Here is a 70,220-nt window from a genome sequence, read left to right as displayed (position 1 = left end):
CTCCTGGGTCCTCCAGGAAGCAACGTCTGACATGCCTTCATTGGGGTGCAGCAAAACGGGAGGTTTGGGGGCCACCCGGGACCTTCAGCGACAACTCTGTTGATCACTGTGCCGCTCCAACCCCAGAATATAAACAAGTCGATGTTTACCAAACGATAGAAAGAGGGACTTTGTGAGTGCTGTACCCCTGAACATGCCAGAGGAACACAAAGCTAGCAAGGTGGGATCAGGTAACCACCTCAGGTTACTGCAATGTGATCGGCCCTCACATGGGGCTCCTGTTCCTGTTACACAGCAGGCAAGGTGGGAATTTCAATCTTTCTTGAGTTTCCTCTCCGATTGATCAACCACTAATGTGCCATTTCCTCTATGTAGATAGAAATCCATCTGCCCTATAAATGCTGCTCACTTGTCATCTGATTGCCGTGCTGTGTATTACAGTATTTCACACACACCATGCATTGACGAGTTGTTTGTATTTGATGTTGAGGCAACTTAATACTCTCCATGTCTGACATCATGGAAAAAAAGGACAAGCAAACCTGTACCTGTAAAGCAGTGGACGGCTCATAAGAATGGCTAGAACGGAGCAAATGGTTGGCATCAAACCATGTGTTTGATACCATTCCACTAATTCCAGTCCAGCCATTACCACAAGCCCGTCCTCTCCAATTAAGGTGACACCAACCTCTGTGCTGTGAAGAGATGGCTTACCTGCACTGTGCAACAAGGAAAGCAATTTCAGACAAGAGAATGTTTGGATGTGCATAGTTTCCTCTCATCAGTTTATTCTAAAGAACCACCAGACAATAGGAGTATTAGATCAAGAGAGTTGTCTTGACAGGGTGTTTTGCGAATTCAAAACAGTGACGTGATGCAATTTCCCCAACCTCTGTGTTGGGTAGTTGAAATAGCACTGGTTTTGAAACATAGGCCTTTATGGCTCTGCCAACTCTGAGTAAATCTTTTCACTTCAGAAGTGTGTTGACAATAATCCCTTATGCAACCATTGTAAGGGCAATTCAGAAAGGTTAAGCAATGGTTGACGAGGAACAACACAAGTGTGTATATTTGACAAATACAGGTTACAGTATATTGTTTACACTGTACATTTTCAGGCCGGTTCCTACACTATGAACCTGATAAGATTACTATAGTTTGTTTCTCTTGCTTTATTTGCAGTAAAAATGCTTCAACGGCCCTAAAGTCATGTGGTGTTGACATACTGTATCTATCAGCACCTCCACGGTTTGTGAACGCAGAGATGACTGATTGTAGGCCTGCTGTACTGTAGCAAATAAATCTCTCATTATCATACTTTCACGTCCGACATCAGCTCCCTAAATGGTCTTTAAGGTTTGGAACTTTTTATTGCATCTGAGAACAGACAAACAGGATGGGTGGAGAAAAAGGATGAAAAGATGGAAGGAAACAGGCCAAGATGATAACTGATAAGATTACACAATATCCCCTGCCGTGAGTACATAGCCAGGACCTGGGGTGTCCCTGAAATAGACAAAGCAGACTAAAGTTTATATAGTGGTGCTATGAGTGTAGTACTTTAGGACTATGTTTTTATTAATGAGAATTTGTAGTTATGTATGTACTGTAAAATCGGTATACAGTGACTGAGCTACCAATAAAAACAATTGTTTCAATCTAAAACAATAGCTTAAAATTAGGAAATTGGTGACTATCAGCAACACACGTAGATTACGGTTGTGAATAACTGGAGATTGAGAAAAAGCTCAATGTTCACAACAACTTCACTAATGAGATGTCCACACATTTGGTGGTAAGTGAAGAGAATTAGATTAGGCCACAAAACTAGCTAAGCAACAAGCCTTGCAGTCAACCCTCAAGCCCTCACACATTCACCACTTTCATAACCACTCAACAAGCAAAGCTAAAACACACCATAGTTGACCTCATTACTTGGAGAGCTTGTCGAAAAAGTTGTCAAGTAGTTGCAGACGGGCGGAAGAAAAATCAACATTGCTGACAGAAGTTGCACAAGGTTTTTCACAGGTCTACACTTCACTCCTGAAGACTTAGTTGTCACATGCACAAGTACAGTGAAATGCTCAAGGTGTCTGACTGCATGCTTTCCAGTCAGACAACCCTGCAGCTATTTCTGCTAATGATCTGGAATAAGAACACTAAGCACCTCAACAGTTGCAATGGCAAAAAGCAAAGGTTCTTGCTGGCGAATCATTAGTTGGCAAGTATAACATGACCATGCTATCAAGCTGGGTCAGCTAGATACCTAATAGCTATCAGACAAGCAACTCCATGCTATGGCTATGTACTCTTCAGCACATTAAGATTCCTGGAACGAGTCATTCACTGGAATTAAATAGTCTCCTGTACTAAAACAGTTTGAATCACTACCATGATATGTAAAGACATGGATTTAATTTTTTAATGCAATGAAGGGGTTATGAGTGATGACAGACATCCAGCTACACATTTCTGGGGGTGAGAAGATATCTGAATCAATCCATGATATGTCAGAAATCCTTTACTCAAGATCATCTTTTGTTCAGAGAAGGCAAAAATAAGGTATTTTATTCATATTTTCTCAAAACAATGTGGAAAACAAATCTCCACATTGTCTTTTAAACATTATCTGACTAATACAGTAGTCAACACAACTCTGCAGTCTAATCTGCATTACCTGAGTGACAAACAATGCACCAAAAAAAAATTCTAATAAGTGAAACAATTGACATAAAGGAAAACTCCACCCAAAAACAACATATTGGTATTTGTTTCATTAGTCCATTGTTGTCATAGCCCCAAAATGTTTTGCTTTTCAGCAATCACTTTTTCAAGACATATCTTTCAAAATACAGAAATCCTCCCCGTATGAAGCAAAATGGAACTAGAATGATCAACTAGGGACAGAGACCATGAACAATGTTTGTTTTTTGCCATAAAAGCCTGTATGCACTGAGACTGCTGAAACGTACACCCCTTCTACACAGAAATCTAATGTTTTTATTATAACAGTGTAAGGCATTAATACCCTGAGTTATACAAGCTACGAGGGTAATGACAGTTAATGCAATAGGGGGAAAAGACAACGATGACCAACTGTCATGTGGCTGTGCGTTTGTAAACCAATAATTCATTTGCTTGAATATCGTGCCACGAGGGCCACAATAAATCCTAATATAAATAGAAGCAGCATCTGACCGTTAGGTGACATCACAGTAGTGTCTCCAGTGCCTCTTCTATCCACGGCTGCAGGTGGAGACAACATAAAAGGGGCGGTTAGACACATGGGTGTGGCTAGAAATGAGGGTTGGTGACACCCACTCCTTGGCACTCGATGATGTAGGTGTCATTGCTGGCATTCTCGTCATCTGCCTTGGTCACTGTAAACTTGGCCTGGGAATAAGGAAAAAAAATTGATATAAAAAAGTTGACTTTATAAAACCATGCACTGAGTACTAATTTTCCCATCAATTGAGTCTTTGAAAATCAATTAAAATGTGTTTTGGACCCACCTGGGTGAGCTGTTCTGCCACATGGATTGCAGTCTTTGTGTGTAGGGTGACTGGGCCAGTGCGGATTCTGGAGATGCCGTTTGCCAAGGCCATGAAAAGGATGAGCTGCCAGAGAGTGAAAGAAGAAGAGTTCAGCAGCTGACTTCAAATAGAGTAAGTTCAAGTAGCTGCTGTGAGATGGACAGTGAGTCAAGGAGAGGTATGGTGTCAAGCACCCATTCTTAACTTGAATTTGGAAGTATACGTTAATTACAATGACTCTAGATAACTTACAGGAGGACACCCAAGCTTGCTTTGTGAAATACCCCTGTGTGTGCGCGTGGTTCATTGCTAACCTGGTCCTGCAGAAACTCGTCCACACAGCCGTTGTGCCTTATATTCCTGAGCAGCATCTCTGCAGCCTCAAAGCCCACTTTGTCTGGGTACACACCTGAGACATTGGGGGACCAGCGTTAGACAGCCAATCTGCTCAGCATGTGTTATATTTCTTTCCCCAATTATTTTATCTGGGCCCATATTTGTAGCGTCTAAGAGCAGAAGTGCTGATCTAGGATCAGGCCTCCCTAGAATAATCAAATCGTATTATGATCTAAAAAGCAAAACTGACTCCAAATCAAAAGATATTTTACTCTTAGAAGATTAACTGGCCCAGAGGTTATCAGTGTGCGAGGGTGTGCCAGAGAGTCACAGGGGAGGTGCAAACCAGGTCATTGGATAGAGCTGGGTTGGATATTTAAATTATTCAGATACATACACTTCCTAACTCTGCCCCCAATAGAACAAAGTTTTGTTCATGTAACGGTCACAACATAAAAAAACAACCTACAGATGCATAGGATAGCAATTTGAAAATGTTAGCCAACAACATTTTCCTTTTTCTCAATATTTCCCTATTCTCTGCTGTTGACCGCTTACCTTGTATGGCTTTAGCAATGCTTATGTTGAAGCACAACTTTACTCACCATCCAAGCTTATATACAGTTTCACATCATAACATTGTCAAGCATGTCTTTCTTTGTAGAACGTTGCCCACTAGTGGTACATATTGGTCTGTACACTTCAAAGACCATAATAAGCATAATAACAATGGATTTCTCACCTTTCTTGCCAAGAGCTGACCCTGCAAAAATACAGCCTGTGGAAGACTCTGCGATGATTCTGGGGAGAATAGAGACACCATATAAAAAAGTGGTAGAGGTGGATAGCATTTAAGATGAGACAACCCATGGCAGTTCTGTTGAAAGTAACCTCTTGTCTATCCACCAAACTAGGGACACAAAACATTATGCAAGCCATCAGTCTACTGTCATGACTTTCCCTCCTGGGTGAAGATCAAAGATGAGCCCTCCCCCCCTCTCCTCTCTCTCGCCCACCATGAACATACTATTCTCCTCAAATTTTATCATTTATTTACATATTAGGGTACCTGAGGATTGATTAGAAACATTGTTTCACTTGTTTGGACAATGTTTATTGGTAACATTTGGGATTAATTTGTATGCATTTTGAACGAGGGAAACCGGTGGATTACTGAATCAAGTGCGCCAACTAAACTGACTTTTTTTGGTATATAAAGGACTATCGAGCAAAACAAACAGTTGTTATGTAGCTGGGACCCTTGGATTGCAAACAGAGGATGATATTCAAAAGGTAAGGGATCTATTTCCGACTTTCATGACACCTCTGCTTGTTTGGAAAATGTTTGTAATGCTTTTGTACGCGGGGCACTGTCTTCAGCACGGTTTGCTTTCACTGTAAAGCCTTTTTGAAATCTGATAAAGCGCCTGGATTAACAAGAGGTTAAGCTTTTAAACAATGTAAGACACTTGTATTTTCATGAATGGTGAATTTTAAAAATTTAGCATTTTGAATTTCGCGCTCTGCAATTTCACCGGATGTTGGCTTAGCGTCCCACTGATCCGCAAGAAGTTAAAGACAGTAAAAACTAAATAACTATCTCTGAAAGTGTACGCATTCACAGGGTCAGGTTTAGATCTAAATGTTGTACAACAGATGATTAAATATAAAACAATTTGTGAGAAGATGAAATGTGATTTTAACCTTCTAAATTAGATCATTTTTATATAAAAACCTTTTGCCAAGTCAGTAACCACGCCCTTCAAGGTGAGTGCATAAAAGGATTCCTAATGAAATTTACAGTAGACCAGAAAACGTGGAGCGGTGGCAACACATTGAAATGGTTGCAATTTAAATATACACCAGTACATTGCCGCGTAGCTACTGGCGTTTTAAACTACAAGCCCAGTATACGTGCAGCGCGAGCTGAATACGTGACAAATGGTCTAAAACTACAAGACCAACTACAAGACCCTCCAATCTAACGAACACTTCCAAAACAAAGAAAGACGACAACAAATACAAAGGACACTGTGACCTCTGGTGGACAAACCAGAGACTGTCGAATGACTCCCAATAGATGGACCAGGCAATTTCAACAGAGACAACAAAGACATACAAGTGTAAATATATATACACATTGCAATTATTTTAGAATGAGCGGTCGTTCATGTGCAAAGTATTCATATTCCCATGAGCATAGCTTCACACGTATGTATAATAAATTAACATGCCCATCGCTTTTCTTTGTGTACCAAGCTGTCATATCAGGTTAGTCCGCTAGGGACTTTTCATTGCATTATGCTAGTAATCAACATATAATCTATCGTGTGTGTGTTTATGTAATTCTGTGTGATTATTTAGTAAATAATTAAGACAATGTGTAACTATCACTGAAACATTTAGACTAGGGTTCATGCAGATTTGAAGTCAACGACATTCAGAAAGACTGATATGAGGTAATAATAATACTAATAATTAATGAATGGATGACTAATTTTACAATATATTCTGATATTCTTTAGTTAATTTGGGAAACGGTAACTCATGAAACAAACTTTGTGGTGCCCCAAGATTGCTAATGAATTAATTGTTACATGATTAATTGAATCACGTAACAATTAAACAGTTAACTAATTTGATAAAATAACCATCACGATAGTCACGACCTATGAAGCATGTTCAGATGACACCCAATGTACTACACTAGTGCAACTGTTTTGACAAAGATCTTCACAGAAAACATTACCATTGATTGTGATTGATCCAGGTTTACTGAGGTCATACAGACAACTTTTAAGTGTTTACAGTTTTATCCGGTGTCCCTCTTATTCTCCCATCGCTCTCCCCTGCCGGAGGACCATCTGGACTCCTGGGTGTCCCTAGTCCACCTGGTTGTGCCTCTGAGGCGATGGAAAGCCTGACCTGTTCCCCAGAGGTGCTACTTTGTCCCGGACCTGCTGTTTAGACCCTCCCTGCCCCATCTGCTGTCTCGACCTCAAAGCCAACAGACATTTACTCCTGAGGTACTGACCTGTTGCACCCTCTACAACCACTGCTTATTATTTGACCCTGCTGGTCATCTATGAACGTTTAAACGTCTTGAAGAACGATCTGGCCTTAATGGCCATGAACTCTTATAACCTCCAACCGGCACAGCCAAAAGAAGACCCCTCAGAGCCTGGTTCCTCTCTAGGTTTCTTCCTAGGTTCCTGCCTTTCTAAGAAGTTTTTCCTAGCTACCATGCTTCTACATCTGCATTGCTTGCAGTTTGGAGTTGAGGCTGGGTTTCTGTATAAGCACATTGTGACATCTGCCAATGTAAAAAGGGCTTTATAAATACATTTGAGTGATAATGCAATGGTTAATGTCATGTAAATACGCTCACATGATGCCGTTGCCGCTTCCACAGGCCATGTCCTTCTCCTGCAGTGTTTGAATGTTGATGTAAAGGTCCTTTATCTCTCGCCTGATAACTCTTGTTGCAGTCGTGGCCATGTCCTTGGCAAGCTGGAGGAAAAGGAGTATTTGAGCTCACTCAAATCTGATCTCAGAAACTATTTCATTTTATCATGTGCATTTAAGTCCAGAGGGGTAGCAGACGGACAGGAAACTGCTCCATCACATGCATTTCACCTGTCCAGAAAGGTCTAATCTGTTGTTTGTAAGTACACAAGTGGAATAAGGACCAAACCTGGATGTGGATGTGTCAATGTGTAGCTCATACACTAAGATTTTTTATTTAACCCTTATTTTCCCAAGTACGTTGACGGAGAACACTCATTTACAGCAACAACCTCGGAAATAGTTACAGGGGAGAATGAGCCAATTGTAAGCATAATGTCTTACCTCAATTAGCCACGAAATCACTAGTTTGAAAGAAACGTTTTCTTGAAGCTGCGCCATTTTCCCTAAATTTCCACCCCATGTGGGCCAGCCCCGTGGGAATTTGAGTTCTACCCAAAGAGCTTCAGCCCCTCTCATTTGAGTGACAGCTACCAAAAGGCCTGCCCAGCGTTAACCAATAAGGTTGCAGGGCCAACAGCTCAGTGGACACAGCAGAGAGAGAGCCGGAGAGCAATGACGTTGTGCACATGACATAGTACACAGAATCTCTTTCATACAGAGCCACAGATTGTGTTTTTTTTGTTTGTTTCTTTGCGTTGTTTGGAACTTATATTTTTAACTTATTTTGTACATAATGTTGCTGCAACCGTCTCTTATGACTGAAAAGACTTCTGGACATCAAAACTGCGATTACTCACCACGAACTGGCAGGATACTTTTTTTCCTTTAACGAGTCCGACAGGAATGACATACTGCTTTCCCCAGATCCCTGTCATTTGCATGAAGGTGGAGAAAAACGGGCTGGAGGGCTGGCTGCATTCTGAGAATTCGTAGGCCAACGAATAAACCCCCACTGCCTTACATTCAGCTAGCAAACGTGCAATCTTTGGAAAGTAAAATCGATGACCTACACGGAAGATTAATCTACCAACGGGACATTCAAAACCGTAAAATCTTATGCTTCACGGAGTTGTGGCTGAATGACAACATTGTCAACATACAGCTGGCTGGTTATACGCTGTACTGGCAGGATAGAACAGCGGCGTCTGTTAAGACAAGGGGAGGCGGACTATGTATTTTTGTAAACAAGAGCTGGTGCACGATATCTAAGGAAATCTCAAGGTTTTGCTCGCCTGAGTATCTCTTGATAAGCTGTAGACAACACTATCTACCAAGAGTTTCTGTATTTTTCATTGCTGTCTACATACCACCACAGACTGAAGCTGGCACTAAGACCGCACTCAATGAGCTGTATTCCATCATAAGCAAACACTCCCCCAGAGGCAGCACCACTCTTGGCTGTGGACTTTAATACAGGGAAACTTAAAATCACCCTCCATTTGGCAAATCTGACCATAATTCTATCCTCCTGAAACCTGCATACAAGCAAAAATTAAAGCAGGAAGCACCAGTGACTAGATCACCACATCGGTCATTGGCTTCATCAATAAGAGCATCAATGACGTCGTCCCCACAGTGACCGTACGTACATACCCCAACCAGAATCCGCACTGAGCTAAAGGCTTGAGCTGCCACTTTCAAGGGGCGGGACTCTAATCCGGAAGCTTATAAGAAATGCCGCTATGGCCTCCGATAAACCATCAAACAGGCAAAGAGCCAATACAGGACTAAGATCGAATCGTTCTACACCGGCTCCTCTGCTCGTTGGATGTGGCAGGGCTTGCAAACCATTACAGATGATAAAGGGAAGCACAGCCGAGAGCTGCCCAGTGACACAAGTCTACCAGATGAGCTAAACTACTTCTATGCGCGCTTCAAAGCAAATAACACTGAAAGATGCATGAGGGCACAAGCTGTTCCGGAAGACTGCGTGATTACGCTCTCTGCAGCCAATGTAAGTAGGACCTTTAAAACAGGTTAACATTCACATGGCCGCAGGTCCAGACAGATAACCAGGACATGTACTGCGAGCCTGCGCTGACCAACTGGCAAGTGTCTTCACTGACATCTTCAACCTCTCCCTGTCCAAGTCTGTAATACCAACATGTTTTAACCATAGTCGCTGTGCCCAAGAACACTAAGGTAACCTGCAGAAATTATGACCAACACAAATCACTCACATCATTTGCATACTGCGCTGACCGATCCACAGATGATGCAATCTATTGCACTCCACACTGCCCTTTCCCACATGGACAAAAGTAACACCTATGTAAGAATGCTATTCATTAACTACAGCTTAGCGTTCAACACCAGTGCCCTCCCTCAAAGCTCATCAATAAGCTAAGAACCTTGGACTAAACACCTCCCTCTGCAACTGGATCAGGAACTTCCTGATGGGCCGCCCCAGGTAGTAAGGGTAGGTAACAACACATCCGCCACGCTGATCCTCAACACAGGGGCCCCTCAGGGGTGCGTGCTCAGTCCCCTCCTGTACTCCCTGTTCACTCATAACTGCATGGCCAGGCACGACTCCAATCGTTAAGTTCGCCGATGTCAGAAACCTGGCCATGTGGTGCCAGAACAACATCCTCTTGCTCACCATGATCAAGACAAAAGGAGAGGATAGTGGATTACAGGGAAGAAAAAAAATTGAGCATGCCCCATTCTCATCGAAGGGCCTGTAGTGGAAAAGGTTGAGAGCTTCAAGTTCCTTGGTGTCCACATCACCAACAAACTAACAAGGTCCAAGCACACCAAGACAGTCGTGAAGAGGGCACGACAAAACCTATTCCCCCTCAGGAGACTGAACAGATTTGGCATGGGTCATCAAAAGGTTCTACAGCTGCACCATCAAGAGCATCCGGACTGGTTGCATCACTGCCTGCCTGGTATGGCAACTGCTCAGCCGCCGACTGCAAGGCACTAGAGGGTAGTGCGTACGGCCCAGTACATCACTGGCGCCAAGCTTCCTGCCATCCAGGACCTATATACCAGGCAGTGTCAGAGGAAGGCCCTAAAAAATTGTCAAAGACTCCAGCCACCCGAGTCATAGACTTTCTCTCTGTTACCGCACGGCAAGTGGTACCGGAGCACCAAGTCTAGGCTTCCAAACAGCTTCTACCCCACAAGCCATAAGACTCCTGAACAGCTAATCGCATGCCTACCCAGACTTATTGCATTACCCACATCCCCTTACACCGATGCTACGCTCTGTTATTGAAGTGACTATACATAGATAACTCAACCTACATGTACATCTTACCTCAATTACCTCGACTATCCGGTGCCCCCCCCGCACATCGACTCTGTACCGGTACCCCCCTGTATAGTCTCACTGTTGCTCTTTAATTACTTGTTGCTTTTATTTCTTATTCTTATTATTGGTTAGGGGCTCATAAGTAAGCATTTCACTGTAAGGTCTACACCGGTTATATTCTAGCACATGTGACTAATAATATTTTATTTGAAATCTCCGGCCCGTTTACTTGTTACACATCTTGTTGCATTACAAAGTGGGATTAAAAGGGATTTTCATATTAAAAAATGTGTTAACAATCCACACATTGTAATCTGTAATGTCAAAGTGGAAGATTTTGTAAAACATTTAACGATTATTGAAAAAAAAAATATATATATATACACACACTTTGATTAGATATGTATTCACCCCCTTGAGTCAATACATGTTGAAAAAAACTTTGGCAGCGACTACAGATGGGAGTCTTCTTGGGTAAGTCTCATAAGAGCTTTGCACACCTGTATTGTGGAATGAGTTTGACACCTTGATAAGCTAATTTCCTGACAATGGCTTAGCACTCTTCATACTTGGCGACTTCAACCTCCAGACTTCTGTCTTCGATTAATTGAGTTGAGTTGAGTTTATTTTTACAGGGACAGTGCACATTAATCAACGTTTCAGTAAAAGTGCCGGTTTTAGCCAGCCGGCTAATTTTCAACCGCAGTCCCTGGGCAGGTTATTAAAAACAATGACAATATAGACAATAGCAACATAGAACAAGCAAGACATAGCAACATAGGACAAGCAAGACATAGCATACAGACAGAGCAACATAGAGCAAAAAGCAGCAAGACATTTTCTTTCCAACTCTCTCTTTCCCCTTGACCGCAACATTTCCCAATCCCCTCCAACTCACAAGGCAGGCAATACGCTTGAACTCATCTTTACTAGAGGCTGTTCGCCTACTAATCTCACTACAACCCCCCCTCCGGGTCTCTGATCACTACTTTGCTTCCTTTTCGGTCTCCCTTTCCTCAAACCCTAGCTACTCAGCCCCTACCCAGACGGTCATGCACCGTCGCAATTGTCGCTCTCCCACTACTCCCTCCTCCTCTATCCTATTATCTCTCCCTTCTATTAAATCCTTCTTCGGGCCTCCCGGGTGGCACTGTGGTCTAAGGCACTGTATCTCAGTGCTACCTGTACCACCAGAGATTCTGGTGATTCTGGAGGTCCATGGGGCTACGCACAATTGGCCCAGCGTCGGCCCGGGTTAGGCAGGGTTTGGCCGGCAGGGATATCTTTGTCTCATCGCACACTAGCGGCTCCTGTGGCGGGCTCTGTGCAGTGCACACTGACCAGGTCGCCAGGTGTTTCCTCCGACACATTGGTGCGGCTGGCTTCCGGGTTGGATGTGCATTGCGTCAAGAAGCAGTGCGGCTAGGTTGGGATGTGTTTCAGGAGGACGCATGGCTCTCGACCTTCGCCTCTCCCGAGTCCGTACGGGAGTTGCAGCGATGAGACAAGACTGTAACTACTACCAACTGGTTCCCACGAAATTGGGGAGGGGAAAAAAGGGGGGGGGGGAAATATATTAAATTCTATCTCCTGATTCTGCCTCGTCGACCCTACTCTCCCCTCCCTTTCCACATCCTATGACTCGCACTGTCCCTTATCCTCCTGGCCGGCTCAGCCCTCCCAAAGAGGGTGATACCTTGTTAGTTGCACAATTGAATGCCTTCAACTGAAATGTGTCTTACGCATTTAACCCAAACCCTCGGAATCAGAGAGGTGCGGGGGCTGCCTTAATCGACATCCACGTCTTCGGCGCCCTCGGAACAGCGGGTTAACTGTATCGCTCAGGGGCCGAACGACAGATTTTTACCTCCTCTTCTGTATCTGCCGCTAAAGCCACTTTCTATCACTATAAATTTCAAGCTTCTGCCTCTAACCCCAGTTAACCTGTTGAAACTCTAGGGGCGCAATTTCATTTTTGGATGAAAAACGTTCCCGTTTTAAACAAGATATTTTGTCACAAAAAGATGCTCGACTATGCATATAATTGATAGCTTTCGAAAGAAAACACTCTGACGTGTCCAGAACTGCAAAGATATTTTCTGTGCGTGCCCTAGAACGTGAGCTTCAGGCAAAACCAAGATGAGACGGCATCCAGGAAATGAGCAGGATTTTTGAGGCTCTGTTTTCCATTGTCTCCTTATATGGCTGTGAATGCGAGAGGAGTAAGTCTGCCCTTTCTGTCGTTTCCCCAAGGTGTCTGCAGCATTGTGACGTATTTGTAGGCATATCATTGGAAGATTGACCATAAGAGACCACATTTACCTGGTGTCCGCCCGGTGTCCTGCGCCGAAATTGGTGCGCAAAAGTCAGCTGCAAGTATTTTTCCACAGAATTCAGAGGAGAATGCAGGCTTCCACGAACGATATATCAATGAAGAGATATGTGAAAAAACACCTTGAGGATTGATTCCAAACAACGTTTGCATTTTTCGGTCGATATTATGGAGTTAATTCGGAAAAAGTTTGACGTTGTAGGTGACTGAATTTTCGGTTCGTTTCGGTAGCCAAATGTGATGTACAAAACGGAACGATTTCTCCTACACACAGACGCTTTCAGGAAAAACTGCGCATTTGGTATGTAACTGAGAGTCTCCTCATTGAAAACATCCGAAGCTCTTCAAAGGTAAATGATTTTATTTATTTGGTTATATGGTTTTTGTGAAAATGTTGCGTGCTAAATGCTACTCAAAATGCTAAGCTAGCTTAGCATACTCTTACACAAATTAGTCAATTGCTATGGTTCAAAAGCATATTTTGAAAATCTGAGATGACAGTGTTGTTAAGAAAAGGCTAAGCTTGAGAGCAGGCACATTATTTTCATTTTATTTGCGATTTTCAGAAATCGTTAACGTTGCGTTATGCTAATGAGCCTGAGGCTTTAGTCACGATCCCGGATCCGGGATGGGGAGATTCAAGAGGTTAACGCTTTTCAACCTTCTCCTCGCTCCTTAATCCTCCACCCCCTCCCCGGACAACTTTGTCAGCCACTTTGAAAAGAAGGTTGACGACATCTGCTAGTCATTCACTCAGCCTATTGATTCAACTGGTCCACTCCACTCTGACCTCTTTCTCTCCTCTCTCTCCAGATGAAATCCTGCAACTAGGGAGGTCTGACTGCCCAACAACCTGCCCGCTTGAACCCCTCCCCTCCTCCAGAACATCTCTGGAGACCTCCCTGTCCTCACTTCCCTCATCAATTAATCCCTGACCACTGGAAGTGTCCACTCTTGACTTCAAAACGACCGGAGACGCTCTCCTCCTCAAAAATACAACACTTAAATCATCTTGAAATCAAAAACTATATATTTTTTAATATCTTTCCAAAACACGTTGTCTGATCAACTCCGATAACCAGTCAGACTTCAAGACTGGTCACTCAACCAAGAATGCTCTTCTGTGTCACAGAGGCTCTCCACACTGCCAAAGCTTACTTTCTCTCTCCTCTGTTCTCATCCTCTAATTTAGCCACTGCCTTCGACACCGTGAACCATCAGATCCTTTTTTAACACCTTTATTTAACTAGACAAGTCAGTTAAGAACAAATTCTTATTTTCAATGACGGACTACGGTTAACTGCCTTGTTCAGGGACAGAACAACAGAGTTTTACCTTGTCAGCTCGGGGATTCAATCTTGCAACCTTCTGGTTGCAAGATCATCCCGCTTCGCTGCAATCTCCACTGGCATCCAGTCGAAGCTCGCATCCACTACAAGACCATGGGGCTTGCATACAGAGCAGCACGGGGACCTGCCCTTCCCTACCTTCAGGCTATGCTCAAACCCTACACCCCAGCTCCGTACAGCCACCTCTGGTCTCTTGGCCCAACCACCCCTACAGGAGGGCAGCTTCCACTCAGTCTGGTCCAAGCTCTTCACCTGACACCCCAATGGTAGAAGAAGCTTCCCCCTGAAACTAGAAAAGCAGAGTCCCTGCACATCTTCCAAAAGCACCTGGAACCCTACTTCTTCAAGGAGTATCTTAAATAACCCCTCTCCTTTTTACGTGTGCCTTTTTAAAAATGTATGTATTTCTGTCCTTGAGCTGTTCTTGTCTAATGATGTTCTGTATGTCATTCTGTATTGTTTCGTGTTTTGTGTGGACCCCAGGAAGAGTAGCTGCAACTTTTGCAACAGCTAATGTGGATCCTAATAAATACCAAATACCTTGTTTTTAATAATACAATAACTTTCCTGAACCAGCACTTCACAAATGTCTTGCCATAGATTTTCAAGCAGATTTAAGTCAAAACTAACTTGGCCACTCAGGAACATTCAGTCTTTTTGGTAAGCAACTCCAGTGTACATTTGGCTTTATGTTGTAGGTTATTGTCCCACTGAAAGATTAATTCCTTTCCCAGTGTCTGGTGTAAAGCAGACTGAAGCAGGTTCTCTTGGATTGTGCCTGTGCTTAGCTCAGGATTTCCCAAACTCGGTCCTCTGGACCCCAAAAGGTGCATGTTTTGGTTTTGCCCAAGCACTACACAGCTGATTCAAACAATCAACTAATTATCAAGCTTTGATCACTTAAATCAGCTGTGCAGTGTTGGGGCAAAAACCAAAACGTGTACCCGTTTGGGTCCTGAGGACCGAGTGTGGGAAACACTGGCTTAGCTCAATCCTGTTTCTTTTCATCCTGAAAAACTGCCTAGTCTTTGCCAATGTCAAGCATACCCATACCATGATGCAGTCACCACCATGCTTCAAAATAAAGGAGGCAGTTACTCAGTGATGTATTGGATTTGCCCCCAAAAACATAAGGCTTTGCATTTAGGCCAAACATAATTCCTTTGCCGTGTTTTTTTATTCCTCGGTTGTTTTCGCCCATCATAGCCATTGAACTCTGCAGCAGTTTTAAAATCCCCAATGGCCTCATGGTGAGTCCATATAACTTGTGATTTGTTAAGCCAGTTAGCCTAAAAAAAAAAATATGTAAATGAGTAGAATTCTCTTTTCACTTTGACATTATGGAGTATTTTTTCTTAAATCCCACTTTGTAACACAACAAGATGTGAAAAAAGTTCAAGCTGGTGTGGACTTTCCATAGGCACTGTATAACAGTAACTTAAAGTAAAATGCATAGGCAACTCTAACCCAAAGCCATTGCTTGGTATGGTACCTTATAGGGTAAAACCCCAGCAACAAAGGACCTTCCATAGATCTTGGAGATGGTTCCTCGTTCGGTCATGTTGACAGGGCTCAGCTCGCTCACTGGGCTAACCTTAGCCACCACCTCACCTCCGCCTTTGGGGTAGTAGCCCCTATTCAAGACAAGAACATGCACGCATGGTTATATTTTGGGGACCAGGCAGTATTTTTTACACCAACACTAATCTAACAGGGAGGACGATACTAACCTCATTCTCAAGTCACAGTTGAAATGTACACCAAACTTCTCCACAATGGGCTTGAATACCTGGGGGAAAATGTAAAACTGACTTTAGGAGCACATATAACGGTAACACAAAGAAACTAACTTAAAAATAAGTAGATGGCAAATAAGAGGATGTTTAGTGACAGTCACAAACCAAGCAGTCCATCTTCGTGCCTGTCTATAGACAAGGTATTTAAGAATTTGTGAGAACTAAAATTCATGATTTCCCAGGAACACAACCCACATTACGGCAGGGTAACCTAGTGGTTAGAGCATTGGACTAGTAACCGAAAGGTTGCAAGATCGAATCCCGAGCTGATGAGGTAAAAATCTGTCGTTCTGCCCCTGAACAAGGCAGTTAACCCACTGTTCCTAGGCCGTCATTGAAAATAAGAATTTGTTCTTAACTGGCTTGTCTAGTTAAACAAAGGTAAAACAAATTTTAAATTACAGCCACTGGTACCTCTCCCAACACAGGTTAAGGTTAGCCATACCTTGATGGTGTAGTCAATCTGCGGGGCCATATCCGCGTTGGTGCCCCCCTTCAGACAGAGCTCAGAGGGGCCATCAGCGTACAGGGCACAGGGTAGAGAGACCTGCAGCAGCAGCCCCACACTCCTGGAACAGAACAAGATAGAAGTATGAGATAGATTGACTAGGTTCCCCTTTACCTTCCCTGTTGTACAACTAAATGCATTCTACCAAAATCAACCCAAACCCTCTGAATCAGAGAGGTGCAGGGGGCTGCCTTAAAAATCGACATCATAGGTGCCCAGGGAGCAGTTGTTGGGGGTTAACTGCCTTGCTCAGAACGGCAGATTTTTCCACCTTGCCGGCTCAGGGGATTCAAAGGAGTGATCTTTTGGTTACTGGCCCAACGCCCTTAAAACGCTAAGCTATCTGCCGCCCAGGGAGACTAACATATTGTAACATACTCCCAAACGTGAGTATCCCCCATCGTTATACACAAAATGAATTTCCATTTAAAAATTGACACTGAAGTATATTGTATTGTCTGAGGCAACAAAAAAAAAATCCTGCTATTTTGTGAAATTGTCTAACTCTACATAGTTTTGGGTAATGTTTATATGGGTATCAAGTATCATGTCAGCTTGATAGTAACAAGGTTTTTAACAAGTGCCTTTGGATAGCCATCCACAGCTCTGTTTTTCTTTGGTGTGGCAGGTAGCCTAGTGTTTAGAGCATTGGGCCAGTAACAGAAAGGTTGCTAGATCGAATCCCCGAGCTGACAAGGTAAAAATCTGTCATTCCACCCCTGAACGAGGCTGTTAACCCACTGTTCCTAGCCCTTCATTGTAAATAAGAATTTGTTCTTAACTGACTTGCCTTGTTAAATAAATTATTGTCTGAGATTAGGAACCAAAAACTGTCTGTCCCATACTCCCATTTAATGTGTGCCGTCAGGAATAATGGTGGTGCAGCCTAACATGATTTACCCTGCCGTTTGTGGGTCTGCGGTGTGATTCCCAGCTTTTATTTTCCCAGGGGTGAGTGTGACTTCTGTAGATCCCACTGAGCCTCCCTCAAGATTTCCACAACAAATGTCCCTCACCAACTCCAACCCTGACAGATGCTGTGGTCTAGTAGTGAAAAGGGGAAGGGGGGCAAGGGGTTAACAGTGAAAGGAAAAAAACGTAGCTATTTCAATTGAATAATGACAATATGTAGGCTATGATATCATCTGCACTGAATGACAAGGCAATGATGGAAAAGTATTCTAGTTCAGTTGTTGATAGAAATAAGTCAACTGCCATGTGCTTGCACATTACCAACAAAGGATCACATGAAAAATATAGCTATGAGGGTGGGCATCTGCCATTAAATATGAAACAAAAGATAAGACAAGTTATAGACCATGGGCTGTAAAACAACTAATTGTCAGATTAAAGTTGACGCTCTATCTGCTTGGAAAATAAAGGTAATTTAAACCAACTTTGCTTTGTTTTCTGATTGACTAAACTTCTGTCTGGAGACGCCGGCGATTGCCCCAGGGCTAGACTGCAACTCGAATGAAGCTTTCTTATATTAGTAGGATGACATGTGGCTTTTGTTGTCGTCTAGCCAGCTACATACTCTACAAATTCATGACATGGATTTAGGAAATGAATACCTTAATCCTGGTGTACCTCTACCTGCGCGAATTTTGTTTATTCTGATGGAAGCGCCGTTGATGCAACTCAGTGCGGCAGATACTCTCAAAATTTGCCCGCCCTGAAAGAGGACAAAACATAATATACATAGTAAAAACATATTCTAAGTTCAATGTCAAATCATGTTGATAAAATATGTAGTATAAAGTGTATTTTAATCGTGTGAAATACTCACACCCTCCATTATACTTCCGTCCATTTCCACCATTGCTGCGGCCATTTTTGAAACAAGAAGAAAAATATTTATGTTTTTCAATTACTTCTCCACTATAAGAAATGTATGATGTCTGTCCCTAAAGATATGAAAACACGCAAATGTGGATGCTCTGCTCTGAAGTAGCTTTTTACAGCGTTTGATGTAACAGACACTCCGCCGGCGTCTGGGGTAGCTACTCCAATTGTGAACTTCCCCCAACCGTCACTGCGCAGTGCGGTAGTTATCAATGAAAGCAATTTCTTATTACTTGGGAGAGAAAAAAGGAAAATCCCACAACGATACGAATAAACGGGTTATATTTGAACTGCGATGTTCACGTGTTATTCACATTTTTCCATGAAATGTTGCTCAGCATTAAGGCTGCTACTCTTGATCGTGCTGACTGTTAGCACATGCGCAATTGTGATCAGCAAGCAATCAATTGACTCACCCCCTCCCTGTTCAAAGTTGGAAAAGTAGTGGGGAAGGCCTAGAAAAAATACTAAAAATCCTAACAATTAATTAATGCATAGGCATTAAAGGGATGGTTTACCAAAATTACATTGGTGTCATTACCTTAGATATTTAGCATTTTCGTGCTTCATGACCAATGAATTGTGAAATTCAACCGCCCTTTAATACGCATTACAGTGTGTGTGTGTGTGTGTGTGTGTGTGTGTGTGTGTGTGTGTGTGTGTGTGTGTGTGTGTGTGTGAAAGAGAGCGAGAGAGCATTTAAGTCATGGCATTGCAACGAGCAACACCGCAGATATTGAGATGAGCGAGATGCAAGACTTTGCTCTCACACGGTCACACACAGTATCTGCGCAAGCGCGCATGTTCGCTTCACACAGTTGTAGCTTAAAAGCCACGGGACTGAAACAGCGGAGAAGTTGAGCCTCGGGCTTGTTGAAGGAAATTGACCTAATATGCTGTTTACTTTCTGCATCTACGTCATATTGCTGAGTCTACCTTAATAAACACTGCCACATAGGTACAGTATGTTCCTATTATTATTGGCATTTTGGCGAGTAGCAAGTATAATATTTGTCTTGGGGTCAGAGGAGCCAGGTTTTTGCCCCATTCAGCACACCAACAATAATACTGGATGCACTTGAACCCAATAAACATATCCATACGTTAGCACAGACATTCTATTAGGAAGATTTTCCTATGCAGTCAAGGCTCTGTCTCCTCCTTTGATCAGGTTGGATACTCTTATTGGATAAGCAACAAACACCCACATCCCTTTGTTGAGATGCATCAAAACACAAAGTTCAGCAGTGGTTGCAGACCTTGTCTTTGGATAGGCATCCCATTGTTTGATTGGTTCCCAGTTTTAAAATGTATAACACATTCATAACCTATGCATAACCCATACATATTACATTCATAACCCATACATAATCCATTCATAACCCATACATAACACATTCATAACTCATATTTCACCCATTCAAACCCCATAAATAATGCATTCATAACCCATACATAACATATTAATAACCTATAATAACCGGACGCATTCATAACATACATAGCCCACTCATAACCCATACATATAACCCATTCATAACCCATACATAACCCATTCATAACCCATGCAAAACACATTGATTAGCAGCACTTGATAATTTTGCATGTTCAAATCTGCAGTATTACAAATAAACTACATTTACTGTGTGATATACCGGAAATATCAACTTGTGGTTGTTATTGATAATGAATGTGTTATTAATGTAACAGGGTTGGTTATGTTTCCACTTGACACAGCAGAAATATATTTATATTAATTGATTTAATTTAAATATCAATAAGGTTTTATGCCGTTGGTTACGTTTGCAGATAGGGGAAGATTGCGAACATAAATTCTTCTTAGTCTGATATTGACATGCAAGCGGTAGGTCACGTTCTGAAATTCTATATTCTATTTTCATATTTACAATGTGTACGAGTTCACTATGTAAATGTCCTAATGTATATACACTGAACAAAAATATAACCGCAAGATGTAGTGTTAGTCCCATGTTTCATAAACTGAAATTAAAGAGCCCAGAAATGTTCCATATGCACAAAATAGTATTTATTTATTTTTATTTCACCTTTATTTAACCAAGTAGGCTAGTTGAGAACAAGCTCTCATTTACAACTGCGACCTGGCCAAGATAAAGCAAAGCAGTTTGACACATACAACAACACATGGAATAAACAAACATACATGCAGTATATATTTCTTTAAATAAAATAAATAAATAAATATATTTTTTAAGTCTATATACAAAATGCTAATTTCTCTCAATTGTTGTGCAAAAATGTGTTTACATCCCTGTTAGGCAGCATTTCTTCTTCTTTCACAAGATAATCCATCCACCTGACAGGCGTGGCATATCAAGAAGCTGATGAAACAGCATAATCGTTACACAGGTGCTGGGGACAATAAAAGACCCCTCTAATATGTGCAGTTATCTGACATAATACAATGCTACAGATGTCTCAAGTTTTGAGCAAGCATGCAATTGGCATGCTGACTGCAGGAATGTCCACCAGAATCATAAAACACGGGACGAGATGTTAAAACTGTCCATTGTGCCAATAAATGGAATGCACTCACATGAGATTTGCCGTGATGTTGACAGAGTGGCATGGGAGGTTTATTTCTTAGACTGGGTTAAGATGTCAATTTTGGGACACATCCTCAGTAGTGTGCCTTCAAATCAGTGGGTGTTTCGGCCTTTAATCACTAAACGCCCTCATCAAAGGTGGCCAGCTAAAGGGTGATCAAGCCTTAGCTTGTGTCCCATGCACAATTAAGATTTCCCACGGGACTATGCAAGGCAAGGGCGTCCTCTTCCCTGAGCCAGCCCTACAGCTGACCGCATACCTCATTTGCCCTCCTCAAGTTGGAGGGATCTGAATTGGGTTCTCAGGTGGGGGTGGGGGGTCAGGAAGTTATAGACCAGCAAGGGTCCTTTCGTTTGATCCAGATCCACTGGCTGCCTCTTTCAGCTGCTTGAGAAACTGCTCTGACGGTCTGCCGCAGAGCCTGTCCATGGATTCCAAGTTCTTTCAGCAACCTGATGGTGGAATAAGCCACGAATCATCTGCATCCCACTCCAACTGGCCAGACTTTTGCATTCCAGCCACGCTGAGTTGCGTCTGCTGCCAACTCTGTGTAACGCAGTTTCTTACGCTCGTAGGCCTCTTCAACAGAGTTTTCCCACAGGACTGTGAGCACTATGATGTACACAGCCTTTCGTGAAGGGGACAAGAGTACCATGTCTGGCCTAAGGTTGGTAGAAGCAATCTCAGGTGGAAAAATGAGTTGCTGGCCAATATCGACAAGCATCTTCCAGTCCCGGGCCATGGCTAGGTGTCCAGTTTCTGGCTTCGTAGGAGATGCTTGGGCCTTTTCTGTCCCTCCCGGATGAATGTTGTTGTTTTGACGGGATTGCTTGTTTTTGGAGGTAATGAATTGGTTGCACTCCTCTTGGTCTCAAGTGCTGCAGAAAGGCTCTTGAGGACCTGATTGTGCCTCCAGGTGTAGAGGCCTTGTGAGAGGCTGGTCTTGCAACCTGTCATTATATGCCTGAGAGTCGCTGGAGCTGGGCAGAGGGGGCAGGTCGGGTCCTCGCCATACCATTGATGTAGGTTTTTTGGTGATGGAAGCACATCATAAACAGCTCTTATGATGAAGCTGATGTTGCTTGCCTCCATTTGCCAAAGCTCACTCCAGTTGATCTTTCTCCTCTTCAGGCCTTCCCACCGCGTCCATTGCCCTTGTTTAGCAAAAGAGACAGCCTTTGCACTTCTTGCAGTCTTCTCCTGTCTGCGCACCTCCTCGACCACCAGCTTCCTGCGTTCAGATGTTGTTGCCTTATGGAACGTTGGTTTGCTTGCTGCCTGGCCACAGCCTCCTCTTCCATGCTGGATATTCCCCACAATGTCTTGGTGTCTCAGGGCTGATGTTGCTTGCCGCACAGCCTTGGATGATGTCCATTTCCGTCCAGTTTGTAGGGGAGGTGCAGCCTTGCTAATGGTCTGATCTTTGGAGTCCTTCAATGTCATCTGAAGTCTTACTTTAGAGCACTTGTACTCCTCCGTTAGACTTGTAAGAGGTAGTTCAAGGACCCCTTTGCCATAGAGGCCGATGTTACTCAGGCATCGTGGGACACCCAGCCATTTCTTCACATATGAGGTAATAGTTTGCTCCATATTCTCCACTGTTGTTATTGGGACCTCATAGACGGCGAGTGGCCACATTACCCGGGGGAGAAGTCCAAACTGTAGGCACCAAAGCTTGAGCTTCCCAGGCAGTAGGGTCTTGTTGATGTTCTCAAGACTGTCGGCGATGTCCTGCCTTACTTGCTGCACTTGATCTTTATCCCGGAGGCTTTCGTTGTACCATCTACCCATGCTCTTGACGGGTTGCTCAGACACCGTTGGTATCGGGTCATCTCCAATGCAGAACCTCACATCTTCAAGCTGTCCCTTGACTATGGAGATGCTTCGATATTTGCTCGGCCTGATTTTCATCCAGGCCCACTTGATGTTATCCTGCAGTTTTGTAAGTAGCCCCCTGGTGCATGCTGCAGTGGTGGTCAGTGTAGTCATGTCATCCATGTATGCTCGGATAGGTGGGAGACTTCAGATGACATTGAAGGACTACAAAGACCAGACCATTAGCAAGGCTGCACCTCCCCTACTAACTGATCATGAGGAAGGTGAGGGATCAGCCCAGAACTACACGGCAGGACCTGGTCAATGACCTAAAGAGAGCTGGGACCACAGTCTCAAAGAAAACCACACACTACACCGTTATGGATTAAAATCCTGCAGCGCACGCATGGTCCCCCTGCTCAAGCCAGCGCATGTCCAGGCCCGTCTGAAGTTTGCCAATGACCATCTGGATGATCCAGAGGAGGAATGGGAGAAGGTCATGTGGTCTGATGAGACAAAAATATAGCTTTTTGGTCTAAAGTCCACTCGCCGTGTTTGGAGGAAGAAGAAAGATGAGTACAACCCCAAGAACACCATCCCAACCGTGAAGCATGGAGGTGGAAACATCATTCTTTGGGGATGCTTTTCTGCAAAGGGGACAGGACGACTGCAACGTATTGAGGGGAGGATGGATGGGGCCATGTATCGCGAGATCTTGGCCAACAACCTCCTTCCCTCAGTAAGAGCATTGAAGATGGGTCGTGGCTGGGTCTTCCAGCATGACAACGACCCAAAACACACAGCCAGGGCAACTAAGGAGTGGCTCCGTAAGAAGCATCTCAAGGTCCTGGAGTGGCCTAGCCAGTCTCCAGACCTGAACCCAATAGAAAATCTTTGGAGGGAGCTGAAAGTCCGTATTGCCCAGCGACAGCCCCGAAACCTGAAGGATCTGGAGAAGGTCTGTATGGAGGAGTGGGCCAAAATCCCTGCTGCAGTGTGTGCACACCTGGTCAAGAACTACAGAAAACGTATGTTCTCTGTAATTGCAAGCAAAGGTTTCTGTACCAAATATTAATTTCTGCTTTTCTGTTGTATCAAATACTTATGTCATGCAATAAAATGCAAATTAATTACTTTAAAATCATGCAATGTGATTTTCTGGATTTTTGTTTTAGATTCCGTCTCTCACAGTTGAAGTGTACCTATGATAAACATTACAGACCTCTACAGCCTTTGTAAGCAGGAAAACCTGCAAAATCGACAGTGTATCAAATACTTGTTCTCCCCACTGTATATATATATTCACAGTACCAGTCAAAACTACTATTTATGTTAACTATTTTCTACATTGTAGAATAATAGTGAAGACATCAAAACTACAAAATAACACATATGGAATCAAGTAGTAACCAAAAAAGTATTAAACAAATCAAAATACATTTTATATTTTATATTCTTGCCTTGATGACAGCCTTGCACCCTCTTGGCATTCTCTCAACCACGAAGGGTCAATGATCCACACACAATACTCTGTAATGTCTTAAGTGGAATAAAAAGTATACTATATACTATTATACTTGATTAGATAAGTATTCAACCCCCTGAGTCAATACATGTTAGAATCATCATTGGCAGAAAATTACAACTGTGAGTGTTTTTGGGTAAGTCTCTCTTGGGTAAAAGCTTTGCATACCTGGATTGTACAATATTTGGCCGTTATTCTTTTAAAAGTTCTTCAAGCGCTGTCAAGTTGGTTGTTGATCATTGCTAGATAGCCATTTTCATGCCATCGATTTAAGTAAAAACTTTAACTAAGCCACTCAGGAACATTCAATGTCAATTTTGGTAAGCAACCCCAGTGTATATTTGGCATTTTAGGTCCTGCTGAATGGTGAATTTGTCTCCCAGTTTCTGTTGGAAAGCAGACTGAACCAGTTATTCTTCAAGGATTTTTCCTGGGATTGCTATTATGTTTGCTTTATCCTAAATAACTCCCTTGTCCTTGCCAATGACAAGCATACCCATAACATGATTCAGCCACCACCATGCTTTAAAATATGAAGACTGGTACTCAGTGATGTGTTGTGTTGGATTAGCCCCAAACATAAATTAATTTATTTGCCACATTTTTTGCAGTATTATTTCAGTGCCTTATTGCAAACAAAATGCATGTTTTGGAATATTTTTATACTGTGCGGGCTTCTTTCTTTTTACTCTGTCATTTAGTTTCGTGGAGTAACTACGATGTTGTTAATCCATCCTCAGTTTTCTTATATCATAGCCATTAATCTGTTACTGTTTTAAAATCCCCATTGGCTTCATGGTTAAATCCCTGAGTGGTTTCCTTCCTCTCTGGCAATTGAGTTAGGAAGGACGCCTGCATCTCGTAGTGACTGTGTGTATTGATACACCATCCAAAGCGTAATTGATAACTTCACCATGCTCAAAGGGATATTGAGTGTCTGCTTCTTTTGTTTTCACCCATCTCACAATAGGTGCCCTTTGCGATGCATTGGAAAACCTCCCTGGTCTTTGTGGTTGAATCTGTGCTTGAAATTCACTTCTTGACTGAGGGACCTTACAGATAAATGTATGTGTGTGGTACAGAGGTGGGGTAGTCATTCAAAAATCATGTTAACCACTATCATTGCACACAGAGTGATTCCATGCAACTTATAATTTGACTTGTTAAGCACATTTTTTTTTAAATATAGGCTTGCTATAACAAAGAGGTTGAATTCTTATTAATTCAAGACATTTCCGATTTTAATTTTTTATTAATTTGTACAAAATTCTAAAAACAAAATTCCACATTGACAGTATGAGGTATTGTTCATATATCAGGGACACAACATCTTGATTGAATCCATTTTAAATTCAGGGTGTAACACAACAAAATGTGGAAAAAGTCAAGGGGTGTGAATACTTTCTGAAGGCACTGCATTTCCATGCCAAAAGACACAACACGAATCTACAGCCATCAATATACTGTCCTGCAAATCTAATTTGCTTCCGCTTCCTCTATCTATCGTCAGGTACTGACTGATTGTATTTTGTACTATTTTTGTCATTGTTTTGATGTTTGATTACAAAAAACCTAGTCTGATACTGACTGACAAGCAACGAATCACAAATCTACAGCCATTAACATACTGTTGTCCTGCACATCTAATGTGCTTCCTTGTGTCTATTGTCAGAATAAACACCAATAAACCTTGATCGCTGACTGGACAGTCCTTTCTTTAAAAATACAACACAAGAGAATTACGAAGTACAATGACATCTGTTACATTAACATCCCCTCAAGTAAAGTTGTACTGCGTATGTGTTATGAATTTGCTAATACATTTAATATTTTAGTAATTTAGCAGACACTCATGAGCAGAGCTACTTCCTGGACCAATAAGGGGTAAGTGCCTTACTCAAAGGCACATCAACAGATTTTACACCTAGTCGGTTTACCTAATCACATAGTCGGCTCAGGGACTCAAACCAGCAAACTTCAATTACTGGCCCATCACTATTAACCCCATTAACAACGCTTCAAGTAATGTTGTCACACAGACACAAGGCAAATATTTTTATATAACTAACCCAAAGTGTGAGATGGAACGAGATGGATTTTGGCCGATATTCGGCACATTTTCTCGTCGATGAAACATTTTTATTAAAAAAAAACAGTTTTCTTATCCCAAAACTAAAATCTGTTATGAACAGAGTGGACTAAGTTTTTTGTAGACTTTACCGTTTGCAAAACTTTTAAAAATCGCGTTGTTTAGAAGGAATGCAAATGCGAATGTAGTTTCTGCACAGGCACACTTCACATAATATGTGTTCCCTAACGGAAATTTGCAGTTTTATGTTGGAACGCGCCAATAGGATCTCGCTAGCTTGTGCTTGAATCTGCCCACATCATTGCTTTTTCTGCCCGCTATGACTCTTTATTCCCATTGAAAACAATAGGCTGGGGTCTATCTTGGTTTAGTTGTAAAACTCTTTGGCTGAAGCATCCGTTTAGAACTTTTTCTCACTCCCAACTATGGTAGTGAGAGGCAGTCCAGTCACGGGTTACTTCGCCCAGTAAATACATTTATGTTCCTTAAACTAGAATATGTTAAAATCACAGTGCACTTAGTTTTATAGACTTGACGAGCAATTCACGAGGGAGGCGTTCCCCTATTGAAATATGCAAATATATGCTACAACGCGCCAATGGGATGTCGCTATCTCTTGCTTGGCTTTTCCCACCTCCATGCTTGTTCTGCCCGCTATGATTAATATGCTCCCACTGTAAACGACACATATGAACTATTTTGGGTTAGTTAAAAATATATTTGGTTGTACTGCGTATGTGTTATGGATAATGAATGTATTATCAACATCCCCTCAAATAAAGTGTTAAGGAACTTTCTTAGTGAATCAAACAGCCAAGGTAAGTGGAACATCAATTTAGTTATTTTGACTGGACGAGCAGTCCAGAATATACTAGTGGACCACTAGTCCAGTCAAAACGAACTTGTTTTCTATTTAGGAGTGGACAATCCCTTCACGCTGCCCTATTTGTGACTGATCTCCGATTGGCCATTGAAAGGGGTGTGCATTTTCCGTCAGATCCGAACGGAACAAAGATGGCGGCATTTACAAGAGGCTCAGTCACGTTTATGAGACGCTTGGTATGTTTGTTTGAGTTGTTCCAAATGTTAATCCCCACCTGAAAGCTTTGCATAAATAGTTGATGATGCACAAGTATCATACGTTTAGAAAACCTGTCACTATACCTCAATCTAGAGACGTTATCTGCTGCTAGCAAACAAGCTACCGAGTTGAATGGCTAACGTTAGTTAACTAGTCTACACTACGGTGGGATTGAAATTAAATGTTTCGACATTGCTTTGTATTGACAGAAAATGCGATCTGCTCGCTACTACTAGCCAAAATATGTAGCTAGCCAACAAATTGACTCAAACTCTTGACGTTGTGTGTGATGACAGAATTGAACATGAATGCCAATGGTTACAATGTCTTTTCAACAAGTTTCCTGTTAACGTTAGCTAAAGTAACTTTGATAAACAATTTAGCCATGAATGGCTACAACACTTTGGGATTGACGATTTAACTTTGTTTGATGTTAGATTGGTTAGATAATAAATAACTTAACTTGCTTTGCATCTAGTTAACTTTTGATAGCTACCCAACAGTCATGCTATATAATACCTAAATATGCTGTGTATAGAAGTAGCGAGCTCCCGCAGTGTCCACCCCCATCAAATTAATGGTAATAACATGGATCTCTTTATTGTCAATGTTTATCATCCCAGATTTTGGAACACCGGCACAAGCGTTGCTGCTCTAGGGTCCAAACTGGCCGACCAGACTACACCCTCCATCCCCACTCTGTCTTCATCCCTCAGCTGTGCAGCACTAGGTTTTTTCGCACAAGTTATGGTGAGTAGGCTTCTGCACTAATAGTATATTCCAACTGAGGCGTGTTCTTTTTGCAGGGCCCGGTGCTGGGGGGTGGGTTTGCTTTTTTAGACCATTTCCTTGGTCCTTAAATTAAATCGCCAACCACCTGGGCATTGTACCAATCAAAGCGAACTAGCCCAATAAGGAAGAACGCTGTTGACAGTGTACACAGGCTGTAAACAATCAATCTTACAGGTTCAAATTATGTTAAAAATATTTTATTTAAAATAATTCAGTTCTATTACAACAGATGTCATAGACATAAGGCTATGTGGAAGTTATAGGCTAAAGAATTAATGTTGTTGTAATGATCACTTGTTCTTTTTACAGTCACACCAGGACCAATTCTGCCATTCAAACTTTCAGATATTGGTGAGGGCATCATGGAGGTGACGGTGAAGGAATGGTATGTTTTCAAAATATGGTACACCGATGTGAGCACCACTTTTTATGAATTGGGTTTTTATAAGAGTTGCCACTAAAGGCACACAAGTTCAATTATTATAGGGCTTTGCTGCTCCAAGATACATATTTTGTTAGGGTTCAATGTCTCTTTCTCTTCCCATAGGTATGTAAAGGAGGGAGACAAGGTGTCTCAGTTTGACAGCATCTGTGAGGTACAGAGTGACAAGGCATCTGTTACCATCACAAGTCGCTATGACGGTGTCATTAAAAAGCTCTACTATGAGGTGGATGCTACAGCCTTAGTGGGCACAGCACTGGTGGATATCGAGACAGAGTCCGGTCCAGGTAGGTAGGGCACCAACACTAGAGTAATGGGAATCTCCCAACTTCTTATGTATGAAGTCGCTGACAGTGAACATTTTCAGAACAGTTTAAACTGGAAACCTTGAAGCCATTTCCTTTACCTTTTTATATTACCGTTCATCATAAAAATACAAATGTAGAAACAACAGAATATCTGGAAGTCCGAAAACAACATTGACTCCCATTGGTTGGTGGTGATGGTGCCTTTGTGGTCGATCTTTCAGAGGTGGCCCATGAGGAGGATGTTGTGGAGACCCCGGCAATGTCACACGATGAGCACACACACCAGGAAATCAAGGGACACAAGACCCAGGCCACACCTGCAGTCCGTCGTTTAGCTATGGAGAACAATGTGAGTTATTCAAACATACACATACTGTCAACACAAAGTATAGCAGCACACTGCCCCTTTAACCAGTGGTACCAATGCTCATCCTAGAGAGCTAATGGGTGTGCAGGAATTTTGTGGATGTCCACTAGGGCTGGGAATTTCCAGGGACCATATGATTTTATCACAATACCATGGTGCTGATATGTATTGCAATATGATGTTCCAAACATATTGCTCACTATATGTTCTACTACAGAGAGACAAGAGACCATGAGAAAATGAGTTTTGATCAGTCAGGAAAATAAGTGCTGAAAACATGGTGTCTCACTGTTTAAAAAGAAGATCGACCACAAGTTATAGGTAGGAAAATACCGCTGTTTTGGCGCAGGTGCAGCCGACTAGCGCCAACTACAGCTATCTACAGTAAAAATATATATAAAACAAATAAATAACATTGTGATATGTAAGTGTATCGACCCCCACCACACTAATGTCCACCTGTCTGTCCTTTTACCTCATTGCCACTCCCCATTATTCCTTTACCTCATGTTCACCTGTCTGTCTCATTACTCCTTCTCAGATAAAGCTGAGTGAAGTGGTCGGAACGGGGAGAGACGGACGGATCCTCAAAGAGGACATCCTCAACTTCCTGGCCAAACAGACAGGGGCCATCTTACCCCTGACCCCATTCCACGAGATTCAGCCTCCACTTCCCACAGCATCCGCCCCCTCTTCGGGTGTCAAGCCCAAGGCGAAGTTCCCACCAAGTGTTCCGCTCCCTGCAATCTCCAGGCCTGTCTTCTCGGGCACGGACAGCACTGAGCCCCTGAAAGGTAGAGGCAGTTTTACAGAGATGGTTAATGCTTCCAATAAATGTATTTGCTTTCTGGGATACATCTCTGATTCAGATAATAATCACTATGGGTGATCCCTTTTTCCCATTGTATTCTTTGGAACGACCAGGTTTCCACAAAGCGATGGTAAAGACCATGACTGCCGCCTTGAAAATTCCCCACTTTGGGTACTGTGATGAGGTGAACCTGACCAGGCTGGTACAGCTGCGCAAGGAGCTGAAGGGCCTGTCAGAGGCTCGTGGTGTCAAGCTCAGCTACATGCCCTTCTTCATCAAGGTGAACTTTGACTCCTGACATAATATAATGATGTTGTGAGGTGACATTTGGGTGTCAAACTGCCCATGAACAAGGCAGTTAACCCACTGTTCCTAGGTCGTCATTGAAAATAAGAATTTGTTCTTAACCAACTTGCCTAGTTAAATAAACTTTTAACACCAGAAGCCATTTAATTTGTCATAATAATAATAATAATATGTCATTTGGCATGGGTGGTCATAAACTGACATGAGCTTATAACACATTTCAATGTCATAACAATCATGCCAAATATAGTGTTATAGTGAGGTGGCAAGGTGGCACTATAACAGTTTATGCAGTTTATGCCTACCCATGCCAAATTATATATTATTGTTATGACACATTAAATGGCTTCTGTTATGACTGGAGAGCAACCTCACTGCAACAGGTGTCATAAGTCTCATGATGCAGTGGGATGCATCATGCCATTTTAAAAGTTTATGTAACTAGGCAAGTCCGTTAAGAACAAATTCTTATTTTCAATGATGGCCTAGGAACAGTGGGTTAACTGCCTGTTCGGGGGCAGAACGACAGATTTTTACCTTGTCAGCTCAGGGATTCAATCTTGCAACCTTCCGGTTACTAGTCCAACGCTCTAACCACTAGACTAGCTGCCGCCCCATACCATACCAAAATGACTATGTTGGAGGATTTGGAGAAATAGTCTGTTTGCTGTGATGGTGATAAATATCTTGTCTGTTTGAGCAGGCTGCTTCTCTGGGCCTACTCCGTTTCCCCATCCTCAACGTCTCGGTGGACGAGGCTGTTCAGAACATCACCTACAAGGTAAGGCTGCCGGAAGGTCCCCCAGCTCTAGATATTGCAGTGTTATTATAGATAATGATGCATCAAAATATTCAAATAAATGGTATATTTGTGCTTGATCACGGCGAGCACAATTCTGGACGGTAGAAATAGAAGGAATCATTAACATGAACATGAAGAGTGTTTAAACTTCTCAGACCCCCCCCCCCGAAAAGATTGAGAACCCAAACTGGGTCAGCTTCTTTTTTGTCTCCTCCAACCAGGTGTCCCACAACATTGGCCTGGCCATGGACACGAGCCGGGGTCTGCTGGTACCCAATGTGAAGAATGTGCAGATGCTGAGTGTGTTTGAGATTGCCGTGGAGCTCAACCGCATGCAGACTCTGGGCGCCACGGGCCAGCTGGGCACGTCCGATCTCACAGGAGGCACCTTCACCCTCTCCAACATCGGCTCGGTGAGAGGGGGTGGGGTTTGGGGGCCTTGGGAGAAACTAATGCTAAAGCTGGGAGGATGCGCTTGATAAGTAATACTGATAAATCAAACTGGTTGGGCTTTGTGGTATTCATCTAGTAATGCTTACTTGAATAGTAATTGACTGCTAGCTACTGCATTATTTGTTTCCTGTGCTTGCATGGGTGGCTTGTTCAGTATTTACATGTCATGTATCTGTGTATTCCCTTGAATCAGATTGGAGGCACGTATGCAAAGCCAGTGATTTTGCCTCCTGAGGTGGCGATTGGCGCTCTGGGAAAGATCCAGGTTTGTGAATCCTAAATGACTTTATCAGCTACAGTTGAAGTTGGAAGTTCACATACACCTTAGCCAACCAAATACATTTAAACTCGGTGGTCCACAATTCCTGACATTTAATCCCAGTAAAAATTCCCTGTTTTAGGTCAGTTAGGATCACCACTTTATTTTAAGAATGTGAAATGTCAGAATAATAGCAGAGCGAATTATTTATTTCAGCTTTTATTTCTTTAATCACATTCCCAGTGGCTCAGAAGTTTACATACTCAATTAGTATTTGGTAGCATTGCCTTTTAATTGTTTAACTTGGATCAAATGTTCCGGGTAGCCTTCCACAAACTTCCCACAATAAGTTGGGTGAATTTTGGCCCATTCCTCCTGACAGAGCTGGTGTAACTGAGTAAGGTTTGTCGGCCTCCTTGCTCGCACACGCTTTTTCAGTTCTGCCCACAAATCTTCTATGGGATTGAGGCTTTGTGATGACCACTCCAATACCTTGACTTTGTTGTGCTTAAGCCATTTTGCCACAACTTTGGAAGTATGCTTGGGGTCATTGTTCATTTGGAAGACCCATTTGCGACCAAGCTTCAACTTCCTGACTGATGTCTTGAGATGTTGCTTCAATACATCCACACAATTTTCCCTCATGATGCCATCTATTTTGTGAAATGCACCAGTCCCTCCTGCAGAAAAGCACCCCCACAAAATGATGCTGCCACCCCCGTGCTTCACGGTTGGGATGATGTTCTTCTGCTTGCAAGCCTCCCCCTTTTTCCTCCAAACATAATGATGGTCATTATGGCCAAACAGTTCTATTTTTGTTTCATCAGACCAGAGGACATTTCTTCAAAAAGTACGATCTTTGTCCCCATGTGCAGTTGCAAACCGTATAGTCTGGCTTTTTAATGGTGGTTTTGGAGCTGTGGCTTCTTCCTTGCTGAGCGGCCTTTCAGGTTATGTTGATATAGGACTCGTTTTACCGTGGCTATAGATACTTTTGTACCTGTTTCTTCCAGCATCTTCACAAGGTCCTTTGCTGTTGTTCTGGGATTGATTTGCACTTTTCGCACCAAAGTACGTTCATCTCTAGGAGACAGAATGCGTCTCCTTCCTGAGCAGTGTGACGGCTGTGTGGTCCCATGGTTATACTTGCGTACTATTGTTTGTACAGATGAAATTGCTCCCAAGGATGAACCAGACTTGTGGAGGTCTACAACTTTTTCTTGGCTGAGGTCTTCGCTGATTTCTTTTGATTTTTACTATGATGTCAAGCAAAGAGGCACTGAGTTTGAAGATAGGCCTTGAAATACATCCACAGGTACACCTTCAAATGACTCAAATTACGTCAATTAGCCGATCAGAAGCTTCTAAAGCCATGACATTTTCTGGACTTTTCCAAGCTGTTTAAAGACACAGTCAACTTAGTGTTTGTTAACTTCTGACCCACTGGCTATTATAAGGGAAATAATCTGTGTTAACAATTGTTGGAAAAATTACTTGTCATGCACAAAGTAGATGTCCTAACCGACTTACCAAAACTATAGTTTAATAAGAAATTTGTGGAGTGGTTGAAAAACGAGTTTTAATGACTCCAACCTAAGAGTATCGAACTTCAACTCTATGTTGTCCATGATGGCTATGGTGAGAAGCACAGGGGTACGGAACTCGGCTGATAATGGGAGCTGAGTGTTGGTTCTTAGCTCAGTGGGCACGTGTCTGGCTGACTGGGAGGTGCAGACACGATACAGATGCCTGACTGAGCCTCAGGACTCTCTCTGTACTTGTTACATTATATTTATTTGGTGGTTATGTATGTCTTGATTGCTTTATGAATAATAGTCTCCTGACATGTTCATGCCCCTTTCAGGTCCTGCCGAGGTTTAACTCAAGGGACGAGGTGGTGAAAGCTCACATCATGAATGTCAGCTGGTCGGCAGACCACCGGATCATCGACGGAGCCACAATGGCGCGGTTCTCGAACCTGTGGAGGGACTACCTGGAGAACCCAGCATCAATGGTCCTGGACCTAAAATGAGCCTGCGGCACCCTGGACGGCCTCCTCTGGATGCAGCTCTGTGACGCAAAACCAGTCACCATGATTATGTGAAAATGGTCTACTGTACTCTGACTCTCTGGGTAGTCACATTGACTGGGTGTTGCTGGTCCCCATACTGCTCCCGCCTCCTTGGCCTTCCAAAACCTTTCTTCCTCAGAATATGAATGGCTGCACATGCCACAGACACTACAAGTTACCTACTACTCAACATTGTGAAACTAATATCTAGTTGCAGGCTGTTTTATCTTTGTGTGTTGCCTTAGTTTTATTTCTCTCTTCCGGTTGCCTTACTGACATAGGATGGTTAGGAACAGTAGCGCTTTTTGCTGAATGTTGGAATACAGACCTTTAGTAAACCTACTCTATTTCTGAAATACTGTATGGCTCTGTAAAAAAAAGGCCCTGCACCTTTAAGGGTATTGGTGCCGAAACCAGGGAATAACCTTAAAGGTGCAAGGCCTTTTAAAAAATTTTTATGGCCCCACACATTCCCTCAGCAACACGAGAAAGCTCTTTTCAAGAGTGTGTGATTTAATGATTCCCCTTGAAAAGCATCATTGCACAATACGCACTTGTGAGTGTACACATCTGCTATGAGTGGACATAAGGCTCCTACAATAGCTCCATAATTGTTAGTTTGGTCAATTTATCTGTTAGTCTGCTTTTATTGCTGTCAGATAATGTATTGCTTTAAAAAAGAAAGTATAAAGTTATGGTTGGAAGTGAACACAGTGTAGGATTTTGGGGAATGTGTACTGTGATCTCTCTGTACTTAAGGGAGATTGTATTGTTTGAAGGGACAGGAGAAATGCCAGACTGACTCGACAACCACTGTTCTTTCTGATAGTGTGAATCCTGAAAACAAGTTTAAATACATTTAATGTGTAAAGATTTGCTTTATTCTTGTGTTGTGCATTATATGTTCCCCAAGACTCGTGAAGCTCATTATTTTGTAAAAAATAAAGCCTTTCATTTATCTATATCACGTGTCAAACTCATTCCACGAAGGGCATAGGGTTTTCGGGTTCTCTTAATCGATCTACAGCTATGTATGTCAGCTCAATTTGGAAATGACCTTAGTTTCTGTAACGTTTCATCAATACAGATTGAACAGAGCCCTAGGTTTTCATTGAAAGGAAAAAAACAGCAGACACTAGGACAGGGATCAACTATACTAAACAAAAATATAAATGCAACAATTTCAACGGTTTTACAGAGTTACAGTACGTAAGGAAATCTGTCAATTTCAATAAATGCATCTATGGATATCACACGACTGGGCAAAGGTGTGGGCCTGGGAGGGCATAGGGGAGCCAGGCCCAGCCAATAAGAATGAGTTTATCTCAACAAAAGGGCTTCATTACAGACCGAAATACCCCCTCCTCCTCAAGACGATCCTGCAGTTGAAGAAGAGAGATGTGAAGGTCCTGGGCTGGCGTGGTTACACGTGGTCTGCAGTTGTGACGCTGGTTGGGACGTACAGCCAAATTCTCTAAAATGATGGAGATGGCTTATGGTAGAGAAATTTAAAAAATGCTCTGGCAACAGCTCTAGTGGACATTCCTGCAGTCAGCATGCTAATTGCGCGCTCCCTCAAAACTTGAGACATCTGTGGCATTGTGCTGTGTAACAAAACTGCACATTTTGGAGTGCCTTTTTATTGTCCCCTGCACAAAGTGCACCTGTGTAATGATCATGCTGTTTAATCAGCTTCTTGATATACCACACCTGTCAACTGGATGGATTATCTTGGCGAAGGAGAAATGCTCACTAACAGGGATGTAAACAAATTTGTACACAACATTTGAAAGAAATTAGCTTTTTGTGCATATGGAACATTTCTGGAATCTTTTAGTGTAGCTCATGAAACATGGGACCAACATTTGACATGTTGCGTTAATTTTTTTGTTCATTATTGATACAGCTGTGGGACAATTTTGTTCTTGAACAGAATTGCTAATAATTTGTAATCCTGCAAATTTACCACAAGAAGCCCAAACATACAATGTGACTGAAACATAATGTGTAACCTTGCTTAGATTTGTATACGAGCACATATCTCTATGTTGGGAATCATTTGGAACAGTATTTCAAAATTAAAATAACAATTTTGCTGGTGTTTTTAAGAGTATTTTTTGTCCAACAATAATTAAAAAAAAAAAAAAAATTGGGGGAGGGGGGGTGCAAATTTGGTCCGAACCTTGCACTAGGCCCTCCTTGGAATGAGTTTGACTGCCCTTATCTATAGGAACTAAAAAGTTGTCACCAAACCTGAAAGTAAAGCATGGGAGAGAAGTACAGGTTGAACATTTCCAGTATTTATTTATGGCTATTAAAAGGTCTATAGATCACATAGGCCTACAGTCTATTTAAAATGTAACCATCTTTCCATTGACCATTGCTCAATCTTTTAGTCTGTCCTTCGGATTTTGAAACAAATGGAGCTGATACAGAATTACTCTTATTTCACTCCCTGTTAAACAGAGGACAAACATGTTGCATGGACATTGAAGGTTTTCCACCAAACTATTTCACTCTATTCTTTCTACCGTCTCCTGAAGGTATGTGTTGTCAGGGGAGACAGAAGTCCATGTGCCAAGTTTAGCATGTGACCACCAACACTATTTTCAGTGTTCTACCCCTGACTAAAATTAGACCTCCTCTTGGGTCACGTTTCATCACCACTGACAGACATGGGACGAGGTCTATTGCTACTCTGTTACAAGATTTTCAAAGCAAAGAAGTTATTCCATCAACACAATGGAATACACTGAAGAGATTTGTGAGGAATGTATTACAAGGGTCTTCTTGAAGCAAATTTGTCCAATCTAGAAAGTACTATTTTACCATTTCTTACAGGACTACTACAGCTGTGCTCCAATCGGTTTTGAACTCGCATTGTGTTGTTGCTTCCTTGAACTTTACAGTCTATTTGGTGTGACAGATGTATTTCATCATTTTGGTCAATTATGTGAAAGAGTAAATCTCCTCGTGATACGGAAGATGAATGAAGATCCAAATAAAAAACAGGCTACATAATCTTATGTTATCAATCATCATTATGAGTGAGTTTCCTTCTGCAGTGAATACATCTGAGCAGAGAATTTCCTGCATCTGTCCTTGTCTAGCTCTGTCCAGCTAATTAAGGGAAGCAGTGATCAACCAGACTCCAGTCCTGTTTTGAGTTTAGAATTTTTTGGGAGCTGTTTGAACAGTTGGTGTAGGGTCACCATGACCGGGGTGGCAGTGTGCAGTGGCTCCGTCAGCTCTATCAAGTCCCTTTGGGAGACTAGAATTAAGAAAACGAAACAAGATCTGCAGAAGCAACAAGAACAAAGGGCCGGTGTAGGTAGGTGAGTGATATTTATCCTTCATCATTTTATTGAATATTTAATACCCATGGGTAAGCCAATAGGCTTAATTGAAAGTGAATGAGACCAAACCCACTGAGATAACTTGGACCTGTCTATGACGTATTGCTCTACATCTATACCAAAGGGTGAGACATAACTGGGAAGATCGGATTATATTGGCCAAGCTGAAAGAGAAGGTGGTGACAGAGGAAGGACGTGTCATTTTAAGGATAGAGAAAGAAGAATGGAAGGTACCTTCCGGCATCTTAACTCTATGCCGTATGATTGTGTAAAAACACTTGCTGTTCTATTTTGATGACAAACTCTACTTTTGGGGAAAATTGACAAGCATAGGACCAGATAACCTTTTTTATGTTGAATACTCTTCTTTGACAGACTTTGCCTCGAGCCTTGGTTCACTTTCCTCAACTCATGGAGTGGCAGCTTCACAGGGTTGGACTACAGACAATCCCCCGCTTCGTTTCCAGCTTTGAGAATCTGCTTGTTCTTGACCTGTCCCGAAATGCCATCACAGAGATCCCAAAAGAGATTGGTCAGTAAACCAGTTACATGTAACATCCCCTCAATGAATGTATCACAGGCGCTGCCCACTGGGCGAACACTGGTTGAATCAACGTAGTGTCCACGTAATTTCATTGAAAGTATGTTGAACCAACATGGAATAGACTTTGAATTGATGTGTGCCCAGTGGTGATGACTTGTGCTTCATGTCAGAACACATTACCTACTGTGTGGCTTTCCCTCTCTAGGTAAACTGACCAGGCTAAGGGAGCTGCTGGTGAGCTACAATAGAGTGCAAAGTGTTCCAGAAGAACTGGGCTGTTGTGAGAACCTGGAGAAACTGGAGCTGGCAATGAACAGGGACCTTGACGAGCTGCCTTCAGAGGTACCCAACCAACATGGCATGATTGTTGGTTTACCGTTAAAGGGAAACTAAACCATTTTTCAACTTCATATTCATTCTCTCCAGCACCACCCCACCATCAACAAATGTGAAAATGTTGCTTTTTTATTTTTTGTAAATAAAAAGGATATAGGAATTTAAGTATTTTCAATGACATCATCGGTGTGCATCGAGTGATTTTGACCAGTTGTGAGTAGGCATTGCCTACTAATTTGTTGATGTCATTGGAAACGCTTTCTTTCTCAATATTTTTTACTACAAAACATAGAAACGTGCCATTTTCACAAATATTCCTTCATTGGAACCTTCTAGGTACATGATGATTCATGTGCTTGTCCCTCACTGTGCTAATTTCCCATTCTGTTGTCCTCAGATTAGCAACCTGAAGAAGCTTTGCCACTTGGATCTCTCCATGAACCAGTTCACAGAGATTCCAGAGAGTGTGGTGAGTCTGCCTGCCCTGGAATGGTTGGATATGGGTGGAAATCGGCTGCAGAGCTTACCACATGACATCCACAGGTAGGCTTACACACATCTACCATAACCATATATCCAAGCACAGCATATTGATAAAAATACACAAGAGAAAAAAACCACATACATATGTGCTTGCCCTGTCCAGAATGGAGAAGCTGCATACTATGTGGCTGCAGAGGAACGAATTGGAGTTCCTGCCTGACAACATCTGTTACATGCGAAGCCTGGACACGCTGGTGCTTAGCAACAATAAGCTACATGACATTCCCTCAATGATGGAGGACATGAACAACCTCAAGTGAGTGCCATGTCTAGGGGTGGGAGCTATTGGTTGTTTTGGGGATTAGTGGACTGTAGACAAACAAATGTATTGGCCCAGATCGACAACAATTAACCTAATAAAAGCGGGTAAACAAATACGTAAGCCAGGAGTCATTAATTGTATTTCCAAAAGCTTTATATTCATATTAAAACTAGCAAAAGATTTCCACCAATGTATTTTATATCAAAACAAATGAATCTTCATTCATCATGTTCGCTATACTTGCAGGTTTGTGAATTTCAGAGACAACCCTCTGACATACGAAGTGGAGCTGCCTGCTGCCCCGAATAAATCTGAGGATGAAGAAGAGGATGACAGAGAGATGTTTGGCCGAGATTTCATGCGCGTCTACTGCCAGGAGGCACGGAAAAGAGTTAACGCCATGCTAAATATGCATCGTGTAAATCGTATGTACCAACAAATATGTACTTGAACTGTATGGTGATCTGTTGACTAATAGCAGGGTAAACTGACATATTATTGAAAAGTTTATTCAAGTTTAATTCACGCAGAAAAACAAAGTAGGCAAACAAGCTAATGGTACCACTCCCAGTCCCAAGAGGTGAGAAGTCCTCAACTCATCCACCTAACGTTACGTTCTGTACGGTGCCATCTAGTGCAGTTTGACTCACAAGCTAGCTTCCAAAGACACGTTGTCATTTGCTGACTACTATGAATATTTATGAGGGATATTACTAATTGTTCCTGGAACAAATCGTGCCAAAAGGTATTTGCATTTTTGTAGACCCCCGGAATTGCTCTTTAATGATACTGTCCTTTTCAAATGTCTGTTTCAGCACCTGAGTCAAACTACACCTCAGAACTAAATGTGACCCTTGAAGCTGTAGCAGAATCTGCACCGTTACTGTGACCTACTGTAGCAGTCATTCATGTTGGCCTCTGTCGGTTCCTGCCTTGTCTGTTGTGGACAGCGTCTCGTCTTCAGTGTGGTGACTGCCTGGTCTTGTCAAGCATGTCCTTTTGAGCATTTCTTTCTCTTTTTGGGAAATCTAACTTGTCCAACATTGGGGTCAAATCCACTTAATTTCCTGTACATTTTAAAAATAAATTTACAAAAATTAAATGACTAAACTTTAAATGGAATTGACTCCAACCATAGTCTTGTCTGCTATGTCCTGAGCTTTTTGCCTTGTTAACAGTCTGTTTTCTTCTGTTACCAGTGTAATGTTTTCTGTAACTGCAAACAGGTTTCTTGCTTTCTTGGGCTTAAAAAAAGAGAGGAAAAGTATCAAGATAAATAGCACTGCTCAAAATAGAGAGTTGTGCTGCCCGTGCACCGCGCACGTTGAACTGTCAATGGGATTTATTTTCACCGCGAGGCGGGAAGTGCAGTCAGCAACACGTTTTCTAGAGAAACATCTGAGCTGGTGTAGTAGAGTAGGCGGGAGTCAAATCCCTTCTGCTGCAGGAAGTGAACCCTGCCCTGGTCAATCAGCAGCTTGCACAGGCGTCCTATGTGTTCACGGTCCTCAGCATTCAACACTCTAATAGTACAGAAGAAGAAAAAATATGAAGCAATTGAGGTTTATGTTGGACACAATGTGACGACAGGTCTTCAGTCTATGTTACAATGACTATGCAACATGGGTGAAATGTATGTCTCTACAGCTCAATGACAATACTCACCCTTCCAAGCTGTCTAGTTCAGCCTCTTCTGTCGCCTCGTGCTCCTCTTCCTCAAATGTTTGGTCAGTTTGACATTGTGGTGGAGAGGTCTGTCTTGCTTGTCTCGAGCCACAGGTCGCCCAACTTGACATGCGCAGGAAGGCAGCGAACTCAGAGGCACCTAGTCCTTTCTCCTTGAAGAACTCCTTGCCTACATAATGCCTCCAGTCACAGCGGTGGTGGCAGCACAAGGCGATGGCCACTCCACCCACCCTCAGCTCCTGGCCGGCAGCTGTCTCCCCTGCCACCCTGGGAATGGGCTGAATCTCCGGTCCTGTAGACTCTCCAGGCTGCTGCTGGAGCTTTGAGCGCTTGCTGGGTGGCTGATCTTTGATCCCATGGGGTGCAGTCTCTGAGCTGCCCAGTAGGCATTGAAGAGCAAGGTCTATTCAGTGTGGTGGAGGTTAGTGAGCAAGGAGTGACTCAAAGACACATTAATCAATAACTATTATTTTTGGAACCACTTCTATGTTGCCTCTCAAAATTCAAAACCATTCAAGATTCCAGTACAAGATCTTTCCCCCCTGGTGAGACCTAGTACTCAGAGATGTAGTGCCTGGTCTTACCTGTTGCTGCGCCACACAAGTGTTTTCCCACTCCAACCACTGGAAGTCCCTTTTCTTGGAGGAGAGGAACTTTACCTAAAAGGCAAATAACAGGAAAAGGTTTCAGAAAAGCTCAACGTGCCTGCTAATGCTTTGTTCAATTCTTAAATCAACTATGTACTTGGCTGTACAAATCCTTCTAATCTTCATAATATATAAGTGTGCTTTTCAGGCAATTTGTCAGTGCCAACTTGTGTTTGAAGGGTGATCTCGTCAGGTAAATCTTTAGAGGGTGTGGCATCTCTTTCACTGTGTTGAAAAGTATAATCCACTTCACCTCCAGAAAACACTAACAGGGTAGGGTGCCTGTATGTGATGACGTATTTTACATGATAACTGATTGACTGTTTTATGTGAATGAATATTATTAAAATTAAAATGTGTCTTTTAAATTTAGTTACTTACGCAAATCAAGGTGCTGAATATCCACTTGTAGTCTTTCAAATTTGGTATCAGAATTCTGGTGTTTGCCATCTACCTGAATGAGAATAAATTGGGGGGACAATTACCTAACAGTGAAGATGTGTGCACAGCCAAATAAATCACTTGAAAGATAAGCTATGTTTTAACAGGTGGTGTTATACTTTAAAACGAGCGCTTGATCTTTCCACAAGCAGGAAATGGATGTCGTCATAGGCTTTCAGAGCGACATGGATCCAGTGGGAAAGCTTGCCTTTCCCTGCACCAAACTCAACAAAACACCTGTTAGGTCCAAGCAGGTGCAAATCCTCCATGTTTCCTAAAAGGGACGCCTTTTAAAACAGGCGAATCATACATTAATTTATATTGAAAGATAATGTATATAAATAAATGCAAATCATGTGAGATTAAATTAAAGTACCTGTTGCTTCAGGTGTTTGAATGCAGAGTCCCCATTCTTTGGATCATTCAAAGCTTCATGGAGAGCAGGGTGAGATTGTATATTTTCTTCATGCTTGCATTTGAACCCTGCAGAAACATTGGGGGCTCATACATTAAGCACCACATTGGATTAATCATGTTCAGCATGTCAGTGAATGCTGTAGGTATTGCTTACCTTTGACGGCAGTCTTCAGTTTTTTTATGAGCAGGTTCAACTCTGCTTTGCTGCGATCTGATAAAGGTACCTAAATAAAAGTGAATCATGTAAGTATGGCCTTAATCATGGTGTCTCTCTATTGTAGGTAATGTCAGCATCTTTCTAAGGTTCTGTTCATAATACATACACCCAGTTTCTCGTATATAATGTCACTTTAGTGACTCAATGCTGAAATCAGCTAAGCTTCCAACACTAGCAAAATGTTGAATGGCCTTTCATGTCAATGTAAATGCGTCTGATATTACCTCATCTTTGGGGGTGTCCTCAACAATCGCTGGTCCAGCATTAATATCTTGCACATAGAACAGCTACATTTGCATAGGAGAAAGAAAGATTAATCAATTTAGGCTAATAGAAGGGACATTTAGGCCAATGTATTTGAAATACCTGGGTATGTATTCTCATAATTACACTGAACAAATGGGGAATACAGATATGCATCTGTTGGTCAGATACCTTAAAAAAAAGTAGGGTTATGGATCAGAAAACCAGTCAGTATCTAGTGTGACCACCTCATGCAGCTTAACATATCTTCTTTGCATAGAGTTGATCAGGCTGTTGGTTGTGGCCTGTGGAATGTTGTCCCACTCCTCTTCAATTGCTGCGTGAAGTTGCTGGATATGGGAGGGAACTGGAACGTGCTGCCGTACACGTTGACCCAGAGCATCCCAAACATGCTCAATGGGTGACATATCTGGTAAGTATGCAGGCCATGGAAGAACGGCCATTTTCAACTTCCATGAAAATGTGTACTTTTCCTTGCGACATAAGGCCGTGCATTTTCAAGCTGAAACATGAGGTGATGGCGGCTGATGAATGGCACGACTATGGGCCTCAGGATCTCGTCACGGTATCTGTGCATTCAAATTGCCATCGATAAAATGCAATTGTGTTCGTTGTCCGTAGCTTATGCCTGCCCATACCATAACCTCACCACCAACATGGGGCACTCTGTTCACAACACTGATATCAGCAAACAGCTCGCTCACACGACGCCATCTGCCCGGTACAGTTGAAACTGGGATTCATCCATGAACAGCACACTTCTCGAGTGTACCAGTGGCCATCGAAGGTGAGCATTTGCCCACTAAAAGCGTTTACGACGTCAGACTCGAGTCAGGTCAAAACTCTGGTGAGGACAACAAGCACGCAGATGAGATTCCCTGAGACGGTTTCTGACAAATTGTGCAGAAATTCATCTGAGAAAATCCTGCAAGTGAAGAAGCCGGATGTTGGAGGTCTAGGGCTGGCGTGGTTACGGTTGTGAGGCAGGTTGGCCTCACAACTGACAAATTCTCTAAAACAACGTCGGAGGCGGCTTATGGCAGGGAAATAAACATGAAATTCTCTGGCAACAGCTCTGGTGGACATTCCTGCAGTCAATTACACCCTACTTCAAAACTTGAGACATCTGTGGCATTGTGTTGTGTGACAAAACTACATGTTTTAGTAGCCTTTTGTCCCCAGCACAAGGTACACCTGTGTAATGATTATGCTGTTTAATCAGCTACTTGATATGCCACACCTGTCAGGTGGATGGATTATCTTGGCAAAGGAGAAATGCTCACTAATGGATTTGTGCACAAAATCTGAGAGACATAAGCTTTTTGTGAGTTGGAAAAATTTCTGGGATCGTTTATTTCAGCTCATGAAACCAACACTTTACATGTTGCGTTTATATTTTTGTTCAGTGTCTATTCAACTTACAGGTTTGGGTTTCTCTCTGGAGTTGCACTTCTTCAGATGTTTTGCTAAAAGATCTTCGAATACAGTGCTACAAAGACAGATGAAATCATAGATTTAGAGGTTCTCCTGAAATTGTACAATTTACCTTTTTAAAATTCAGGATTTTGTCTCTCCCAAGTGCCAACTTACTGTTTTGGATCCAGAGGACATGGTATTCTTTTTTTCTCACAGTCCTTTTCCTAAACACAGCACAAGAGGAGAAGTTGCAATATGAAACGTATATCACTCCTACTAGCTAGGTTTTCGTCCAATTGGCAACAGATTTTCATGTGTATAGTCAAAATTCTGCATAAAAACATATTAGATAGGTTTCCATCAAATGTACAAACGTGCAGAGAAAAGGCTCTGCGTGATGACGTAATGCACATAAAAATAGCTTTTGCAGTTAAATTCCATGTACCGAATATAAAATACAAGTTAAAATGGGTTTCCATCGCATTTTCAACGCTACTGATGGTTTTCTCACAAAAATGTTTGTTATAAAAATTGTCTATAGCCAAAAGAATTCAGAGTATTGAGCGGTTGGCTAGAGCGCATCTATAGCCTATATCATGAGATTATTATGGACAAAAGAGCAAGAATATTTTTATTTGTCAAACGGCAGCCTAGTATCAATGATCACGTCACCTGAATAAAACCCTGCATATTTAATAGAAAGGAGAATCAAGCTCATCACCTTGCACTTTCACTACCCTGTCAGGTCATCATAATTTATTTAATCTGTATCCTAATAAACAGCATGCTTTCCAGACGAGTTGTAGGAGGACCACAAGTCATCACGTGACTCCAAGTGTACTTTGATATGTTATTATATTCATATTTGCAAATAAAAGCATTTCCACCAACATTTCTCGCATAATTAATTTTACAGACAAAAAGATACCTTGTCTAGCATATTTTGTTTTGTAGACATTTGGAAAGTTCAAATTTCTTTCCCATTTCCATCAGGCCGGTCATAAAAAAAAAGGTACTATACTCGCATTAAAAAAGGGTAGTGAGGTCTGCACAACGCATCACCGGGGGCAAACTACCTGCCCTCCAGGACACCTACACCACCCGAAGTCACAGGAAGGCCATAAAGATCATCAAGGACAACAACCACCCGAGCCACTGCCTGTTCACCCCGCTATCATCCAGAAGGCGAGGTCAGTACAGGTGCATCAAAGCTGGGACCAAGAGACTGAAAAACAGCTTCTATCTCAAGGCCATCAGACTGTTAAACAGCCACCACTAACATTGAGTGGCTGCTGCCAACACACTGACTCAACTCCAGCCACTATAATAATGGGAATTGATGGAAATTGATGTAAAATGTCGTCATGACGTACGTCTGTCTTGGATGGCAAAACAATTTATGTGGATGAATCCTTCTGATTAAACGGGATTTGTGGCAATTTTTGAAACGCCAATAAGTTATTTATTCACATTTCAGCACTCGAAGACCTTGAATCCATCAATGGAAATGACAGAAACATATGATTTCCTTTTTAAATTCTTGGTGATTGGAAGTGCGGGATCAGGGAAATCCTGTCTTCTCCATCAATTTATAGAAAACAAGTGTAAGTGAAATTGTTATTAAATGGATAACTTTCAGAAACAGTATATGCACGTATTAAAGATCAATGGCCTCATGGAGATGGCTCTGTAATGTTATATTATGGCTCTGTAATGTTATATTATGGCACTGTAATGTTATATTATGGCACCGTAATGTTATAGTAGGGTACTGTAATGTTATAGTAGGGTACTGTAATGTTATAGTAGGGTACCATCCACTGGATGTCAGAAGGTGAATTCACCAATTTGTAAGTCGCTCTGGATAAGAGCGTCTGCTAAATGACTTAAATGTAAAATGTAAAATATATATCACTAGCCACTTTAAACAATGCTACTTAATATAATGTTTACATAACCTACATTATTCATCTTATATGTATATACTGCACTCGATACCATCTACTGCATCTTGCCTATGCCGTTCTGTACCATCACTCATTCATATATCTTTATGTACATATTCTTTATCTCTTTACACTTGTGTGTATAAGGTAGTAATTTTGGAATTGTTAGGTTAGATTACTCGTTGGTTATTACTGCATTGTCGGAACTAGAAGCACAAGCATTTCGCTACATGTGACAAATAAAGTTTTTTTTATATTTTTTAAATTTTTTTTTTAAATGATGTCAATTCACCTATCAGAAGCTTCTAAAGCCATGACATCATTTTCTGGAATTTTCCAAGCTGTTTAAAGGCACAGTCAACTTGCTGTATGTAAATTTCTGACCCACTGGAATTGTGATACAGTAAAATAATCTGTCTGTAAACAATTGTTGGAAAAATTACTTGTGTCAAGCACAAAGTAGATATCCTAACCGACTTGCAAAAACTATAGTTAACAAGAAATTTGTGGAGTGTTTGAAAAACAAGTTTTAAATGACTCCAACCTAAGTGTATGTAATCTTCCGACTTCAACTGTAACTATCAAATCAAATCAAATTAACTATATAGCTAGGTGTCATCTAAATTAACCCTAATTTATAAGACAGTTCTTATTTGATTAATGGTGGTCGGACCAATCTATGTGGAGCTAGCCACAATAGGAATTAGCCACAGTAGTGGACTTTGCAGTTAGCCTTCAAAATAAAATATGTAATTGACAGTGATGCAAATGAATACAAATTGTAGAAGTATGCCATAATTGAATAGATCATGCAAAATGAGGTTGGAATGTTATATCAAGTCAAAAGACAACAATTTGTTAATTTGACAAAAATCTGTTGAAATCACACTGGATGTATTATACTTTATAATTGCATCGGGGGCATACTTATTTCACTGTACAGCCTTAGCTATGGATTGTGGATCAATGACATGGGGTATCAGTCTACTTAGTGACACCCAGAAAACATTAGTGTCGTAGCACTTGTTGCGGGACTGAAACAACTGAATTGAGCCACATTTATTGTCAACCTATGTGTATTGAACAGTATTCCAGAGGAAAAACAATACTGCATGGATGTTTTGGAGTCTGATAACTCTGAGGACGACTTTGGGAAAAAATATATTGGGTATTGAGTAGACTGATACCCCATTTCATTGATCCCCAATCCTTAGGTAAAGCTGTACAGTGAAATATGAATGTCAATACACAATTGGCTGACTGGGGAGGTGATTTCACAGTCACAGTTCTGTGATAAGAGCTACAATGCTAATATTTGCGTAAACTCTTCCCAGTTGTCTTCTGTGGGCATCACTTTCAAAGGGTTACTTTTACTTTGAAGGCAAATCACAAATGCCACTATTGTGCCTAATCCTTATTGTGGCTAGCTTCACAACATATAACCTGGTCCAGTCGAGCCTCACTAGCCAGTTGAAGCTAGCTGGCTGCTTATAACATTAGCTTTGGGCAGCAGGGTTCGTGGCTTGTTTGCAGACCTTTTTGTACAGCTTTGACAGTACTACTGATAGTAGTGGTGGAGCTTGGCTTGCATGTGCAAATTGAGAACACACAACATTAACACAAATAGTGTTATTTGACGTGTGTCTTTTTTGACACGCCAAGACCCAAACGGTGTTCCATAGTATGTCGTGAAGCTCATAGCAGTGACGCTATTGCACATGTAATACAACATTTTACGTGGCGTCATTACGTCATATAGGTATGCACATCGGCGTTATACTAGACATCGGGCGGATACCGACGCTGGCATTTTTAGCTAATATCGGCTGATTCCGATATCTTCACCGATATATAGTGCATCCCTAATTTGAACCAATTACTTTAACATCCTACACAGACAATGTTATAAAGATAATTTTGTCGCTCATGCCAGCCTGCAGTACCTTGGTCAGCATTCAACTTGAGTTACTCCATGCGAGGTGGCAGCACTGAGCTAGCCTGCAACAACACTTCCTAGAGCAGGGATCATCAACTAGGTTCAGCCACAGACCGTTTTTTCCCCATGACTCGATGGTCGGGCCGGAACATAACTACAAATCATTTGTAAATTGCAATTTGACCGCAAGAATCCCATATAGATCATTTCAAAACATGCTTACATTTGTATACAAACACGTTTCTCTCTGTGTGTAAATACTTGGGAATATATTTCCTAAATGAAAATCACTTGAACCTGATTTCCTGGTGTTTTTAGTATTTTATGCTTAGAAAAGTTGTGGGGACAAATAAAAACCTCCTGCATGCCAAATTCGGACTGCAGAACACCAGTTGAGGAAACTTGTCCTAGAGTAACTCAAACTGTACATGCAACGTTTCCAAAAACTCCTCCATGTAGTAAGATGGTGACATGCTGAAATGACTTCCTGATAATCAAATGTGCCACTGAGCATTCTCATTCGAAACAATGGGGTGATGGCTTCATCCAAGTTTTTTAAAAGTCTAGTTCACGTTCTAGTCGGAACTAGGAAACTCGGAAATTCAGACTTGCTAATTGGTTGTAGTTAATCCACGTGCTGCATCTAACATTTGAGGTCCCTAGTTCCGACTGGCACATGAACGCGGCATTTGATTCATCCATATTTTGTTAGTCTATGGTCGAATCGATGTAGTCGGAGATTAATTCCACTTAGCTTGGTCTCTGCATCACTCCGTTGGTGGAGTTAATCATTCACCGTGGAGTTTAGTCAGCTATCTTCAGTTGCCATAACAGTAACCTACACCAATCCCCCACGGTCGGGGGGTAGTTTATGGGGCTAGCCGTGGCTGGGAATATTTTGACAGTTGTGTCAAACAGTGTGGTGGTGTCCTGCTCTACTTACCGCATTAGCATGTTCCCCACAATATGCTTTTCCACTTCCAACTATCATTTTGCAGTATCGTTTTTTCTTTTCCACGTAAAAAGCACATCTTCCAGGCAGAGGTGCAGACACGCCGTCTGCGGTGAGGACCTCCATGTTTACAACTTCCGTATAGTTATCACGTCATCCAACTACAGTACCATAGAATGGGGACGCGTTCCAGGTGGCCTACATTTCACGAAGCTGCAACTCAATGACTGAGTATGTTTTACACATTTATACCCAGTAGTAGCTATAGAGTGTAGTTAATGTGGTGTTGTTGTAGTTTGACTGTAAGAACGATCAACAAGTGAAGCAGCACATTGTGCTATTCCACCACTCGTCTGCAATTTAGACGATCTGGAACGCGCGCATTATTTCTCGACGTTACTTCCGTCGCCTCTTTCTCAAGTGGATGTTTCCCCAACGGTTATTCGCGGGAGAGAAGCGCCAAACTCGAAATTGAAGAGACTATTTTTTTTTAACCAAGGCCATACAAATCTAACCTTGGAATTTGCAATTTAGACACTACATTTTTGGGAGTATGAAACAATCATGACAGAAACACTTTTCAACAAGCGATTGCAAGTGCACGTCAAATGCAAAGATTGCGAAGAAAGGTAAGTTCGATTGATTGCTAACGTTACCGTTAACTAGCTAGCATAATTAACGTTATCTAGCTACTGTAACTAGCTAGATATCAAGCAATATCGACACTTGCGGCCTAACTAGATAGCTCATCAATTTGATATAGTCGTGTCTGGGCATCAGCTAGCTACAGACTATCCAGCAACCTGTGCTACGCGTTACATTGCTAGCTAGCTAAGATAGCATGTTCAGTAACGTTAAATGTCATATTCGCCAGATGGCGCTTGATAATAACAAATATATCAATGGAGTTGTATGTTACGACTAAAAATACATTGATTGAATCTTTCTGGCTAACTTTACATTACAGGAGAGGAAATATCAGAGTCGGCATTGAGCTTCAATTAACAACTAATCCAGTCCACAAAAGGGTAAGTGGTGCTTACAACCTTGGTTGGTGTTTTGCAAGACTGGATTCTTTTCCCATCATCACCCTCCCTCCTTTTATATAGTGTGAATGAGCAGTGTTTCAGAAACCAGTGCATTGATCTCGAAATGCATTGCTTACTACTGTGGGCATGCATAAATACCCAACATAAAGATAGACTCATCAATACAACATAATACCATGGCGGGGTAACTTCCGCTGAACAGACATCAACAACACCAAAAGTTTCCTGTCACTCACTTCATGGTACAACACATTGGAGAAGCACCAGTCCTAATTAGCAATGCATCGTTACAGCCACATAACTGTTAGTGGGTGTTTTTAATGGAAGTGAAAGTTGCAAAAGGGTGGCTCTCTGGGAGGCATGCATGGGTTCGACTATTCATGGACCTTAATGGTTTTCAAGGGCTGACCTACAAACATTAGCGACTGGATTCTGCTTAATGATTGACGTTAGTTGACGATGCACTTCCCCTGTTCAAGGGAATCCCTATCACGTCTGCTTTTCCCAAATGTCAGTCCTTCCCTCAAGGTAGTAGTTAGTGACAAAGCCACTATAACTAACACAACTTTGCATTCTAGGATCTGCTGGTGAGACTGACAGATGACACCGACCCTTATTTTCTGTACAACCTTGCCATATCAGAAGAGGATTTTCAAAGGTATCTTTCAATTCAGTCATTGTGCCCACTATAATGAGCATACACTAATCCTACGTCTTCTCTGTCATCAGTTTGAAAGTTCAACAGGGCCTGTTGGTAGACTTTGCGTCCTTTCCTCAGAAGTTTATAGACCTGCTAAACCAGTGTATCTCGGAGCAAGACAAAGAGAATCCAAGGTGAGAAGACTCAGGTTGTTGAATGTCTCCACTAACTGTGAGATCATGGACATGTGATGTCTCTTTGCTCTCCTTTCCCTAGATTTCTGCTCCAGTTGTCATCTCCATCATCCCCAGTATTAGACCACAGCCCTGCCAACCTCAATGTTGTGGAGACCAACGCATTCAAGCACCTCACTCACCTGTCTCTGAAGCTGCTACATGGCACTGATGTGGAGATCAAGAAGTACCTGGCAGTGTGTCTCTCCTGTGTGAAGGTAAGTGAATCTCCCGTAACTCCCTCAGAAACACAAGTTTCGGGGACAGATTTAGCCTAGTCCTGGATCAAATTAAAATAAAATAAAAACATTTTTGATGGAGTTTTTCCATTGAGGTTGGCTTTAGTCCTGGAGTAGGATTCATCCGTGTCTGGGAAACCACCCCTAGTTGTCTTTGTGACCTGAGTCTTGGGAATGGTTGATAGCAGACCTATGAAGGACCTTGGGAGATTCCATGAAGCAACACAGACTGCAGTATACTAAAGTCTGAGAAACTTCTTTGTTGTATTTCAAGTTATCCCCCCCATTTTGATCTGTCAGGAGGAGAAGCAGCAGTTGGAACAGAGGCTGAAGAAGACTGAAGATGATCTCTCGAGGCAGCTCAGCTATACACAACAGGTAAAGCAGTAGTTGATTTGAATTGATTGATTCATCTAAAAATGTAGGCGGGAGAAGTAACATCTTAAGTGGGTCCCGATTTTTAAAAAGTTCACCTTTCATATAAACGTGTCTTACAGACTCTGTCGGAGAAGAGCAGAGAGCTAGACAAGCTTCGGTCTGAGTGGACCAGCCAAACAAGCGCTCTGTCGAGCCGCCACTCTCAGGACCTCACTGCAGAGCGGGAGAACGCTTTGGAGGTATCAAGTAACTTCTCATATTATAAGTATGATGTTTAGTTAACTGCCTGGAATCGTCTAAGTGCTATTCCAGTTATCAGCAACCATAAAACCTTGAATGTTTTTTTTAAATCTCTTTGAGTTTGGGGTCTCCAACAGGTTTATAGCGAGCTACCAGTAGCTCACAGCCCACCTATGAGAAGCTCGCCAAACAATTCTGAAATTACATGCAATTTTCACGTGTTCCACCGAAAACTGTCATGAACAAATCTCACAAGTAAAAGCTCCCAGCTACTATCGAATCAACACATTGAAATTATCCCGCTATTGGCTTAAAAAGCCAAACCTAACACTATCTGCCATTTCATTTCCAGAAATATTGCCCCTGTTTGTCTATCACTCCATTAGTGGCCAGTTGATGTGATAATGGTCTTGTGGTTGACAGGAACACTTTCCCAAAAACCTTCTCAATTAAATGTTAACTGCAAAGTAGGTTTACCTGGGAGAATTAAATAATGAGTAAGTATTTCATTTGTATCTATTATTTATTTGCAAACTTTGCTGTGAAATGAGCAGCAGCACAGAACCATCACCAGACCAGAACATTCGATGGCACAATTAAAGGGCTAGATGCACAATTAAAGGGCTAGATGCACAATTAAAGGGGAATTGCACACAAAAAAATCTCCCAGACAATAAAGTGTTCTGTGATTTAAGCATTGACATCAACCCAGAACACATTGTTTCTTTATGAACTATTGTAATTTTGAGAGTGAAAAACAAAATAAATCTAACACCTGGAAAAATAAACTGAGGAACAGAATTTGGGAAAATATAAAACAGAATTTGGGAGAGAAAAGGGGGCCCGCTTGGAGTTGTTTATTAATAAACCATTATTTTACTATGTATATTGACAGAAAACATGGTACACTATGTTCTCTTGTACACCAAAGACATAGGGGAGAGAAGAATGTGCCTATTTGAAAGCTAGAAAAAATTAGAAGCTCACTTCTATTAATGTAGTTCTCATGCTAGATTTTATATGATTTCTCTCAAAAATAAGTGGTTTTCTCTTGTGATGTTTCTCATCTTGCCCTGTGCAGACACAAACCAGGCTGCAGCAGCAAAACGAGCAGCTGCGCCGGGAGCTGGAGGGAGCCCACACTAAGAGCACCCAGCAGCTGCAGAGCAGGCTGGCTGAGCTTGAGACCTCCAATAGGGACCTGACTGAGAAGAGATACAAGAGCGAGTCCACCATCCGCGACTTCAAAGCCAAACTAGTGGGACTGGAAGAGGTGAGGGGGAGGGACGCAAGCGGCCATCATTTAGTGGGGGAAATTTCATAAAAACTGCCACTTTTGTGAACAGTTTACATTTTTAAGTCTGAAACGCTCCTAGGATAAGTATCTGTCGGTCCATATCATGTGTGTTTTTTTGTTTGTTTTACATCCATATTGAATTCCTGATTTAATAGAGAAATTGAAATCTTGCCGGCCGCCATGTTGACCACCAATGTCAAATAACCTGCTGACAAGTGTTTATGTGAGAATAGGAGTCTCAGCGAGCGAAGCAGCAGGCCCTGTCTCTTCGGAGGGAGAACGGCACCCTGGACACGGAGTGTCACGAGAAGGAGCGTCAGGTGAACCAGCTGCAGACACGCGTGGCAGTCCTGGAGCAGGAGATGAAAGATAAGGAGCAGCTCGTGCTCCGCACCAAGGAAGTGCTGGAAGCCACTCAGCAACAGAAGGTATGTAGTCAGTCCCCTGGGCAAATGGAGAGCACCCCCCCCCCCTTGCTTACCTATGTTGAATGTTCTTCCTGTGAAATGCATTATACAATGCCGACGTTAATTTCTGTTTCCTTCACATGTCCTGTCCTAATATTAGTTGTATACAGTGTGCTATACAACAAAACTGGGGACGAGGAAGAAACGTTCTCACGTTTGTGCTCATCTTCGGCAGAAATTCTGAGTTAAATTCGTTATTTATTTTTTTTGCTGTAGAAAGACGCAAACAAAACGTGGAGCTAGCCAGTTGAGTGATGCTAGCTAGCCTTTGATGTCACGGCAACGAGAGCCTCGAGGGATAGGAAGAGTTTCGCTGCGGGAGAAAGTGAAGTCAGCGTGAGTTAAAAGAAAGGAAAAAAAGGGTCTGGTGTAAGGGACCGTCTGAAAAGTGTGAGAAATAAAAATAAACCGAAAATAGGAACATTTGATGAATCTATGGAACAATGGAGTTCTTACACAGAACGTTTTTGAGTACTTTGTGTAGGCAAATGGAATTAAAGCAGAAGTCGTTGTGCCAACATTTTTGACTGTTTTGGGAGGAAAAACATTCAATCTACTGCGCAGCCTAGTAAACGCTTGAAAAACCTGGTGATAAATCATATGATGAAATTGTGGCTACCTTAAAATGACATTATTCTCCCAAACCACTGATAATCGCAGAGAGATTCCGGTTTCATAAGAGAAATCAAGAGGAGGGGGAATCACTCAGTTTGTGGCTGTAATTTAACATTGCAGAGAGCAATAGAAGTGAGTATGTCAATGGAAATGGCAAATAAAGACACACAACAGCTAAGTGCATCAACCAAAGTGCATAAGGTGTCTACGTGGTTAAAAATCAAGGCAGGAGGTGGAAAGCCATGCTATCACTGTGGGAAACCAGGTCACCAAGCATAGGAGTGTTGGTGCAATGACTTAGACTGCAGAAGTTGTGGAAAAAAGGGTCACATCGAACGTGCATGTAAAAACAAAAGTACTGAACAAAGGAAAAGCGACTTCAGGAAGTACAAAAAGAAAGTGCATAAAATGGAGCACACGGAGGATGAACAAAGTTATACCTTGTCTGAAGGGGAAGAATCTTTGCATGTTTTGTCCATTTCAGACAATGGATACGGGTACTGGGTGACACCGCTACTGGATGGAAACGCAGTACGGATGCAAGTGGACACTGGAGCAGCCATATCTTCGCTGTCTGAGGCTGTATACAAGGAGAAACTACATCACCTCACACTACAGCCCACAGAGATTGCTTCAGTGAGAGGAAGTGTGATTGTTACAGTGGAGCGCAACAAACAGAAGGTAAAGCTACCACTCTACATAGTGAAAGGCAACCATCCAGCATGGCTAGGACGCACATGGCTGGTAAAGATCAAACTAAACTGGCAGGAAATTCACATGGTTGCAAAAGAGGACACAAACCTACAAGAGATATTGAGGAAACACGCGGATGTGTTCAAAGAAGAACTTGGCAGTATGAAGGACATAACAGTTAAACCAAACAGCAAGCCAAAATGCTTCAAAGCTAGACCTGTCCCATACGCCATAAAACCAAAAGTTGAAATTGAGCTAAACAGACTAGTCGAGAGTGGAGTATTGGATCCAGTGAATGTTAGTGAATGGGCTACACCCGTTGTTCCAGTCATAAAAAAAAGATGGCTCACTCAGACTCTGTGGTGATTTCTAAGTCACCATTAAACCAGTCTTGACTGCTGAAAAATATCCACTACCCCTCATTGACTACCTCTTTTCTGGTTTAGCTGGAGGACAAAAATTCAGTAAGATAGGCCTGACATAAGTCTATCGACAGATGCATGTGGACCAAGAGTCACAAGAACTGTTGATCATAGTGACTCACAAAGGACTGTACAGGTACTGGAGGCTTCCTTTTGGAATCACCTCAGCTCCGGCCTTATTTCATAGAGCTATGGACCAGATACTGAGCGGGCTCACTGGGGTCCAATGTTACGTCGATGATCTACTCATCACCGGCAAAGACGAGCAGGAGCACCTGAGAAACCTGAACGCTACACTACAGAGATTGGAGGAGTACGGTCTGAGGGTCCGGTTGGACGAATGCAAGTTTTTCTGGCCCTCTGAGTACCTGGGCCACGTCATCGACAGTTCGGGGCTCCACAAAGCGCCATCGAAGGTGAAGGCCGTTGACGGAAGCTGAGATCATTCTTAGGACTACTGACATACTACGCAAAGTTTGTGCCAAACCTAGCTAACATGTTAAAGCCACTGCATGAACCTTTGAAGTAAACCAAACAGTGGAAGTGCACAGACCGATGTGAGGAGGCCTTCAAGAAAGTGAAAACAGCCTTAGCTCAGTCAGAGGCCCGAACCCACTTCAACCCCAACTTGACATTACAGTTGGCATGTGATGCATCGCCTTATGGCGTTGGTGTGGTTGTCACACATCATGCCATCAGGTGAAGAAAGGCCAATTGCTTTCGGATCACGGACCTTAAGTAAAGCAGAGAGCAATTATGCACAGAGAGCGTGAAGCACTCGCAATTGTGTTTGGAGTTAAGACATTTCATCAATTTCTGTTTGGCCAACGATTCACACTGCTGACCCCTCACCTCCATCTTTGGTCCCCACACCGGCATTCCGTCGCTTGCAGCCAGCCGCATGCAGCGATGGGCGTTATTGTTATCTTCTCACCAGTACGATATCAAGTACAGAAGGTCTGAGCAGCACTGCAATGCAGATGGCCTCTCAAGGCTTCCCTTACCTGTCATACACACTAAGCACTCCCAGGCAGAAATCTTCTACTTCAAGGAAATTACGAACGCCCTCCTTACATCTGTCCAAGTGGAAAAAGTTCACCCACACTGATCCAGTGATGTCTGAGGTTGTGGACATTGTCACTCGTGGAAAAGGAGATGTCGGACAGCCTACAACCTTACCCAGTGAGGAGAAACAAGCTCACAGTTCAGTTTGGATGCTTGCTATGGGGTTTTCGAGTCCTCATACCGCCACCACTGAGAAGACAGGTGCTTGAAGAACTCCATTCAGTGAACTGTGGCATGGTGCGAATGAAGGAGATTGCACGCAACTACTTTTGGTGGCCAGGTCTGGACGCCGCTATCGAAGACAACGTCAAGTCATGTTCTGCATGTCAAAAGATGAGGAACATTCCTCAGCTAGCGCCACTACACCCATGGGACTTCCCAGAGGCATCTTGGCAGCGAGTCCACATAGACTATTCAGGCCCACTGGAGGATCGTAATTTTCTTAGGCCATTTGCTGTGTGCGTCAACTACGACTGAGGTCACAGTGATGAAGAGCATCTCAGCGGAGAGAACCATCGAAGAGCTACGGTCAAACTTCAGACTCTTCGGCTTGCCGACGCAACTCATTAGTGATAATGGCCCCCAACTGGTGTCTGAAGAGTTCCGGAAATGGAATTCAGCAAATGGAATACAGCACATCAAGTCAGCGCCGTATCACCCTGCTACGAACGGCCTCGCTGAAAGGTTTGTCCAAACGATGAAGCAGGCTTTAAAATCATCACGAGAACGGCTCCTTTAATAGGCGTCTAAACACCTTCTTGTTAAAACCTACAGAAACACTCCCCACGCTACAACCAAAGTGGCACCCATGATGAAAAGACAGCTTCGCACGCGACTCAACCTCCTGAGACCTCCAAAGACAAGACAGGTTGTACAGAGAGCACAGGTGGAGAGATGGAGCAAAGCAAAAGACAAAAGCTTCATAGCTGGAGAGAGAGTTCTTGCTCAGAACTACTGCAAAGGTCTAAAGTGGATACCAGCCACAGTGGTTGCACAAACAGGGCCTATGTCCTACACAGTTCACTCACCAGAAAACATAATCTGGAGGAGACACGTGGACCAACTGTTGCCAGGAACCAACCTCAGAGATGACTCATGTCAAGTGACAAACCAAGATCAGCTACTGGAGACCTACCATGACTATGAGCTATCACCTGAACATCCACTGCAGCAACCTACAAATGTGGAAAGTACTCCAGACTCACCTGAACCAGCCAGAGTGTCTACTCAGGGTACTGTTGCACCCCAGTCTGGGCATACACCATCACCACTCACTCAGAGACCATGTGACTGTAGACTCACCTGTACGTCGTCATTACCCTGCAAGAGAAAGACGACCCCCTGACAGGTTGACTATTTAGTTCAGACTAACCTCTGACATTGGGGCAGAATAGACCCCTGACTTAAGTCTGGGGACTGAGGCAGTCTACCCTCTATCCGTAGTTTAGAAAAGGCTATTCTGAAAAGTTAATTTATTTACATTAAGATAACTTATATTAAAAAGAAAACAAGGCAAAACAGTGAATATTTACCTTTTCCTTATGCGTCATCAAAGGTAAGGGGAAGGAATATGTTGTGTATTGATATTCTAGTTTTGTCCTTTTAGGGCACTTGTAACCCTCCCTTGCTTACCTACGTTGAAATGCTTGGAATGTTCTTCCTGTGAAATGCATTAAACAATGCCAACGTTAATTTCTACTCCCGTCTCATGTCCTGTCCTTATATTAGTTGTATATGTAATACAGTGTGCTATACAACATGTGACATTCTGTGTTTGTGTGTAGAACTCAGTTGAAGGAAATGCCGAAAGCAAACAACTCCAAATGGTAAAACTGGAAGCCACAGTGAAATCCCTGTCTGAGGAACTCATAAAGGTGGGTTACTTACATTTCCACTCATGGCTTTTTGTTATGCATGTCATGGTCTGGAAATACTTGGTCACAGACTCCATCCAGTCAAGTTCAAATCCACAAGTCCTTGTCCACTCATGTACTTATTTGAGTCTAAATATTGATACAAATTTTGTCTTGGGTCTGATCATATCCCCTTTGAGAAAGAACACATTGAGCGTGGGGGTCAAGTACCGTCTTGACACTACCTCGTGTTGACTTCCTAGGCCAATGGCATCATCAAGAAGCTGCAGGGAGAGCTGAGGGGCCTGGTGGGGAAGATCAAGGTGAAGAACACTGTGATGGTGTCTCAGGAGAAGGTGCTTCAGGAGACCCAGGAGAGGCTGCATAAAGCCCAGAGAGACCTGCAGGACACTCAGCAGCAGCTCAAGCATAGAGACGAGGAGGTGTGTGTTTCCATTACAGAGTGTCCACTACCTTAAATGCGAATCTGAGAATAACAAAAATGGTCAGAAGTGTGTGTGTGTGTGTGTGTGTGTGTGTGTGTGTGTGTGTGTGTGTGTGTGTGTGTGCGCAAGCCAAGTTCTGAGGAGTAGTGGGCGCTGACATAATTATTGGGTGTCAAGTTTGGATTTATCTTTTTGGTTGTAACTTCCACTGTAGGTGTCGAAATTGAAGGAGCAGTTGGAGGAGACGGTTCAGAAATTAGATGAAAGCAGGGAGGTGCTGAAAACAAACGAGAATGGTATGGAAGGTCGTTTAAAGAAATGTTTCACAAAAAAATTCAACTACATGATTTTGCACTTAACCTTGGCTGTTATCAAATGACCTACTGTTTGTATTCATTTAGTCTTCCCCTGCAACAATGGATTTGTCTTATCCTTCAGTTATAATGTGGCTGAACAAACAGCTGAATGAGAACCAGTTATCCAGGAAGCCGGAGACCCTTGGAACGTTTGAGACTCCTTCAACTCTCTCAGCCTCAACTGGACAGAGGATGGACGGTGCATCTCACAACATGGTAAGCACTAAACATGTCATAGTACACGGTAAGATATTGGTTTGATATATTTTAGTTGCAGTGGGTATCGTGTTTTGTGTTTTTCATTGCAGTTTTATATACGTGTGTCGCTTTTTAAAGTAAATTTGAGTTGTATGCATGCGTCTTAAAGGCAGACTCTGCCATATGACATCATACACAGGCAGGGAAACTTCCTGCTTATAGACGTCAATAAAAATTTAATCTGCTAAGACGATCTGCTGCTGTTGGCATTTGGCAGATTTAAATTGGATTGTTTTCGGTTAGCAGGGATGCGTTACGCAGGCGGCAGGAAACACAGTTTTGGAATATTCAGATATATGAATAAACTTGTTATGTATAACAAGGAATCATGTCAGCTCTATTCATGGTATTTCTATCTGTAAGGTTCGACAATGTTGTGGATGGTGACATCATATTGTCAAGTCTACCTTTTACGATTCGACCAGTTACGATTTGACCAGCAAAGTGCACACAATCAGATCAGCTCAAGTCACGTGTGCTTGACTTTGTTTTCAGCTGGACAGCCGAGCGTTTCCCTCCTCGGCCGGACAGGGCTACCCCATCACGTCCACGCTGAACTCCAAACTCCCTCTGTCCAGCCGCTCTGTCTTCTCACTACACAACCAGGGCCCTGGAGCCAAGGCAGGCTCATCTTTTCTCCTTTGTTATGCTGAAATTCTAATTAAACTTTGATGCTATATTTAGAAGTGTGTTGAAATAGGTGTGGTTTTGCAATGACACAGCCTTGAATTTGGGCCACATGAATAGCAACCTGGATGATTTACCTAAAGCATAGGATGTAGGTATGGATAACAATTAACAATTCCTTACGTCGACTATAATTTAATCTTGGAAGAACCAATAATTCTATGTGGTGTGGGATAAGGCAGCTTGAACTCAATTTTGTTGTATTTCTAACTCGTTTCAGCTGTATTTGGGGGTTTGCTTGAATTCAGACTTTTTTGTTGACCTGGACTGAATTGTAGGTCCAGTTTAACCCGATGAGTACCAAGCCCAGCATGTCTCCTGTGGATGTGAGGGATGGGAGCCCCACAGCACAGCATCCCCCTCAGCCCTCCAACAAAGAGAAGTGAGTCCAGCTCTCTGTTACGTTGTGTGCTTTCAGCATCCGAAGTGTTCAGAAATGTTTTCTCTGCTCACTGTTGCATGAAAATAGCTCCGGTTTATGGATGGTCCATCACCATCAGCAAGAGCCCAAGACCATCTACTTTATTCTCTGGGCCTTCCATTCAGACTGCCTTTTTTTCCATCTTCATAACGGTCTTATTCTTCTTTTTCTTTTTTGAACTTAGTGGCGAGCCTGCTGGGTTGGAGTCCAAATACTTTGAGAAGCGAGACGACAGCATTCCCCTCCGTGGTCTGTTGTCAGGCATGCACCTCAACAGAGGTAAGACCACATCCATACCTGCTTTGTAGACACTGGGGGTTATTTGTTTGAGTGATGCCAGTTTATGAGGGGAAGTTCACTCTACATGCCTCTTAACTTCTTGGTGACAGGGGAGCAGTATTGAGTAGCTTGGATGAATAAGGTGCCCAGAGTAAACTGCCTGCTACTCTGTCCCAGATGCTAATATATGCATACTATTAGTAGTATTGGATAGATAACACTCTGAAATTTCTAAAACTGTTTGAATGATGTCTGTGAGTATAACAGAACTCATATGACATACGAAAAACCTGAGACGAATCCAACCAGGAAGTGGGAAATCTGAGGTTTGTAGTTTCATTTAAGTGATCGCCTATCCAATATACTGTGTCTATGGGGCCAGATTGCACTTCCCAAGGCTTCCAGCAGATGTCAACAGCCTTTAGAAAGTTGTTTGAGGCGTCTATTGTGGAAGGGTGTTGAATAACAGCTGTTTCAATAAGTGGACTAGGCTGAGGCCAATCAGTTGTTTACTGCGCGGTCACGCGGGCGCGCCATTCCTTCTTTTTCCTCTGTAATGAATAGGCTATTGTCCGGTTGGAATATTATTGAAGATTTATTATAAAAAGACCCTAAGGATTGATTGTAAACATCGTTTGACATGTTTCTACAAACTGTAATGGAACTCTTTTGACTTTTCGTCTGGATTTTGCACTCGCGCATTGTGCCTTTGGAATAGTGAACTAAATGCGCGAACAAAACGGAGGTATTTGGACATAAATATGGACGTAATCGAACAAAACAAACATTTATTGTGGGAGTCCTGGGTGTGCATTCCGACGAAGATCAGCAAAGGTAAGTGAAGATTTATAATGCTATTTATGACTTTTGTTGACTCCACAATTTCACGGGTAACTGTATGGCTTGCTTCTGTGGCTGAACGCTGTTCTCAGATTATTGACTATTGTGCTTTTGCCGTAAAGCTTTTTTGAAATCTGACACAGCGGTTGCATTAAGAACAAGTTTATCTTTAATTCTGTGTAAAACATGTATCTTTGATGTGGCTCTCTGCAATTTCTCTGGAAATTGGAGGCATTTCATGGCTGTAATCTGAGGTTTTTGGATATAAATGGGAACTTGATCTAACAAAACATACATGTATTATGTAGCATTGAGTCCTGGGAGTGTCATCTGATGAAAATTGTCAAAGGTTAGAATTAATCACCATCTATATTTCTGCTTCTTGTGACGCCTCTCTTTGGTTGGAAAATGGCTGAATGCTTTCTGTGACTAGTTGCTGACCTAACATAATGTTATGTTCTACTTTCGCCGAAAAGCCTTTTTGAAATCGGACACGGTGGTTGGATTACTGAGAAGTGTATCTTTAAAATGCTGTAAAATACTTGTATGGTTGAGGAATTTTAATTATGAGTTTTGTGTTGTTTTGAATTTGGCTTTGGCGCCTTGCAATTTCACTGGCTGTTGGCGAGGTGGGACGCTAGCGTCCCGAACGATTCCAGAGAGGTTATGTCCCTTCCCACTGGGCACACCACATCCTTTCAACATGGAAATGTGGGTGATATTTGGTTGAGATGTTGATCAATGAGATTTCAACCTTTCTGCTATTAGATGAAGCACAGTGAAACTTAAAATGAGTGAATAAAGTACATGGTGCAAAGAGATCAAAGCTGTTTGAGATTCTGCACAGATTATTACAGCAATTCACAGACCTGCAACCTTTGCATGCTATCTAGAACATGCAAGCTTTCTATGATTAGATAACAAGACATTTCTAGTTAGGCTACTACATTAGGCTAACCTCAATGTCGCCATGGATGTGTTAATCACTTTCAGGTTGAATAAATACTGCTAGACCTTAGTCTGTAAATCAGCCTTAACTTTAGGCTATTTACTATATTACAAAAGTAATAATGAATTGTGTTTGGTTGATAACGCAACCAAATATAAACATTTTAATGCTTGGCTAGATTAATCTGAGCTACTGGTTTAATCCTATTCTTTTAACTTTTTATTTTTTATTTAGTTGGAGATGGGAATCCAACACATTTAAGTTAATATGCTATTTACTGTATTGCAAAAGTGATATTGAACTGTTTGGTTGTCAACGCATCAACTTTTTGAAGGATTTGTATCTTTTGACACGGACTTCAAAGTTAAAGAACAGTGCTAAATAAAATAAAACTTTTATTTAAAGTTTGATTTAGTCATATTCTTTAACTTTGATTTTTGGTTGAGATAAAGGCGTGAAGCCAACATATTATTTATTTGTAGACAAACTGGAATTAAAGACTAAATCAGTGGTCCAGGTGGACCTTCAAGCGCAACTTAATATCCAGTTTGTCTACAAATAAATAATTGAAATGTTGGATTCACGTCTTCATCTCAACCAAAAATCCAAGATAAAGAATAGGACTTAATCTAATCAGATTTAAATAAAGTTTGATTTGATTTATTACTATTCTTTAACTTTGGTTTATTTTAAAACAAAAATCTAAGCTTGAAATCCTAGGCCTATATGCATTGTCTATTCTTTTGGTTGAACCCGGAGTTGAATTGAAACTAGTGAAGGATGACTTAGTATTTAGGCCTATATAGCATTTACAATCATTGATTTATATATGACTTCTAAAGTATGGTTGCATTTAATTTGCTCTGTTATTAAACCTAACCTTTGGAACAATAAATATATTTAGTTATTAATCATTCTCATGATGGCACATTAGTAGTAGTCTGTGACAAAGTGTTGGAGCAAAATTATTTTATTAGTCTAATGCTGTTGTGACTGCAAACACTGTCATTTCCCACAGCTGTCCAGTAACCTCGTCATACACCCAACAAAGGAGTGATTTGTTATTTGTTCCTTATCTCTGTGACACTGAAAGCCATCCAGGTTGAATTCTTCTCCTGTCTGTTTGTTTAGGCTCTAAAGATCATCACTCCCCTATCTTAAGACACACAGGCTGTAAGAACTGGTCGGAACCTGTTTTTGTTTATTAGAATGCTTTAAGGGAGTATAACTAATTACCCTTATGTATCTCTTTTGTAGGCTTGCCTCCCTCTTTGAGGGATAAGAAGCTTTTTGTGTTGGTGGAGGATATAAAGACGGAGGGACTTTTAAATATGCAAGATCCTATCCGGGTTCATCCTGATAGGGAGATCATCCTTGCAATTGCTCAAATAAACCTCGTATTGCTGATAGGAGTTCTGCCTGATTCCATGACTCAGAGGTCTAAGGCACTGCATTGTCACTACAGATCCGGATTCACACAATTGGCCCAGCGTCGTCTGGATTAGGGCAGGGTTTGGCTGGCCGGGATATCCTTGTCCCATCGTGCTCTAGCGATTCCTGTGGCGGGCCGGGCGCATGCATGCTGACACGGTCGCCTATTGTACAGTGTTTCCTCCGACACATTGGTGCGGCTGGCTTCCGGGTAAACGTGAGCAGTGTGTCAAGAAGCAGTGCGGCTTGGCAGGGTCGTGTTTCGGAGGACGCATGGCTCTCGACCTTTGCCTCTCCCGAGTCCGTATGGGAGTTGCAGCGATGGGCCAAGACTGTAACAACGAATTGGATATCACAAAATTGGGGAGAAAAAGGGTTTTAAAAAATTGCCTTGGATGGGAGACTAAATCAGTAGGACGTGCAGTAGGAGGGGCTGCCCAGCCTGTACATTTAATTCATTTTTAGATAGTGAAGTTTCCACTTAGTGTACAACACATTAGAAACACCTAATATTGAGTTGCCCCCCCTCTTTGCCTTCAGAACAGCCTCAATTCTTCAGGCATGGCCTCTCCAAGATGTCAAGCATTCCACAGGGATGCGGGCCCATGTTGACTCCAATGCTTCCCACAGTTGTCAAGTTGGCTGGATGTCCTTTAGGTGGTGGACCATTCTTGATACACATGGGAAACTGTTTAGAGTGGAAAAACCCAGCAGCGTTGCAGTTCTTGACTCACTCAAATCGGTGTGCCTGGCACCTACTACCATATCCTGTTCAAAGGCACTTAAATACTTGTCTTGCTCAGTCACCCTTTGAATGGCACACATACACAATCCATGTCTCAATTGTCTCAAGGCTTAAAAATGCTTCTTTAACCTGTCTCCTCCCCTTCTGCAGACGTGGCCAAAAGTTTGGAGAATGACACAAATATTAATTTCCATAAAGTTTGCTGCTTCAGTGTCTTTAGATATTTTTGTCAGGTATTACATTGGAATACTGAAGTATAATTATAAGCATTTCATAAGTGTCAAAGGCTTTTATTGACAATTACACAAAGTTGATGCAAAGAGTCAATATTTCCATTGCTGACCCTTCTTTTTCCAAGACCTCTGCAATCTTCCCATGGCATGCTGTCAATTAACTTCTGGGCCACATCCTGACTGATGGCAGCCCATTCTTGCATAATCAATGCTTGGAGTTTGTCAGAATTTGTGGGGTTTTGTCTGGGGAGTTTCTTGGCCATGGTCCCAAAATATTGATGTTTTGTTCCCAGAGCCACCTAGTTATCACTTTTGCCTTATGGCAAGGTGCTCCATCAAGCTGGAAAATGCATTGTTCGTCACCAAACTGTTCCTGGATGATTGGGAGAAGTTGCTCTCGAAGTTGGTACCATTCTTTATTCATGGCCATGTTCTTTGGCAAAATTGTGAGTGAGCCCACTCCCTTGGCTGAGAAGCAACCCCACAGATGAATGGTCTCAGGATGCTTTACTGTTGGCATGACACAGAACTGATGGTAGCGCTCACCTTGTCTTCTCCGGACAAGCTTTTTTCTGGATGCCCCAAACAATCGGAGAGGGGATTCATCAGAGAAAATGACTTTACCCAATCCTCAGCAGTCCAATCCCTGTACCTTTTGCAGAATATCAGTCTGTCCCTGATGTTTTTCCTGGAGAGAAGTGGCTTCTTTATGGCCCTTCTTGACACCAGGCCATCCTCCAAAAGTCTTTACCTCACTGTGCGTGCAAATGCACTCACACCTGCCTGCTGCCATTCCTGAGCAAGCTCTATACTGGTGGTGCCCCGATCCCGCAGCTGAATCAACTTTAGGAGAAGGTCCTGGCGCTTGCTGGACTTTCTTGAGCGCCCTGAAGCCTTCTTCAGAACAATTGAACCGCTCTCCTTGAAGTTCTTGATGATCCGATAAATGGTTGATTTAGGTGCAATCTTATTGGCAGCAATATCCTTGCCTGTGAAGCCATTTTTGTGCAAAGCAATGATGACGGCAAGTGTTTACTTGCAGGTAACCATTGTTGACAGAGGAAGAACAATGATTCCAGGCACCACCCTCCTTTTGAAGGTTCCAGTCTGTTATTCAAACCCAATCAGCATGAAAGAGTGATCTCCAGCCTTGTCCTCGTCAACACTCACCTGTGTTAACGAGAATCACTGACATGATGTCAGCTGGTCCTTTTGTGGCAGGGCTGAAATGCAGTGGAAATGTTTTTGGGGGATTCAGTTCATTTGCATGGCAAAGAGGGACTTTGCAATTAATTGCAATTCATCCGATCACTCTTCATAACATTCTGGAGTATATGCAAATTGCCATCATACAAACTGAGGCAGCAGACATAGTGAATATTTGTGTCATTCTCAAAACTTTTGGCCACGACTACATTGATTTAAGTGAATTTATACAAGTGACCATAGTTCTCACCTGGTCAGTCTCATGGAAAGAGCAGGTGTTCTTACTGTTTTGTACACTGTATATAACGTTGAAGGTCCATTTCAAAGGTACAAATTCAACATATTTTATACAAGGTTTGTCTGTTAAATTGGTTACAATTTTTACTTAATCCTGTGGTTGAAATTTCACAACAGTTCGCATTGCTTTTTTTTTTTTTTTAATTAATCCAATGTACTTTACAAATTCCATGTCATAATACGTTGACAAATTACATTGAAACCAAATGGATTCAACTAAACCCAGTGGGTTTGTTCTGCTTTTTAAAAATCATACACATTATCTTTGTTCGAATAACCATACTAACATACTGTACACAACATACTATTAGTTAATTTTAGTATACTGTAAACTGTAAGCATACTAGCTCTTTGCCGGTCTACCGGAAGTTGATGCTGTTGCTATGCAACCTCTTGTTACAAATGACTTCGGGTGTGTTGTTAATTCTATCCTCCAGATTGAATTTATGGAGCGCACACTGGATGCTCCGCCGAGGAAGAGGGTTGATTTGAGCGTTCTGACCTTACAGCGGCAGTCAAGCACCCAAGCTGATGTTGGCTAGCTACTTCCAGACACAAATGAGACCACTGACCATTTTACTCGCCCTAGCAGAGCCGGTTAGGCAGTTTATTTTCCAGAAAGTTGGTGACTGTACTTCTGGTAACAATTTAATTACGCTTTTTTGCCGACTTTTACTGACACCGGACAGATTCAATGGGTGTTGGCGCGCTCGTAAATCCGTTATTCTGCGCTCTGGTACACTCAGACGCGAGTGCTCTGAAATCGGAGTAAATAGCCAGAGCGAATTTACGAAAGCAGCAGAAAGTCCGTTGAACGCACAACGATGATAACATTTAGCTAAGAATGACAGGATTAATCAAGTAAATTAACATTGGGTAGTTAGCTTATACTTAACATACTGTCAAGTTTGCTGTATTATTAGCCAACTAACGTTTGCTTACATACAGGTGCATACGGTTGTAATGATAAGCTATGTGGTTCGTAAGGACAGCTTAATTAACATTGTCAGCCAACATAACATGTAAGGTAACTTATTTGAAAAATCATTACTTTTTACATTGCTTTAACTAATTATGACAATGTTAAACAATGAATTTGTATCCGCTCTCGTTGTATGTGTGCATGTTTTCCGCCATTTTCTTAAAATCTGAACATGTGAAGCCACGCCTATTTCCTGAATTGCAGTATGGGCCCTAAAGTACAGATAGTGTCCTCTGCATGTATACTTAATATTTTGGCGAATTTAGTACGACAGCCGGGAACTTTTGGCATACTATATCCATATTATGACCAATAAGCATACTATATACTATTAACATCACAAATAGTGCAGTTAGTATGAGTATTCGAACACAGCTATTGTCTTGCACATTGTCAGTAACCTTGCTGAATTAAGATTCAGATTTTGTCTGTCATACGACTTCATTTTTTCCCTCCTTTGTCTCTAGATGTTCCAAGGCCACCACCAGCCAAGCCTGGCCTGCACCCTCTGTCGTCCGCTTACTTCCCTGGCTGAGAAGGAATGGAGCCAAGAACTACTGTAATGTCCACTCCACAACACACCACTGAATACCACTGTGACTAAGGAGAGCGAATTGTTCGACCAACCACAGATTCTCACAGTACCTCCGCCTATGTTAATGTTTTTAACCTGTGCTGTGTTTCCAAGTATTTATTAAAAAGACAACCAATCAATAGTAATTAAGCCACTTGATCGGTTTGCCAAATATTACATTTGTTGGTTTGTTTAAAAAATAACTTTGTCGTCACGTCTTACTCGTAATTAGCATTGACATAACTAATGCTGTCATCATGTTGCTCTGGGTGTCTTCATAACTTTTAACGCTTAATAGTACTCAAGTCCTGGTACGAATGATACATTCTACCAATGAGTGTTCCTCAAGAAAAGCTGCCGTCTGTTCTCATGGTGCAACAATTTGATAAAAGATAACTTTTCTCTGGTTAACATGTACATGCTAATCGGAAGTCATCACCAGCGTATTGATGAACAGAGCATGAACCACAGAATGATTGCTACTGAAGTGTTTGCTGTGTAAAAACTGTACATATGGCTGTATGAAATTAATCATTAATGTGTGTGTATATCTGTAGATTAAAGTTTTGTTTTCAGAATCTGTTGTCTAGTCTCTCTCTGATCAACTAGCTACAATGAACAAAAGTATAAACGCAACATGTAAAGTGTTGGTTTCATGAGCTTGAAATAAACAATCCCAGATATTTTTCATGCACACAAAGCTTATTCATTTACATTTGTTTACATCCCTGTTAATAAGCATGTTTCCTTTTGATATACCATCCACCTGACAGGTGTGGCACATCAATAAACTGATTAAACGCCAGTCTCAAAGTCAACAGTGAAGATGCGACTCCGGGATGCTGGCCTTCTAGGCCGAGTTCCGCTGTCCAGTGTGTTCTTTTGCCCATCTTAATCTTTTTATTTTTATTGGCCAGTCTGAGATATGTCTTTTTCTTTGCAACTGCCTTGAATACAGGCATCCCAGAGTCGCCTCTTCACTGTTGACGTTGAGACTGGTGTTTTGCGGGTACTATTTAATTAAGTTGCCAGTTGAGGACTTGTGAGGCTTCTGTTTCTCAAACTAGACTAATGTACTTGTCTTCTTGCTCAGTTGTGCTCCAGAGTCTCCCACTCCCGCACCTTATGAAACAGACTGTGAAGCAACACAAAACATTGGCACAAACACATGCATGCACATGTGGATTTAGTCCTGTAGATACAGTGGGGAGAGCAAGTATTTCATACACTGCTGATTTTGCAGGTTTTCCTACTGACAAAGCATGTAGAGGTCTGTAATTTTGTATCATAGGTACACGGAATCTAAAATAAAAATCCAGAAAATCACATTGTATGATTTAAGCAATTTGCATTTTATTGCATGACATAAGTATTTGATACATCTGAAAAGCAGAACTTAATATTTGGTACAGAAACCTTTGTTTGCAATTACAGAGATCACATATTTCCTGTAGTTCTTGACCAGGTTTGCACACACTGCAGCAGGGATTTTGGCCCACTCCTCCATACAGACCTTCTCCAGATCCTTCAGGTTTCGGGGCTGTCGCTGGGCAATACGGACTTTCAGCTCCCTCCAAAGATTTTCTATTGGGTTCAGGTCTGGAGACTGGCTAGGCCACTCCAGGACCTTGAGATGCTTCTTACGGAGCCACTCCTTAGTTGCACCTGGCTGTGTGTTTCAGGTTGTTGTCATGCTGGAAGACCCAGCCACAACCCATCTTCAATACTCTTACTGAGGGGAGCAGGTTGTTGGCCAAGATCTCGCCATACATGGCCCCATCTATCCTCCCCTCAATACGGTGCAGTCGTCCTGTCCCCTTTGCAGAAAAGCATCCCAAAAGAATGATGCTTCCACTTCCATGCTTCACGGTTGGGATGGTGTTCTTGGGGTTGTACTCATCCTTCTTCCTCCTCCAAACACGGCGAGTGGAGTTTAGACCAAAAAGCTCTATTTTTGTCTCATCAGACCACATGACCTTCTCCCATTCCTCCTCTGGATCATCCAGATGGTTATTGACAAACTTCAGACGGGCCTGGACATGTGCTGGCTTGAGCAGGGGGACCTTGCGTGCACTGCAGGATTTTAATCCATGACTACATAGTGTGTTACTAATGGTTTTCTTTGAGACTGTGGTCCCAGCTCTCTTCAGGTCATTGACCAGGTCCTGCCGTGTAGTTCTGGGCTGATCCCTCACCTTTCTCATGATCATTGATGCCCCACGAGGTGAG

The 70,220-nt window shown here is 42.2% G+C and overlaps 5 protein-coding genes and 1 non-coding gene across 6 annotated transcripts; 4 read left to right on the top strand and 2 right to left on the bottom strand.

The window, feature by feature from the left end:
* Positions 1–1,350: 1,350 nt before the first annotated feature.
* Positions 1,351–18,815, bottom strand: LOC135524691 (RNA 3'-terminal phosphate cyclase-like). The gene is made up of 11 exons (XM_064952437.1): positions 18,371–18,815; positions 18,156–18,256; positions 17,482–17,625; positions 16,519–16,642; positions 16,008–16,066; positions 15,770–15,911; positions 7,258–7,379; positions 4,612–4,670; positions 3,848–3,942; positions 3,513–3,617; positions 1,351–3,393 (listed from the first exon to the last, which is right to left on the bottom strand). Exons 1-11 carry the CDS (start codon positions 18,413–18,415, stop codon positions 3,295–3,297), a joined length of 1,095 nt encoding a protein of 364 aa, XP_064808509.1. The 5' UTR covers positions 18,416–18,815; the 3' UTR covers positions 1,351–3,294.
* An 8,553-nt stretch (positions 18,816–27,368) lies between these two features.
* Positions 27,369–35,097, top strand: LOC135524690 (lipoamide acyltransferase component of branched-chain alpha-keto acid dehydrogenase complex, mitochondrial-like). Its single transcript, XM_064952436.1, has 11 exons — positions 27,369–27,500; positions 28,146–28,272; positions 28,624–28,699; positions 28,862–29,043; positions 29,286–29,413; positions 29,973–30,225; positions 30,356–30,522; positions 31,252–31,329; positions 31,572–31,763; positions 31,997–32,068; positions 33,927–35,097. Exons 1-11 carry the CDS (start codon positions 27,456–27,458, stop codon positions 34,092–34,094), a joined length of 1,488 nt encoding a protein of 495 aa, XP_064808508.1. The 5' UTR covers positions 27,369–27,455; the 3' UTR covers positions 34,095–35,097.
* LOC135525395 (small nucleolar RNA SNORD94) lies at positions 33,692–33,824 on the top strand. The gene has a single exon (XR_010453162.1). It is a non-coding gene; the product is annotated as a small nucleolar RNA SNORD94 (small nucleolar RNA).
* Positions 35,098–36,649: 1,552 nt separating the features above from the next.
* On the top strand, positions 36,650–40,063 carry lrrc39 (leucine rich repeat containing 39). Its single transcript, XM_064952435.1, has 8 exons — positions 36,650–37,468; positions 37,614–37,719; positions 37,865–38,021; positions 38,239–38,375; positions 38,767–38,912; positions 39,016–39,168; positions 39,421–39,599; positions 39,990–40,063. The coding sequence occupies exons 1-8, from the start codon at positions 37,347–37,349 to the stop codon at positions 40,061–40,063; spliced, it is 1,074 nt and encodes a 357-aa protein (XP_064808507.1). The 5' UTR covers positions 36,650–37,346.
* On the bottom strand, positions 39,668–49,230 carry trmt13 (tRNA methyltransferase 13 homolog). Its single transcript, XM_064952434.1, has 11 exons — positions 49,088–49,230; positions 44,437–44,486; positions 44,269–44,335; positions 42,807–42,869; positions 42,520–42,589; positions 42,325–42,431; positions 42,068–42,235; positions 41,889–41,961; positions 41,445–41,519; positions 40,840–41,263; positions 39,668–40,697 (listed from the first exon to the last, which is right to left on the bottom strand). The coding sequence occupies exons 1-11, from the start codon at positions 49,220–49,222 to the stop codon at positions 40,523–40,525; spliced, it is 1,407 nt and encodes a 468-aa protein (XP_064808506.1). The 5' UTR covers positions 49,223–49,230; the 3' UTR covers positions 39,668–40,522.
* Positions 49,231–49,510: 280 nt separating this feature from the next.
* On the top strand, positions 49,511–68,569 carry sass6 (SAS-6 centriolar assembly protein). Its single transcript, XM_064952432.1, has 17 exons — positions 49,511–49,725; positions 50,064–50,124; positions 50,724–50,803; positions 50,875–50,979; positions 51,062–51,236; positions 51,558–51,635; positions 51,755–51,874; positions 52,957–53,148; positions 53,406–53,600; positions 58,219–58,308; positions 58,551–58,730; positions 58,948–59,029; positions 59,172–59,305; positions 59,843–59,968; positions 60,313–60,416; positions 60,640–60,734; positions 67,885–68,569. Exons 1-17 carry the CDS (start codon positions 49,661–49,663, stop codon positions 67,950–67,952), a joined length of 1,950 nt encoding a protein of 649 aa, XP_064808504.1. The 5' UTR covers positions 49,511–49,660; the 3' UTR covers positions 67,953–68,569.
* The last annotated feature ends 1,651 nt before the right edge of the window (positions 68,570–70,220 follow it).

This window comes from Oncorhynchus masou, chromosome 31 (assembly GCF_036934945.1).
Source record: "Oncorhynchus masou masou isolate Uvic2021 chromosome 31, UVic_Omas_1.1, whole genome shotgun sequence".
Classification (NCBI taxonomy): Eukaryota; Metazoa; Chordata; class Actinopteri; order Salmoniformes; family Salmonidae; genus Oncorhynchus; species Oncorhynchus masou.
This window is presented reverse-complemented; position numbering and strand designations above follow the sequence as displayed.

What these genes read in the sequence shown, in the direction of transcription:
- LOC135524691 (XM_064952437.1), bottom strand. Translation starts at nt 18,415, where the DNA reads ATGGCCGCAGCAATGGTGGAAATGGACGGAAGTATAATGGAGGGT. An exon ending in GCAGACCCACAAACGGCAGG is followed by an intron (nt 16,643 to 17,481) that starts GTAAATCATGTT and finishes GTTCTGTTCCAG; the next exon opens with GAGTGTGGGGCTGCTGCTGC. An exon ending in AGATTGACTACACCATCAAG is followed by an intron (nt 16,067 to 16,518) that starts GTATGGCTAACC and finishes ATTTTCCCCCAG; the next exon opens with GTATTCAAGCCCATTGTGGA.
- LOC135524690 (XM_064952436.1), top strand. Translation starts at nt 27,456, where the DNA reads ATGGCGGCATTTACAAGAGGCTCAGTCACGTTTATGAGACGCTTG. An exon ending in TCACGTTTATGAGACGCTTG is followed by an intron (nt 27,501 to 28,145) that starts GTATGTTTGTTT and finishes TTATCATCCCAG; the next exon opens with ATTTTGGAACACCGGCACAA. An exon ending in CGAGACAGAGTCCGGTCCAG is followed by an intron (nt 29,044 to 29,285) that starts GTAGGTAGGGCA and finishes TCGATCTTTCAG; the next exon opens with AGGTGGCCCATGAGGAGGAT.
- lrrc39 (XM_064952435.1), top strand. Translation starts at nt 37,347, where the DNA reads ATGACCGGGGTGGCAGTGTGCAGTGGCTCCGTCAGCTCTATCAAGTCC. An exon ending in AGAGATCCCAAAAGAGATTG is followed by an intron (nt 38,022 to 38,238) that starts GTCAGTAAACCA and finishes TTCCCTCTCTAG; the next exon opens with GTAAACTGACCAGGCTAAGG. An exon ending in TTGACGAGCTGCCTTCAGAG is followed by an intron (nt 38,376 to 38,766) that starts GTACCCAACCAA and finishes TGTTGTCCTCAG; the next exon opens with ATTAGCAACCTGAAGAAGCT.
- trmt13 (XM_064952434.1), bottom strand. Translation starts at nt 49,222, where the DNA reads ATGGAGGTCCTCACCGCAGACGGCGTGTCTGCACCTCTGCCTGGAAGA. An exon ending in GTGGGGAACATGCTAATGCG is followed by an intron (nt 44,487 to 49,087) that starts GTAAGTAGAGCA and finishes TGCTGTGTTTAG; the next exon opens with GAAAAGGACTGTGAGAAAAA. An exon ending in AGGACACCCCCAAAGATGAG is followed by an intron (nt 42,590 to 42,806) that starts GTAATATCAGAC and finishes ACTTTTATTTAG; the next exon opens with GTACCTTTATCAGATCGCAG.
- sass6 (XM_064952432.1), top strand. Translation starts at nt 49,661, where the DNA reads ATGACAGAAACACTTTTCAACAAGCGATTGCAAGTGCACGTCAAATGC. An exon ending in TGCAAAGATTGCGAAGAAAG is followed by an intron (nt 49,726 to 50,063) that starts GTAAGTTCGATT and finishes TTTACATTACAG; the next exon opens with GAGAGGAAATATCAGAGTCG. An exon ending in TGTGTCTCTCCTGTGTGAAG is followed by an intron (nt 51,237 to 51,557) that starts GTAAGTGAATCT and finishes TTGATCTGTCAG; the next exon opens with GAGGAGAAGCAGCAGTTGGA.